This window comes from Zingiber officinale, chromosome 1B (assembly GCF_018446385.1).
Source record: "Zingiber officinale cultivar Zhangliang chromosome 1B, Zo_v1.1, whole genome shotgun sequence".
Lineage (NCBI taxonomy): Eukaryota > Viridiplantae > Streptophyta > Magnoliopsida > Zingiberales > Zingiberaceae > Zingiber > Zingiber officinale.
In genome coordinates, this window is record NC_055986.1 from 130,193,096 (window position 1) to 130,265,184 (window position 72,089).

Sequence of the window (72,089 nt, forward strand, 5' to 3'; positions counted from 1 at the left end):
ACAAACATAAAAGAATGATAAAGTAAATACAACTTCTAGTAAAAGAAATACAAACAACAACTTTGCTGAGTTGATCCAGAAGTCCTGAGCATCGCACATCCTTCCTAGAGCTTCCTTGGTAGCAAAGCTTTGCTTCGTAGCCTTCCTTTTAAGCACACGGAATACGAGGAGTAGAAGAATTGATATCTTGAATATAGAGCATTCATCTCCTTTTATAGAGTTGGATCAGATCCTTATCTGGATCAAATCTTATCTGGATGAAGCACATCTAGATAAAGTCATATCTAGACGAAGGAATATCTGGATCAAGCCTTATCTCGATCAAGCCTTATCTCTATCCATATCATCTAGCTCATCTTCATCCTGATCCAAATCATAAAGATGATCTTTTACCATATCATCTTCCATGTCAATATTTTTGACAACTCAGCAATCTAAATCGAACCCAGTCGGTCTACCTGAACCGATTTGGGTCTGGTTCGATCTGAGTTAAGTTCAGTTAGTCCATTTGTATTTGTCTATTCTCTATTTTGTTTCTAGCTCCGGGTTCCTGCAAAACAACCATACAAACACAAACAAGCAACCTAGCCTATATCTGTAAGTTTATCTGACCTACTAGGCTTACCTTTTGCTTAGAGGTCCCTCCTCCAAGTCTACCACCTAAGGGTCAATCTCTTAGGATCAAGCCGCACTCTTGTAAATCTACTCGGCCTACTAAGCTTACCTTTTGCTTAGAGGTCGCTCCTCCAAGTGTACAACCTAAGGGTCAATCACATAAGATCAAGCCACTCCTGTAAGTCTATCCGACCTATTAGGCTTCATACTTGGACTGTATCCAAGACTTTATCATTACCTAGGATTACCTACTCTTAGGATTTCCATTGCCTAGCTTCACTTACTAGGACTTCCACCACCTAGAGTTACCTCTCCGTAGGATTTTCACTACCTATCTTCACTCACTAGGACTTCCACCACCTAGGATTACCTCCCCCTAGGATTTCCACTGCCTAACTTCACTCACTAGGATTTCCACCACCTAGGGTTATCTCCCCTTAGGATTTTCATTATCTAGCTTCAGTTACCAAGACTTCTACCACCAAGGGTTACTTCCCCTAGGATTTCCCTTTGCCTAACTAAGTTAGGACTTTTCCTTACTAGTCTCTTCCAAACATCAAGTCCTGTTTGAATCAACCCTTGATCAAATTGATCAAATATAAATATATTATCAAATATCAAAACTCTAAAAATTGATCATCAGCGTAACAATATAAATTTATCATAATAGATTAGGATGAATTTATAGCATACATATAGTTTTAGAGAAAAATAATTTCTTTCACTTCTATGTCAATTATAAGTAAATCATATAATTTATCTTCCTTGGTATAATCCGGGAACGAATTATTAGAAGTGTCTGGGTTTATTAGTGGAATTAAATTTTTATATAACAACTTGATAGTTTTAATATTTAAAATAAAATAAACCTTAATAGATAGATATTTTTATGATTAATTACGTAGTAATCGAAGGTTAATTGTATAGCAAATTTGAGAAATGTTACATAAAATTATTACATAATTCATTTAAATTAAAATTATCATATTTTTTAGTTTATATTTTATCCTCGTATAAAAATAATCTATCCGTAAACTTACAAAGTTATTATGATTTAATATCTTTAAAAAATATATATATATTATAATAATTTTATTAAAAAAAATGAAGGAGCTGCCCCATTCTTTCACTGGTGTTGCTGTTATAAATGCAATAGCGATTGGACATAGCAGGAGCCGTGCACATGGCACCGTACTTTTACGAGGCCTCCTTTCACGCGAATTGAATTCTCCTCAGTTGGCGAAAGAAAAGCAGGCGGCAATAATAAAGGGCGCTTTTTTAAAAAAAGATTGAAACCATCAAAGTTACGCCACTTTTTAATGTAACTGCGTTCGAGTCCATGTAACTGCGTTCGAGTCCACTATTTGATCCGATTTGACTTTTTTAAATGATCGATTTCTTATTTAATAATATTCACGTGATATCTATAATTTCATAATTACTATAAGACATATTTAACCTATTTAAAATATTCATGTCTGTTAAGATGTGATTTGATTTATTTATTTAATATTTATATTACCCTAATAATCGGAGAATTATAGATGTAATTCAGACAATCTTATTCAATAACATTCAAACGGTAACTATTAAAATTTAAATTTATCATGTTCAATAATATTTATATTATATCAGTTATGAAATATTAGAAGCTACACTCGATTGTAATCCGATCTAAATTTTTTATTTCACTGTACAGATAGCTTAGTTCCGGAAGCACGAACACCCACTTTCTAACTAGCCTCGGCTTCCTCCTCCTTCTAGCCGATGTACTAGCTTCCAAGGCACCTTGAGTCATGGTCAGTGCATCTGCAGCCTGCAGGGTTCTGGTCCATTGAGATTCCTGTTTCCAAGGCACCTTCCGTTCTGGGATGAGATCCTTTGATCCTCTTTTTCTGATCCATTCTTGGACCAGGGTCTGATCTAATCTTTATAGACCAAAGGATCTCATTCCCTTTGGCCCATCCCTTTTCTTTGCCGCATTTAAGAACGGTAGAGCGATGATAGTGAGAGGGGCGCGGACAATGCAAAAACTTAATTTGCAATGCACAAAGAAGGTGGAAATCGCACAGTGGCGACAAATAGGAAGATACGGTGGCAAAGAAAATTAAATGCTTACTTAAGTTAATCCTTTGGCGTGCACTTCCTAATTAAAGGAAATTGAAAAACTTAAACTTTTGTCTCCACGGACCAATCCACTTCCACTTTGGTCATTAGAGTTTAAGTAGGATACCCCTTATCAAATATTATGTTTAATTTTATATGATTAATATATTAGATATTTCGACTATTTTTAGTATGATTTAACATAGTTATCCATTTTGGAATTTATTTCAATATCAAACATAAACTTCACTCTTCCAACTAATCTTGGATGGCTGAGTTTGTTTTTGACTTGCTATTTTAATGTTATGGATTTCTACCGATACTACTAAAGGAGCTTGTTTAGAAATAGAGATGTGAAGATGATACTTCTCAATAAAATAAAATAAAATAAAAAGATGATTTTCTTAAAAATTACTTGAACAAGATTTAAATAAGGATATATATTTAAATTCTATTTTATGGGATGGGATGGGATGGGCGGACACCATTTTAATGATTTTATTTTATTTTTTAAAATTGGCAATCTTAATTTAGTTTGTATTCAAAATATAACAAAACTTCTAGTAAACTATTTTTTTTATTAATTCAACTAAAAAAAATGAGGTTGTCATTTTAGTGGTTTCCTTCACGACAGTGCAACACTTTTTAAAAGTGATTAAATCACGGTAAATATTTGTATAACGACTCTACATGAAAAAGATAAGATAATAAGATATTTTATATCTATTAAAAATTAATTTTAACACATTGGAATAATTATTCGTGTAAATTCCGCTTGCACTATCTGGGGGCAACTAAAAAAGGGACATTGCAGATGGCCAAAAGAGTTAAATCTGATTTGATTAGATTAAATATTGAAAGGTGCGAGGCACGTAGATTTGTGACTTGTGCGAGCTCCAAGAAAGAAGAAAGCACGTGAATTGTCGTGAGAAAGGGTGACACGGCCGGTTAGTGATAACGAGGTGAACCAGTTAAGTTGATTCTTGCATTTCTTATATCCTTCGTAGGCGTCTTCTAGTGAAGAAAAAAAAGGTAATTCCAAATAAGCGAGGTCTTCGGCAATTTAACAAGGACGCACGGAAAGATTTAAATTTATCAAAATAAAATATATTCTACTTTGATATTTATCAAAGAACATATATTTTTAAAAATATTTTTTATTTTATCCTCATGATAATTTGACTTGTTTATCTTTTTCTTTTCTCCACTATTTTTCTCTTTCTTCTCTCTCATTTTTTTTTTTGCAGAATATATGAATAATATTAGTTAATCTTTTAATAACATTTTAATACATTTGAAGAAACAAAAATAAATAATGAATAGCATATTTGAACTCCTTGCAATTTCAGAAATCCACCGGAACTAAAATGAGTATAATCGGAGCTCTTTAGGTCGATTAGTGGATTTCGGTCAAAATCCACTAATGGACCTAGAGAGCTCCGATTACATCCATTTCAATTTCTATGGATTTCTGAAATTGCAAGGAGTTCAAATATAATGCCCATTATTTATTTTGACTTTTCATAGATGTTAACATACAAAATCAAAAAATCGTCAAAAAAAATCACGTTGGGCCTGATATGGAATCATATCAGGCCCAATGTGGGCCTAATATTATTCCATATCAGGCCCAACATGGGTCTGATATGACTCCATATCAGGCCCAACATGGGTTGTTTTTGACGATTCTTTGATTTTATATATAAACATCTATAAAAAGCCAAAATAAATAATGAACACCATATTTGAACTCCTTGCAACATCAGAAATCCATAGGAACTGAAATGAGTGCAATCGGAGCTCTCTAGGTCCATCAGTGGGTTTCGGTCAAAATCCACTAATGGACCTAGAGAGCTTCGATTGCACCCATTTCAGTTCCTATGGATTTATAATGTTGCAAGGAGGTCAAATATAGTGTTTATTATTTATTTTGACTTTTTATAAATGTTTATACATAAAATCAAAGAATCGTCAAAAACATCCCATGTTGGGCTTGATCAGGCCCACGTTGGGTCCGATATGATTCCATATCAGGCCCAAGTGGATATTTTTACTAATTCTTTGATTTTACGTATAAACATCTATAAAAAGTCAAAATAAATAATAAACACTATATTTAAACTCCTTGCAGCAACAGAAATCCATAGAAACTGAAATGTATGCAATAGGAGCTCTCTAGGTCCATCAGTAGGTTTTGACTGAAACCCACTGATGGACCTAGAGAGCTCCGATTGCACCCATTTCAGTTCCTATGGATTTCTGATGTTGCAAGGAGTTCAAATATGGTGTTCATTATTTATTTTGACTTTTTATAGATGTTTATACATAAAATCAAAGAATCGTAAAAAAAAACCCATGTTGAACCTGATATGGAATTATTTTAATACATATGTTGCATTTCTTTGATTTGTATGTATCCTTGAATCAGTAATAGTTACATGCATAATACTGAATACGTAAACTTATAGTAACTCCATTTGAGATAGTGATAATGAATGTTATACTAGACTGAAGGGAGATCAATTGGGATAGGGACACAGCTCCAACCTGATCAATTGAATAAGTTATTCACAACCTCAAAGTCCAACCAGGCTTGATTTAGTCATGCAAAATTCCATTCATCATGCAGTTTTCACTACGGAGGAGCATTCCCATTCATCACCTACTGATCCATTTGTTGCAACTCAACATTCCGAATTAATACTTTTTGTAAGGAAACACACGAGAAATGGAATTGTGCAACCGAAATAGAGAGGAATAATTTCTTGATCTAGGCATAGATTCAGGCAAAGAATGTATTGGAGAATCACTGAGAGCCCTGTTGGACCTGATATGCTTTCATATCAGGTCCAAGTTTGGCCTGATATGCTTCTATATCAGGCCCACGTTGGGCCTGATATGGAATGATATCAGGTCCAACATGAGTTTTTTTGCCGATTCTTTAATTTATGTATTAACATCTATAAAAAGTTGAAATAAATAATAAACACCATATTTGAACTCCTTGCAACATCAGAAATCCATAGGAACTGAAATGGGTGCAATCGGAGCTCTTTAGGTCACCCATTTCAGTTCCTATGGATTTCTGATGTTGCAAGGAGTTCAAATATGATGTTTATTATTTATTTCAACTTTTTATAGATGTTTATACATAAAATCAAAGAATCGACAAAAACAACCCATGTTGGGCTTGATATGGAGTCATATCAGGCCCAACGTGGGCTTTTTTACTGATTCTTTGATTTTGCATGTTAACGTCTATGAAAAGCCAAAATAAATAATGGACACCATATTTGAACTCTTTGCAATTTCAGAAATCCATAGAAACTGAAATGGATGTAATCGGAGTTCTCTAGGTCCATCAGTGAGTTTTGACTGAAACCCACTGATCGACCTAGAGAGCTCCGATTACACTCATTTTAGTTCCAGTGGATTTCTGAAATTACAAAGAGTTTAAATATGCTATTCATTGTTTATTTTTGTTTCTTCAAATGTATTAAAATGTTATTAAAAGATTAACTAATATTATTCATATGTTCTGCAAAAAAGAGATGAGAGAAGAGATAGAAAAATAGTGGAGAAAAGAAAAAGGTAAAAAAGTCAAATTGTCAGGAGGATAAAATAGGAAATGCTTTTAAAATGGTGTGTTCTTTGGTAAATATCAAAGTAGAGTGTGCTTTTTGGTAAATTCAGATATCTATATGCACCCTTTGTTAAATTGCTGGAGGTTCTTTGATTTATATTTTAATTAAAAACAATAATATTTTCCATTTTCATTTTTGTGACTAATAATCAAGAAAAAGAATTAATGATAATGCAGTTCAATCGAGACTAAGACAAACATAATAGATCTTGAAAGCAAGATAGACAAGATTAACAAAATATTTTAAGTAAAAATATTTTTGACATATGAAAACTATCCTTACTTATTATTTATAGCATATCAACCGATTCATAAACCAAACTAAATAATACTTATTTCTATTCTGTTGCCTAGAACCCATTAACATCCCTATCAACACTTGGAACATTTTTGCAAGCAGCTGAATTTGTTTAATAATATGAGCAGGCAATCATGAGCCACACCGAGGAAAAAAATATTGATTTTTTTTTTTAAATTGAAAAAAAATATTTTTTTTTTAAATTGAAAAAATATGATGGGTGTGGTCGGCGTGAGGTGTACCGGATAACAAAATTCATATACGATATATGAAAGGAACAGACTGCATAGTTAGATCATAGTTCAGGCTGTAACTGGTTCTTCCGAAATTTTTATAAACGGGGAGCTCAAGAACTATAGAAACAATATTTGAACTAAAGCAATTTTTAAAATATTGCTTCTGTACAGTGTGTTATTGCCATTTTACCACCAAGAAAAAGCAAATGGAAGAGTGGAAATCCTGATATGATACAAAGCCTCATTGTATTAAAATCGGGGAAATAAAATTGTGTTTTGTCCAACTCCAGATCATGAACAGTTAAATTTCGAGTTGTTTAAAATTTTCGCTGATGTTTCCACCTTTCTGCTTCTGGAACTCAATGTATCGAAGTGTGCTGGAGAAGAAGGCTTCAGCAGATCCAGATGGGTCTGTTTTTTCGTTGTCATTTTTCAGTTCAGTCCTGACAAGTTCAATTAGATCCTGAATTATCGAGTTTGTTATTTGAGGAATTCCTTTATCGAAGAAGTATAGGTACCTGAGAAAATATAAGAAATGGCCAAACATTAAGTTCACGTTAGCTGCAGTAAAGTTTAAAATATATATCATAAATTGTTGTTTACTTGTTCAATATTTCAACGAATAGTGCCACGTGTTCATTGTTACCCCTGGTAGCATGCACCATCTGCTGGGTAGCGTTGGCAATCCGCAAAGCGCGCTTCAAACAGAGGAGGACCCTGGAACAAGACAATCAATCAGGTCATGAACATTCGATGTGCAAATATTGTAACAATAGCATTACTCGTCATGATGAGAATCAAACTAATGTATTACTTGGGTAATGCGATATTTACTTGGTGGAACAAGAAGGGAGTCGAAGGGAGGGATAGGGACAGGAGAAGAAAAGAAATAAGCCGATGCATTAAACTGGGATGGGAAGTGGTCGGAAGGAGCTGGAAAAGGAGAGGTAGCTTTAGTCATTGGGCACATTGCCGTCACCGGTAACAACTATGGCCTTTACCCCTGTCCATCAATTGCACGAACAGGGCCAGCTGACAGACCCGCCCATCTCCTCACCTTCCTATCCCATTCTTTCAACCACAAGATGCCAGTCTTGGTGATTGTGTTAGGGCTTGAAAGGAAGACACCAACGAAGATAAAAAACACCACTCTTATCGAGTTGCTGCACTCTCAGTTGAAATGGGGAAAACTCACAGCAAAGTTGAGGATTAATTAAGGACATTATAGTGGAACGGAATTATAACAAAGCTTGTTCATCTCTTTGGTTATCTCACGTCTCTCTCCTCATCCATCCACTTTTGGAAAAACAATTTCAAGGGAAAGAAACATCATTTTCCTTCCCTCTTCTTTGTTCCTTTCAAGTAAACAAAATTTTCCTTCAACTTCTCCCAACACACATCCCCTTCTGCCCAAGTAAACATACCCGAAGACAGTACAAATATATTTCTTTATCAACATTGTAATATTCCATATGGAAATGACAATATGAATTAGGAATGCGTGTGAGGCAAGGAATATAAAAACATCAAGGTAAAGGAGCTTTAGCAATTTAGAAAGACAAATAATGCAGCTTCTCTACAGATAGTTCATGATTATAGTAATTTGGCAAGAAAAGCAGTAAACAAATGCTGAGCACCTTTCTCCATCTTGAATGCCGTCTTGGTAGGTAGCCCAAAACAGATGTGCACAAGCATAAACTGCTCTGCACTGATCAGGCTTTTTCAAAAGTTTTGCAGAATACTGTAGAACAAGGAATATTTATTAATTTGATAAGTGTCATAATGCCAAATAGCAGATATAGATATATTTTGCATGCATGTTCATATAGTACTAGTATACCCCAGTGGCTTTATGTGTAAGAGTATCTCTGTTCTCTATTCCAAATACATTCATGCGCTGCAGTGTTCCAATAATCAAGTGTATCGCGGTCACCTGTGCTTTTGAGTCCTGCTCAAAGGATTAAATGATTAAGAAATAAGAAACTGAGGAAGCTCAGATAACGAATACTTGAAACCTATTATCCGAATAGTACAACAATTAAGAGTTTATTATACTCCAAAAGGATGAGTGATTCACTTACTGCAACCTCTTCTTCATATAATATAAATGCTTGTGTAAGGAATTCATAAGAAACTGGTTCAAAACCACACTGGCTAGCAGCCTGAAACAGAAAAGTGGTCACAGATTCATCACAAGCACTTACAAATGCAAAAACATGTAGTTAACTAACAAACCTCAGCGCATTGCAAGTATAATCTTAAAGCAAGTTCTGGTGAAGGAACAGACAACAAGGCCTCAATAATCTGAAAATAGATGCATAGAGAATGGAATGGATGGTTACAAAAAATACTTCAGAATTAAACAAATACAAAGAAGCAAACAGATCAAATGTTACTAGTTACCATGCCTGAACTGCTAATCTTTGTCATGCCTTACAATCAAAATGCTTGATGATAATAATTATTAAATGCAATGCCAAAAAAGAAATCTACACTAAAGATAAATGATCCATTCTAACTAAATTGTGTTGAATTATTGCCAAGCAAGGATCTTAGGATGTTTGTCAAGCATAAAAGATGGATAGCTATTGTTTGATGCCAAAGTAGCCTTGAACATTTGACAAAGAAGCTGTTTGACATTTTTATTTTGCCATATAACATGTTCTAATAAACTTTAGAAAATTTTGTCAAGTTGAATATGCTATCTTTTAGAAAGGGGTCCTTGGTATATGTATTTAGGGAAAAAAAAGTGTCCACTGAGAAAACTTTGGATCTGTTTAAGAAGATATCTCAGTAACTAGGTTATAATTAATTACTATCACTAATACAAATGTTGTGGGAAAATATTGGGTCAGAATTTGCAGCCATCTTTAAGACTTCAACAATCTTTTAGCTAATTACTTGCTCCAATTTATACAATCAGTTAAATATATAAGCATCATTAAGAAGTATGAAAGACAAGCTAAGATTTTGGCTACATGGTAAATGCTAAAGGCAATCAATTATTACAATATTAATCAAAATAATCTAGGAATCACAAGTACAACCTGATGCAAGAGCTGGAATATTTTCTTTTGTGTATCAGAGATGTCGTCTCCATTTACATCTCCATCAGGACATTGCAAGCGTCTAAGCAACTGCAGACCAGGATCCAACAGAATCAGTTTAAGGATACAGGCGGAAAGGTTATACTAGGCTATTAGCCAATAGAGGAAGTTAATAAAGTTGTAGGCTTTAACATGAAGTTCCTCCAAGTTAAAACTTAAAACTATTAAGTAACAATTGCCTAACAAGGAATATGCCAGTCAGCTTGATTTGACATGGTCCCCAAGCAACAGGTGAAATTAAGCAGACATCAGAGAACATTTAGGCATGCCATCCGCATGACATGAGCCTCAGGCATACCTCAGCTATCCTCATTATGGTCAAATGGACCATGTGCTAAATCGCAACATAACAGAGCATGCCAAAGTGACCAACACATCATGATTATTTAACTATACCATGACCAGGCTGATAGTCCATAACTAAAGAGAACCTGCTATACAAATAAACTGTTACCAAAATGGTAAGGTGAGATGTATGGAAGGTAAACCTTGAGGGAAGAAAAAACTAGGGGAGGTACAGTGAAAGAAAAGCGTTTAGGACCTCCAAGGAGAACATGCTTCTTCACAGTCAATATTATCTGCAAGAAATTCAGTAGTAATGTTTAAGGGTTTTAAAAAACAAAAATAGAAGCAAGCAAATTATCAAGTGGCAGCTAGAGTAAGGAAAGAAAGTTGCCTAATAGACAAATAAAATTCATTAGTCGAATAAAATTCAATAGAACCATCAAGTACTGCATATTATTCCAATCTGAAAAACTATTTAGTTCAGTAACACCATATTATTTGAGACCCCTTACCTATGTGTAGGCTACGTTAGATTCAGATATTCATGCAACTTTTTACCTGTTCCCATCAAGCATCAGGCTTCAACATATAGTTTTCCAAATTCTAGTAAACTTTCTACCACAAATTTTTTATTTTTTTTATTATCAAAGTACAGGAAACACACATGGTTAAAATGATATGATTTTAAATTTTAAATATTACTAATGATATAGCTTTGCATTGAGCTCGATAGAGGAATAGTGCCTATGTAGTCAACCCAAAGTACTTGGAACAAACGTGCACACTAATAGATTTGCCAGTATCTACAATCCAAGTAACTTCTCGGGCCTAATATTTCATTAGTATCAAAATCCTAATACACAGACCTTGCTATGTACGAGAATAAATTAATTTTGAATGAATATACCAATTATTTCCAATCATCCACAAAGGAAAATTTGCAATCAAAAGTTATCAATAAATAAAATTAAAGGTTAAGGACCAGTCAATTTCTTCTGAAATAGCAGATAAACCTCAGACAACATTAATTAAAACAAAACTAAGATCTAGTAAAAGCTGGAGTTCCACATTATGAGAAAATAAAACAAGAAGGCATAGTGCATAATGGATTTTGACTTCTACGATCACAAGCAGTGATTAGATGTAGTCAATTTAAAAGGAAAGCTTTAGTAAAGATCACTTTAATCGTATAACCAAGTAGAATTAAAATTACAATGCATACTTCTGCTGTTCAGATCTCTTCTGTCAACAAAAACTACTGCTATATAAGATAGCAACTGGAAAAGGTACATACATTTTAACTTGAGAAGCATGAAAAATAGAACAATATAAAACAAGAATCTAGCTTACAAGCCATGCAAAGCTCTGAATTTGCACACCATCAATTTGTTCCAACAAAATTAGCTATTCTGAAATTGGTAATCACGTGCACTAAATAACACATTCTAATTGATAAAACACATACTATTTCCTGCATCTTCATAAGAATACAGATGAAAGATTGTTTAAAAGGTTGAGTTATCATCTGCAAATACTGTGTTGCTGACTAGTTTCCTACAGAGGGTATTGTGCCGTGCACAGACAGATAGGGACAGTCCACCATAATACATTAACATAATCAATTTTGGTGTGATTTCTGAAATCATTCTAGCAGATCCTAACCATGAGACTTTTGCAAAGATGATTTGTATCTGTCTACTCACATTTACCACTAGCCCCAACTCCCAAAATATCACCTTCCAATTAAAATGAAAAGGGCATCACAAACTCCTTTTTGTTGCTTATCTTTTTGTTGCTTATCCACTCAGTAAAAAAGGTAAGTTGCTAACACTACTGTACAACACTCCAGCTGATGCACCTAAAAGAGATATATTAGTACTTGGGTAGTAAAATAGAAGGGGGACCATGGTAAATTGGACAGGAAATATGAATGAACAGGCATGGATCATCTTTTCTTAGCCATATCAATTAGAGTGGTACAAGTTACCAGAGTTAAAGAAAGACAAAAAAGTGTTGAAGTTAAGCCCATATAGGTTAGCTTTTTAAGTGCCTAGCTAAATTCCTTTGTAGCCGTTTAATAATCCAAGAGATCACTTGGTTATTTTTCAAAAGAAGAAAAGAATCAAAGGTATTCCAACCACAAAAATGGACCGGAAAAAGACTCCACTCTTTCAGGATATCAACTATCTCCATGGAAAGGAAAGCACATCAAATATCAGAGACATGGGAATTGCATGTATGTAACTTGCTATTATATTAGCAGAGAGGATAGCAGAACTAGAATTTAAAAGATATAGATTACATCAAGTTGTCAGTTACGCCATGCTTACGGATCATGATCTGATAAAAAAAATCAATAATATGAAACTGCAATTATTTAAAAAAAAAAAGGAAAACAAATTTAGATACCTCGAACATTTCCTTGGCATCATTGCAGTACAAGTTATGAATGAGACGAGCAACAGAATTCTGTTCCTCTTCAAAGTCATCTTCATCAAGCTACCAGCAGAAAGATAAGTCAATCTTTAGTAGGTCACAAGTTTAGTCCACAGCAAAGATTATATACTTGAAATGAGGTAAATGAAAATAGACTTCCAATCATGCCCAAATTTCACACATGTTACAAAGTATTATTGAAAAACTGGAATCTTACCTCATCTTCACTGCCATCAAGATCCTTTACAAGCCCTTTTATTAATTCAAACAGAGACTCAACCTAAAAACAAAGACAGTTTGAGTTCAAGAGACCGTTTTACATTGCAAATAAAGACAGGATGAGACATACTTTATCAGCTGCTGAGATGCAGGCTGTGTTCTTCATCATGTTTTGGATGATTATCATAGCCATGACCTTTTTTGTTGCAGTATCCAAATGATCCATGACTAGCAAATAGTTAGGTAGATCTAATGCAGTAGAAATATCTTTATACTTTTCTAATGGAGCACTCAAAAGTGCAACAAGCTGCTTAGTTGCTTTGCTATCCTCAAGTTTTGCAATCCCTGAGAGTCGCAGTACACATGCTCCCTGTTGTCAATCAGCATGGTATCTATCAGCAAAATCCTTCACATGAGTACAAGATATGAAAGGAACAATCCACATGCACATTGAAGCTGAAACAGAATTGGTTCATCACTTGTTAGACAATTAGCAAGCATTTTAAGCCCTTCTAAAATTTTCACCATTTGTTTACAAAATTACATAAAGCTGAAGATACTCCAAAATTTGTGAATTTAGGACACAAAAGAAAATATCTGAAGACAAAATAATTTTTCAAGGAAATAAAGACCGTTGTAGTCTTGATATTACAAAACCATTGATCAATAATGAATATCAGAAGACCAAGAGTTGCAAAAAAGTGAACTCATATCCCAAACATAGTGACTCATGTTTTAAAATCAAAAGTTGTGCCAAGGTTTTAGTCACGAACTGGAACAATAGTTTCGGTACTGTATCATACCAATATAGTTTCAGAAATTTTTTAATATAAAATATATTAACTAAAAATAAAATAATTACTATAAATATTTAAATATAAAATATTATATATATATATATATATATATATATATATTAAATTATAATTTTATTAGGCTTTAATTAAGCCTACTTAACTGTCCCAATATAGTTAGGAGTTGATTAAAATTATTAACCTAAGCTATTTAATTAAATGCATTCGGACGCGTCACTGGGCCCACTCGACGCATCGCCGAGCCCACTCGACGCGTAGAAGCACACCAGCACCGGAGGCGTGCTTGTGCCGGTGTCGGTCCGTGGGCGGAACGAGATGTTTCGTTGTATCAAGAGAAATGGCTCGAGATTTTAAACACTTTGACTCACCACAAATATGACTTGCAAATCACAATCTTAGTTCCAATAGATAGAACATACCAGGATTTGATCTACATAATCAAGTCGATCAGGATGTATGCGAAGAGTAAATGTAAGAAGGGACACGTATAGTGTTACTGCTCCAAAGATGGGCATGTCAACCTGTGCTTCTATCACCTGCAAAGGTAAAGCAAGAATCAAAGTCTAAAAGAATGGACTATTAATTCCATGTCCCAAATGCATAAACAAATTTACTAAAGTCTATCTCAAGAATGACTATAGCATGGAAGAAGTACAATGGTTCAGAATGATTCTAGAAATCTAAAATCTTCCTTATTTTGATAAAAGAATGGTACACTACATGCAGTTACCAGTAGCAACGTGTACTATATGATTCTCTCTGTAGCATGATTTTATTTCCAGAAACACACCCCATAATATTTAGCTAATTGCATATAACATGTTAGTTTATGAGGCACAGATGTAAATAGAGCTTGTACTAGGAGGAGTTGTTTAAAAGATACTTTGATCAAATAAGACAAAAAAACAAAATAGAAGGCACCAATAAACTATTCACCAACATAACTAATGGAAATATATAGTCTGTAAATTGAAATCCTATATGTGCTAGCATAGCATGACATAGTGTCAGGACTAGCATTAATTAGAGGTTACCTTCCCAACAGCATTGCTCAATTTAGAAAAAGCTTCAGCTTTCAAGAATTCTGGTAGTACCTACAGCCTAAAAAAGTGAGAAAAGACATCCTAAACATTTTGCTGGAATAACAATAAGTTGAAAACTCACTTCTGTACTCGATGCAGCATAATTTGATAGCCTATCCATAAGCGGAGACAGCACTGTTTTGATGTCAACAGTTGGCTGTATCAGAATTAAGAAATTGTGTACAATATCAGCAGATTTCTTGAGATGAACAAAAAGAGAAAACAAAGTTTACCTTAATGCAGTTATTCGGTTTCTACAGGTTATAAAAATAGACTAGTTAGATTAGACTCTGTTTTCAACTTGCAAAATAACATAATTATTGTTTATTGATAAAAAAAAGGGGCAGCCCGTGCACGAAGCTCCCACTATGCGGAGTCCCGGGGAAGGATCCATTGTACACAGTCTTACCCTGCTTATGCGGAGTCCCGGGGAAGAATCCATTGTACACAGTCTTACCCTGCTTTTTGCAAGAGACTATTTCCAGGATTCGAACCCGTGACCTTTTGGTCACAAAGCAACAACTTTATTGTTACGCAAGACTCCCCTTCTTATTGTTTACTGAAAGATTGGAAAATTTTGATTATTACTTGTTAAGTTCACAGAAACAAAATATTCTATTGCATTAAATATGAGATATATCAGACACAATTTACACCCTGACCCAAAGAGGTTAAGATATCTAATGTGGGACAAAACCCACAAACTGCACAAGTATTTTATAAGATTCAACTTATACCCTAACCCTAAGGCATTTAATGTGGGATTAAAACCACATGACTCTTTATCCCTAATATCCTTAACAAGGTATATATAAGACTCAACTTAGACACTAACTGTGAGACATCTAATGTGGGACTAAGCCCACATGACTCGTAAAATTTCATGTACATAATATTTAATGTAGAGAATAGGTATTATCTATGTTCACCTTACAGCATAAGCCAGAGAAGCTCTCATAAGTAAAATAATGAAAACATAAAGCAGATAACAAAGACTAAGACATGATCATAATGAAACGAAGAGCATAATACTCGCATGTAGGTGAAACAAAACTTAAAAGAGTTAATAAAGCATGCAACCAATGATCCTTTCAATCTTATTTCAACATGCAAACAACAATTTTTTTGACCTCCGCACAGTGTATTGACAAAGAGAGAGCAAAAGGGAGAAAGGATGAAGTCGAGTAATAAAAAAAATGTACGACATGAGATCTTAGTGGTTAATATCTCAGCCGGCCTCACCTTGAAGTAACACATACAACAGAATCTTGAACAGAAGGCAGTAGAAACACAAGGGACCAGGAGAAAACATAAATAGCACAATTCAATTATCTGCTGAAAGGAGCCAATTGAGACTTTTCGTGACCTGGTTTAAAGAAAGGAGGTGTGGAGAAGGAAGAAACTATTGAAAAAGAATAAATATTGGTGGCTATTGGATCTAGAAGCAGCTAGCTCACAGATTAACGGAGAGGGTTGTGCAGGGCAAATGTGTTTCATGCTGATCTACTCCCCCATAGAGGAGCTTAGCCTTAGCAATGGGGTAGTTAGCATCTTGTGAAGCTGAACCTTAAGGATCTGTTGCATAGAATATCGTGTATATCTGCTGGATACAAAAGGAATAACAGATAAAAGGATGATAAGGTCAAATAAGAGGCTCAAAGTGAAGTAATGCAAATTCAACCACAAAAGAGGAGGCCAAAAGAGCGGCTAGTTTGAAGTAGCTGAACTGGGCGACACAGATATCCTTGATGACACATGTGACATTGTAATACAATCCTAGTTACATCACATCTCAAGGACGGGCAACAAAATCTTAGAATAAGACTATAGGCTTTCTCAGAATGTCCTGAGCAACCTTTTGCGTGTACATGCCAAATAAAGAAGTTCCTAAGTGATGTTCGAGGATACATTGGCAAATGCCCTTAATTATGATGGTCTCAATCTTGGTTGTCTTATAAAATTGTTCTAAAGTAATGTATAACGTACGCCAAGGTTTAAAATTTCGACCCATGCCGAGGTTTTGGTCTCAGACCGGAATGATATGGTTTCGGTATCGTATTGTGCAGTGTCGATATAGTTTCGATATTTTTTATTTATATATAATAATTATAAGATAGAAGGGGAGTCTTGGCACAACAGTAAAATTGTTGCTATGTGACTAAAAGGTCACGGGTTCGAATCCTGAAAACAGCCTCTTGCAACAAAAAGCAGGGTAAGGCTGCGTACAATGAATCCTTCCCCGGGGCCCCGCATAGCGGGAGCTTCGTGCATCGAGCTACCTTTTTTTTTTATAATAATTATAAGATAAATATGTTTATGGTGTATATAAAAATAAGTTGTATATTGATTTTGTATAAGTTCTCAATTATTAAACAATTTAATATTGTTAGAAAAAATAATTAAAAATAATTTTATTTAAATAAAATTAATATATCAATAACTAGAATTAAAATGGATTTATCTATTATAATAATAAGTATAGAAATTAATACAAGATATTACTTTATATATAATAATAATTATATAAATTATTTATTCATTTAATTAATTATTAATTAAATAATATATATTTTAGATAGTAAAAAATATCAAGTAAAAAAATATAAAATAATAAAAAAATCAGAATATAAATATTATTTATTAGATTTTTTTAATTTTTTATAGAATTTCTAAAGAATTTTTTAAAATATTAAATGAAATTTAAAATAATGAAAATAATAAAAAAATATTAGAAAATTTAAAATGAAATTTAAAACATTTTTTAAAAAAAAATCAGAATATTAATTAATAAAATTTATTAAATTTATTTAAATATATTTTTTATATATTTTATTAGGATAATTTAATTAGGGTTTAAAGCCTGTTCGAAATATCACATATCCTTAGGAATTGTTTAAATTAATTAAATAAAATAATTATTAATCGGAAAAAAAACGTGTATCCGTGATCATCTACCATGATCGCTCACCCAGCGTCGCTGGAAGGGTCGCCGAACTCGTCCAGTGACGCCAGCAGGTCGTCTGACGGCGCCAGGGTCGTCCGACGACGCCGGCAGGGTCGTCTGACGACGCCGGCAGGGTCCTCCGACGACGCCTTCGGCGCCACAAAAGGCTTCGCGCGACGCCTTCGGTGCTAAGGCGTTGCAGGACGCTTCCAGCGCCGCCGAAGGCGTCCTGCGACTCCTCCGCCGACGCCGAAGGCATCCCGCATCTCCTTCGGTGCCGCCAGAGGCGTCCGTGACTCCTCGAGACGGGGATGCCTCATGTGCTGATTTTGGCTGCCCGGCGGAACGATAAAAACCATCCGTACCAAGCGGCACGGAACATAATTTCGAACTGTACGCATCCTTAAGGCATCCAAATCTTATAAGGATTTTATTCTCACTTCGTGAGGGCTTATCTTAGATTTTATCCTCAGTTCCTCACTTCATTTTGATTTTCTTCATTGTATTATCAATTCTACCAATCTCAAATGAGCCTGGGCTGCAGGGCATAAGAAACAGAATCACGATTAACAAACTCAGGATGATGTTTCATATGGTAGACTAAATCTTGATTGATTTTATTTATTTATGTTTAAGAAAATTATTACTCTGAAAATCAAAAAGATAACCAAAAAAATAAAAACCGAATAAGAAAAGGTAGTTTTACCAGAACTTGTTACTTACCTGAAGCTGAGGAAATGCACTTAATAATGTTTCAAGAGTCTGCAAATGATATTCATCAGGAAAAACTTGAATTATACAATCCATTAAGTAATGCTGGGCTAGCTCATCTTTACAGTTCACAACCTGCAGAATTTACTTCCTTGTCAAAACATTGAAAAAGCTACAGATTATACTAAGAATCTGTTGGCATGGTAATAACTCTAACCTGTTCCAATATCCTAGGAAGAACACTATCCTTGTACATATCAAGATCAACACCCTCAAGCTGACTAAGAACATGAAGATTTTTTCCAACCTAGAAAGAATGAGCAAAGATATACAAAAAACCATAAATGACCAAGGAAAGATTTTTTTTTTTTACTAGCATTTTTTATGGTACTTGACGGATCCCGAGATAATTATATTACAAGATCACGAAGTTCGCTCCTTCCTTTAGCTCTCTTCTCCTTTTCTCCTATGGGCCCCTGCAGACCAGAAAGTGCGATTCCTAGTCTCAACTCAGGATCACCTAACAGTATCAAATAATTCACAATCACTAAAGTACCTGCATGACCACCATTACCATTGTGGTACATAAATCTGCTGAGCTATGGCTTATGACAAATATGTGCCAATGTCTATTTCATGCAAAGACATGATATGATAGCTAACAATTCAAATTTAACAAACCTGATATTGCATTCTGACCCAGAGTTTATTCATCTCAGTGAAGTTCTGAAGTACAAATTCAATAGCAACATCAATAGTGTCAGCACCCCTACAAAATGGCAATACAAGAGAGAAAATGAGCTACATCCTAGCAATATGAATCACCATTCTGAGAAGATCAGTAACCACATGTGCAACAAAGAAATATAGATATCTTAAATTATAAATGCTATAGAAGAAAAACATTGAAATTTAGAGATTGTCCAAGCAATAACTTTGTATTTTCATTCATTCTAAGGCGATTGTGTATGATTTTGAATGTACAATTATAGTAAGAAAGACACATTAATGCACATGGATTGATCTGCAAAATCATGGCTGCATACATGGATGCATCAGAGAATAGAATATGGGACTGCTCCAATAAGGGAATGATGAAGGATTGCCACACAAAATCATTATTATCACAATAACTCAACAGTTTTAAAAGTGCTAATAACATCCATGTAAACAACCGATAAAGTTAGAAATTGACAGTCAATTTCTGATAGTTCAAGCTAGTAGAAATGATGCCTCTTTCAGCTGAGATGGAAGGATATCACAATATCTGTCAAGGTGAACGTGGTGATTAGGTTGTCAACTTGTGCTAATTCAGAGCTATTTCTTTCTAAACATAAACCACACTTAACTTCCTCACTTTTCTTAAATATGTTAGAGGTACCAAACCTAGTTCAACTGTTTTGGCAAAGTCGACCATTGGAAATCTACAACAAATGCCATTGCCTCATCTACTTAGTGAGACTAGGAGCATTAACTTAATTTCACCATGCTCTAACAACTAGCTATTTGGTTACCAGAACTTGAATGGTTTGGCAGGTTATCTATTACAGAAGCCATTAAGTACATGACCAGCTGTCGTGCCTCAGTATATATCTTATTACTCCTTCCTCGAAAGAAAGGGATGAAGTGATCAAGCAAAGTCTGAGGGTTAAGGGATAACAATTGTTTCTGAACAATTAGACTATCAGCAGGTCATGAATGACCATAGCATATCGATCTACAAAATTGAACGGCAAAACCTTCTTTTGTCTCGTAGTCAATTTTCACATATATAGTGTGAGAAAGAAAAATGTGTGAGAAATGGAATGAATATGAAATAATCCAACTTGTGAAATATTATTTTGTGATAGAATCAGCTTTAAGATTTTCATAATATTGGTTAATTCCTGGTACAAAAGCTTTCAACTTTTATTAATGTTTTTCAAAGTTAAGCATGCTTGCTGAATAACAATAAGAATATTCAGGCCAGACATCTGAAAAGGCAGAAGCATAAACAAACACTTCCAAATATCAGGAATTCAAACTGAAAATTATAATAGGCATCATAAATGAAGATTCCTCGTACCCTTCATATTCTGAACTGATATCAGGTAACTTATCTTTGCTTATTTGAGACAGATAGCTCCTTAAGAACAGCCCACGAACTGGATGTTGTATAGCATGACACATTTCCACTAGGTCTTTAAGAACATCCTTGGCCGGAGCCTCCTTTGATTTGATATATACAGATCCCACTGTGCAGAGTAGATATCTGACAATAAACAATCAAATATTCAAAAAAAACAAATAAGTTATATGCAAGAAACTCCAATCATATATTGTTACAATAATTGAAACAGGAGGAAGAGTAAATGTGGATAACTAACTGAAGAGGAAAAGGAAAAGAATGTGATACTTTTCAACTTGACTACCTAATAAAAAAAACATACTCCATTTTTTTTTTAAAAAAAAAGGATTTTTGAGTGGTCTAAGCACAGAAAAAAAACACAAGAAAGGAACCCACTGTCGGGTGCTAATCACCCAGAAAAATACAAGCAAGGAAGCTCTAGTAGAAGGCCACCTAGATACATAGGACAAAACACTCTGAGGTTACTACTAAACAGAGCCTTGCTAGCATGATCATATCCATGGCTGAACACCTCAAGCTCCATATCCAAACAGTCTCCAGCCATAGATGGAGCAAAAGAAAAAAAAAACTGTGGATTAATCAAGGTGAATCCTCTGATGCAACACCAATTTAAACCGAGACTCACAAAGAATTCTATGTAATGAAGCGTTGGGATAACCATCTCACATAGAGAATAATGGATCTTGCAGATTAATTGAACAGGAGCTTTATTAATTGAAAGATAAATACATTGATTACAACACCTCTTTTATTGACTTCACCACTAACAAACTAAGAAATAAATCAAAATTAAAAATAGGAAATACACCAACCTAATTAAACTCCTACTGAGACTATTGTACCTTTTAAATTAAAAATAAATACTAAACCTTCTTTGCATCATAATTACCAATTTAACCACTTCCATAGGAACCAACTCTTCTGAAAAAAAACTAAAATTTCTAAAACTTAATTTTCCTTGTTTGCATTATCCTCATAAGTGAATCCACATTGAAGACAGTAAGATGCTCAAAACAGTAAATGGATAACCTGTTTAAAATTACCTGAAGATTTTGTGAAAACATGATTATCATAAATGAGCTAAAGATTTTTATCCTATGCCAAGGAAACTACCAATACCTTCCAAGCGCATCATAAAAAATATAATTCTTATAAAATTTACAAGCTGCAATGTCAACAAGTCAAACCCAACGATTCAGGCAGTAATGTATCAGAAACAATATGGATTACCACAATTTAGAGTGTTTGCCTAAATCCTGTTGAGTATTGGGCAACAAAGCGTAAGTGTGCAATACATTTTGCAAAACGGTGTACTGCAGAACAGCAGCAAGTTAGACAGGAAAATAAAAATCCCAATCAAGTGAGCAGGATTTCGCAAACAGACACACAAGTGCAATTTAATAAAAAGATAACTCACGAACTGATATTGCATGCATCAGATTAAGCGAACATTCAATTTTTAGAACAGATGGAATAGAGATCGGTTAATAAGTCCTTACAGTCTAGGCAAGATGTTTGAGGCATGTTGGACAAGCTCGTACAGATCAGTCACTACGTAGCTGCCTCGCCTAGTCTCCTCCGTGAAGAACATCTCCACCTTTCTCAACTCATCGAAAGCCCTCATATCTTTCACATTCCCATAACCAATAAGCCATGAGAAAAAACACTCATAGTCATCAGTTAATCCAACGAGAAGCGAAAAAATAATGGAAATAAGAACTATTGCCATCGACATACATAGATCATAGTATTTGTGCGGCGACAGACTAGAAGTCCGCAACTCAGACAGCATCTCCCCAGCATACTTGAGCGCATCCTTCAAATTTTTCGAATCCTATAGAAGGAAACACAAAGAAGATTAAGGACTCAGCACGCAACAACTAATCCCAGCGGCTAGGGTTCGTTGGGGTTTGCAATGAGACCAGAGCGCGGTGCATGTAGAAGGCGTTATGCTGGAGGCGCCCGATAGCATCGGAGAGGCATTTCTCTTCGTTCGCCGCCACCGCTCCCGCGTCTGGCGCCATCATCGCGCAGCTGGATCTCCGCCCACTTCGATTCCGAGATACTGCGACGATCGCACTGTTTTCTCCCTTCGCTTCCTCTTCGCAGGTTGCGATATTTCATTTCAACCATTAAATTATATGTACACCCCTCTAATTTACTGATATTCCATGTACGCCATATTCAACCGTAAAATGTAATACCGGACCGGGTTCGATCCGACCGCACATGCGATCCTACGAATTCAAACGAGAAAAAAACAAAAAAGGCAGGTGAAGCAGGTATTATTAGACATCTGAAATCACGTCGTCGCCCCTTCGCTCTCTTCTTCTGCTTCGGTTCGGATCTCTACTCTCAGAGCAGGATTGGCGCTGGGCGGTGCTGAGATGTCGGTCTCGAGCGACCCCGGATGTGCAGGGAAGAAGCCCCCCAAGCGTCTAGGCGGCATGGCGGAAGCCCTCTCCATCGCTTCCGATCTCGGCTTCCGCATCCCTGCAGTACAGGTCTATTCACCTCCCTTGTGTATTTGCACCGGGGTTGTTTTTTTAAAAAAAAACTTCACACTTTTGTTTGTCGCTTCTTTTACCTAGGAACTTCGATGCATTCATAGTCGGAGATATACATACTATGTTTCATTCTCTAGAATTTAAGATTTGGTTATCATTCGCTATTTAGCCAGTTAATTCCCAATTCAGTGTGTTATATATCGTATTGTGAATACCTGCAGGAAGATCAACAAAATTTGTCGAACTCCATTTGTGGGGATAAGGGGGATGACTTGATTAGGGTCTTGAGGCAGCTTACTACTGTGCAGAGAAACATAGCCAATTTACAAGTTGAACTACAAGGCCGAAAGGTGAAAATTGTTGCTTCCAATACATTTTCTTTTTCACTTAAAATGTTTTTTTTTTCTGATGGACATACTAATATCGTATCTTTCCAATAACTTCTATTGTTGCTGTTGCATTATTGCTTTTGATGTGCTTCTCTCTGTGTTGTTGTCGTTGCATCATCATCCTTGATGTACACCAACTTGCCCTCCTTTGGCAAAGTTTTAGTTATTAACATCAAAAGTTTCTCTTATTGCAATTTCTACTTGGCTATATCAAAGTGAAATCTAGTAAGTTTTGGAGATAATACTTATTGTACACATGTTATTTAAACAATTCATGCATTTACAGAAGGGTTCCCTTTGGTTGCTAAGGAGTCCATTTATAAACCTGCCTATATATAAAATTGCAAGAGAAACAAAAGGAAAGGAGAGAGAAGAGAGAAAGTAAGTTGTTGATTTCCATTGTTTAGACTCTGGATGTGTTTTATAGAAAGGAAAAGATAAATTATTTGTGGTTTGGTGTTGTTTGGTTAGAACAAGTAGAAAGGAAAGGAAGATAATGGTCCTCATATTTTCTAATTCCTTACAAAAAAATCCAGGATGAAATTTCCTTCTTAAAAAAAAAAAAGACTTCTCTCTTAGTGTAAACTTGTGCACATTATGTATGGTGTATGAGATATCTCTTCAACTATTTCCAGTTTTTCAAGCAATATGAATCAAGCTTAAATATGATCCCATTAGCCATTAGGTTGATTGTGCATGGAGATATCTTAAGGTTTAGATATGTTGAAGAAACTAGTTAACTCATTAATCTAGTTAGTACAATTTTAAGATAAACAAAAAAGAGACATTCAATTAATGGAAGTCTCATCAATGTTGGCTTTTCCTTTTCAAGAGAGTTTTTGTTTTCATGACAAATTTTCATCCTCCAACTTATGAAGTAGCTACTTTATAATGGTGACAAGATTCATTCTCATGTAGTCCAAGGATACAATGAAAGTTAGGCTTATGTTACTTAAATGTTGCATATGGCTAGCTTCTTCTATATGGAATGATATTCTTTTCTGTTGATTGGTTATTTATCAAATACTTATAGGAATCCATTTTGTGAGCTATGTATGAAAAAGCTGAAGTTAATTTTTTGTCAGCAGGTTGACAGTCAACCATAAATTATATCATCTATTTTTCAAAGCATTGTCATGCTACGATATGCTGGCTACTTTGTGGATGCATTAACCATTCCATGATTTGCCAAACCACATTTGGTCATTTTCTGCTTTACAAATTGTGCTGACAGTGTAGTACTGAATACTGTAATTACGATGTGTCAATTCCATGATATACATGGAGTTATAGTTGAACAATAGACCACAGAATTTTTCTGCTGCAGATATTTTGTTGTTGGTATTGTCGGACTGTTTTGGTAGTAGAAATGGATGTTTAAATCAATACAACAATCATTCTTTAGAAGAGAGAAAAAAGATATCTTTATCATTGGATCTAGAATGTGATGTAATCATGGTATTTCATTTGTTATTTGTTGGACTCGTTTTTGCAGTAGAAATGGATGTTTAAAACAATATAGCAATCCTTGTTTAGAAGGAAAAAAATACATCTTGACCATTGGATTATAGAATGTGATGTAATTTTGGTATTCTCATTTGTTATTTATGATATACTTATTTGTTCTTTTTTCATCAGATAGTTTTTTCTGCTTTATTTGCTTAGGATGACAAGAACGTTGCTCATCTAACTCATGTTAGTGAAATGGAAAAGAAATGTGAGTCTTTGGCCAGAATTACTGCTATTTTGAAAGATGTAATTCAGAACAAGGTATGATTTTGGGAAGAGGAGCCATGGTTCATGTTTCTGTAATCATTTTGTTATACGTATACATTTTTTAGTTACTCTTTATGTTGCAAATTTTAAGTGACATTTTAAGCTTTTCAAATGAACTAATTTGAATCTGCATCTTGTATGTGACACTGTTTTTTCTTACCCTGCTTTATTTTTTGAGGTTTTGGTTTTCATTTTATCATATACTTAGTTCTTCCTTTTCCCCATGCCACTGATATAAGGAAATAAAATAAGAAGTATTAAATGATGAACAGTTTCATAGGGTAATAGAGGATTGGATGTGTGGATCAAACACGGCGAAGAGGAGAATATTGAGTCAAAAAAAACACTGGGATGCAGAGTCAGTGATAACTTGCAAGAAACACCACAGTGATATAGACAAAATAAGCTATCAAAAAACATCTTGTTCTGCTTATACCCTATTGTGAGTCTTTTTCATTTCAAATGAAGTGTGATGTGTGATCAAGGGAGTTCACGAGGAAAGACTAGTAAGGGCATTGTTCAGATTGGTGTTCACTTAGAGAAAGATGTGAAAGAGTTCAAATTTATAGTCGCCGCCAAGAATGGTGGCTAGGAGCTAAGGCTGGTGTAGTTCTTGCCTTAGGGCTCAAACTATGTAGCATGGATACGGGTAGGGGCATCGTATCGGACACGACACGGATACGGCGATACGAAATTTTTTGAAAATATAAGACATAATACGGTAGGATACGGCGATTATTAATATATATATATATATATATATATAATTAAAAATCCTAGAATAGAAAACCATATTACATCAATCATGATATCCATTACAAACAAAAAGTAAACATAACAAAATATAAAACACTAAATCCATCTTAAACAAGTAAAAAAAATCAAACATCCATAATCACTACTGCACAATATTTTTCTTTTGGCGTAACAAATTAAAAAAGTGTTGTTCCATTGACCATTGCACTTCTGCACACTGCACAAGAAGCCCGAACCAAAATGTGCAGTGTTATAACTGCTATGAGAAAGGTCTCGTGGATGTGCAGTTCTTTTTTTTCAGAAGAAAGAAAAACGAAAAAGCAAAAACAAATTCAGAACAGTGATTTCAGAAGAAAAAACAGAAAGGTAAACTTGCCAAAAACTAGAGGGCGACGTTGAGTAGTGGTGAGGCGAGCATGGCGAGCAGAGGCAAAGAACAGTGGGGAGGCGAGCAGAATAGCAAGCGAGGCAAGCAGGCGAGGCGAGCAGAGCAGTGGCGAGAGCATAGCAATGGCGAGGTTTGCATCAGCGAGTAGTGGCGAGGTTTGCAACGGCGAGAGCAAGGAGGAAATAATCGAGAGCAACAAAAGACCGAAGACAGGAATTTAGGGTTTTGTTATGCCAAATTTATTTTAATTTATTTATTAATCAATCCTTAGAAATTTATTAATTTTCAATTTAAGCCTTATAACTTTTAATTTTTTACATTTGAGCCCAAACATATCCGGAAATGTGTCTCATCCGTGTCTTAGCCGTATCCTAACCGTATCCGATTGGTCAAACTTAAAAAAGTCAATGACACGGATTTTGCCGTATCCGACACACGTATTTGCGTGTCATGTCCGTGTCTGTGTCGTGTCCGTGTCCAACACTTGAAAAAAAAAAACTACAAGTGTCCGTGCTACACAGGGCTCAAAGGAGCACACAAGTTTTCCAAATAAGAAGCAGCCTGCCTTTTGACTCTTTCCTCCACTTTTGGGAAGTCAGATAAAAATATGGAAACCTATTCCATCCATGACTCCATGTGTTCTTCTTATCCATTCATCCCCAATTCCTTTGAAGGAATTAATTGGAGTCAAATACATTTTTGAGGTCATCTGCCTATCCATGAATTCATACATTCAATTTCTACCAAAGGATACAATGTCTTAAGCTTAGCCTACAATGTTATACGTTTTATGTTTTAAGCTTATAAATTTCTTGGGTTCGTGAGTAAAATATTTTATTTTAAAATATGGATTACATAGGATGATTAATGAAATACGCTAAGTGATAGATTTACTTTTTTTTATATTGATGGATTAGGTTAGAGTAATTTGTATATAAATTGGTTGGTCAATGTAAACTTGTGTATATTGTGACACATGATGTTATGCATTATTCTTAATACAATTAATGTTAATTTTTTTATAAAAAAAATATGAACAACATATGCGCTTAGCTTAACTGCAAAATATTTGTAGAAACATGGAAATGAGGCCTCTAGCATTGAGTGGAAACACTAGAAAAGTCAAATCTTATTTTTGAGCTATTGCAATAACAGATTAAAAAAATATAGATCATCAGAATGCAGGAATGTGTTATAACTTAGTTGATTACCATAAAGCATTCAGATATTTGTAGAGTAACTGATATGGTGCCAAGTATAGCAATAGAACGGGTTCACGAACATATTCTTAATTATATTCCAACTTATTGTTTATTATTTCAAAAATCGTGGGGTTGAAATAACCTCACTATCCTCTACCATTGTAGAATAGGATCCATGAGGAAGAAGCTTATCCCAACCATCACAAATAGGCATCTAAAGAGTAGGTGATCATCTGCTTCTGTTTCCACGGCACAAATGTCACATGTTTCATTACTTAAAATGCCAATCTTAGTGAAAAATAACTGTGTAGCCTGTTTAATGTGGGGTGATCATAACAAGATTGATATGCTGTAATAGAGAAGAAAGAACATCTACCTAAAATTACTTGACAAAACCAACTTCTAGCCCATTATCTGGATGTAGGGATAAGGCCAAGATATCTTGAAGTCAGTGTTTGTTTGAAACATCATTTGTTAAGCTAAAGTATTAGTGCACTAATCTTTTTTATGTTTTAACCTTGTAATGAAGTGAAGTTAAGATAATACAGTCTCTGCCTTCTTACTGTTGGGGTTCTGTATTACCTAGCTGTTAACTTGTAGAAAGTGGGTTTTCTTCCTAGGTATGGTTAACTTGTTTGCCTTGACATATCAAAACATCAAATACAGATATGAGAGTTCCAGTTACTCCATTCTGTGTTAACGAGTCTGTGTCAATATATTTATACAGGCATATATATACTTATGTAGAACTAGAAGATTACTTTAGCATGGGGGTGTTGTCTCTTTGCTGCCTATTTACCATTAGATGTCAAAATTTTACCAAAATATAGATTCCAGGGTTTAGACATGACTTACCTTGGCTTCTGGCTATTATATTGTGTGAATTTAAAATATTCAATGGACATGTAACTGGTATGCATTTCATATGCTGCTTTAAGGATGCAACATTCTGTTTGAAAATAATGCTTTTTTCTCAGGACCGAATCATTTCTAGACTACAGCAACCATATTCTTTAGACTGCATACCTGTGGAGGCTGAATATCAAGTAAGTAACTATATATATTGATGTATAGCAATATGCTGAAGGGGGTTATGTTGCAGTGCAATTTGTGATATTTGTTGGCATTGTTTACATAAAATTAGGATATATTGAATATTGTGTTTGTTTTTGGAAATGCTTTCAGTTTAGATAGGAAATTTGAAAGTAAAAAAAAAAAAACATTTACTATTATTGACTTTTCTATAAAAGAAATTTATTTTTGGAATTAAATTTAAAAGACACCCTTATTCATAAAATTCAGATAGGCACCTTTCCTTTAAATATTATTGTATGCCCTTTATATTTCTCTTTACTTTGATTTATTGCAAAGGTGACTTACCATTGAAATTGTCCACTTTTCCTATTTTTTTAAAAAAAAAACATTGTAATTTCTCCAAAGGAAATAGTTTTATTGAAATAGTTTATTTTTTACTAATTTGAAATAAGAATCATGATAAACTCTTCGATAACTTATGATCTGGTACAAGATATATTCACACCTTGATTCAGCAAAGATAATTACAATTTACATCTGAAATTCTGAAACTAAAAGGTTAAAACTCTTTTTAGTTTCAGGTGGGATTAATCAACAGTTTAGAAAGTGAACATCCATATAGATTTTTGTTGGAAATTCATATAGATTTTTATTGAAAATCAGCAAATGTAGATAATTTTAATAACACTATGCACCTTTCAAATAAATTAGGATACAGAGGAATAAAATGGGTGTATTCCTTTGATAATGATCAATATAGGAGAGATTTTTTGATAATTTAGAAATAAAGGGCGATCAGTTTTTTAAATTGCTCAAGAAAACAAAATATTATAAAAGATGTTAGAAAATGAACAGTTATCTGAGAAATAGAAGACAATTCTCTTTTCCACAAACAAAATTTGATATGTTTTCATAACGTTTCAGAAACAATTCTCAGAGCTATTGCTTAAGGCTGCTAGTGACTATGGAGCTCTTACAGCTGCAGTTGCTGATTTTCAATGGTGCCAGAACTTCAAAGAACCGCCTACAATATGGGGGGTATGCTAAATGATATATTTATTTTTTTGTTGACTCCAGCATTTGTGCATACTTATTGTTTTCTGGAAGTTTTTCAGTCAGTATGTTTTTAATTTTTTGCTTCAGTTAACTGGAGACAAGATTTGAGCATGATTAATATTTGTTTTGCATATTTTAATCAAACAATTTACCTAAAATGATTAGTCCTTTGTTTTTCAATATGCACACCCTGTCGATGTCTAAACCATTTACCTTTGATGCCAGATTCCAATTTTGTGTTTGGATAAATTGCAGTGAATTTATCAAAAAGCACTCCAGTGTGCAGTAAGTTTAAACAGTTTAGAGATACTGCGAGTGGGAAATGTTAGAGAGTTTGGTTTCTATTTTCATTTTCTGAAAAATATACGTTTTTTCTTTTCTTTTTTTTTAGAAAATGATTTTTAAACATTTTTTACTTTCCCATAAAATGATATCTCCTTTTCTAGAAAATAAATATGGAAATTGCCAACCAAACAATATTTTTTATTTTCTTAAAAATATGAAAATAGAAAATTTACTGCCTTAACTTCTTGAACCTTGTGCTTGAGTAAACTGGTTGAAACAGGCCGTCTATTGTAGGCTAATCACCAAATCCAGACTTTGTGTTCCTATGAGCAGATACTTAGTAAACCCACCCATGTGCAGTGTTATTGGATTTTATTCATTGTTTTGGAAATCTAGACACATATCATACTCAATGAGCTTATGTTAAGGATGTTTTCATTAATATCAATGGTGTATTTGATTCATGGAATACATGGCATAGTTATAGATAGAGAATAAAATAAGGAAAAAAAATGAGGAGAAATAAATTTTCTTGGTTTGGTTCATCTAATTGATAAAGAATAATATGCTTTTATTTGATTGGTAATATTATGAGAAATACATTTCTTAGTTTTTACATGATAAAATACTCATAAAATATTTTAACTTGCTGCACTTGCATGATTTCCCTAATTAGCCCATCTTACATGATCCAGGTAGCCTGAACCTACTACTTGACCTACCCAACCTGATCCACTCAAGCAGCCCAATTGGATCGACTGATGCTCGAACAACTTAGCCTACCAGACCATTCGCCTTGATTGATTCCTTGGACCCAACTAGTTTACACATCTCAACCTTCTCATTTGACCTATCTAGTTCAACCAATTCGTCCGGCCCGACTGATCTGATTGGCCTGTCACAAGTCTAATTAGCCTGCCCGCCAACGCTACTAGCTAGCCCAGCCTGACTGGCCCAGCCTACCCTTGCAGTTCTACGAGGCTGTTTATCCTAAACAACCCGTCAGCCCTGTTCAACCTGACATATCTGTTCAGCCAAATCAACCCATTTGGATTACACTTGTCTAGCCTAGTTAGTTCAGTTGGAATAATTGAATGTACTATTTGTATGATAGAATACTTTTGTCAAATTTAACTCTAGCTCGTATTAGATAATCTTTGGTTATGAAGCTTTCTCAGCCTTGTTAAGTCTTTTTTTTTTTTGTATCCTAACCTGCAGGAAATGCTGCGTCCTATCCCTGCTGCTCTGGCATCGTGCACCCGCTTCTTTGAAGCCATGTCTGCTATGAGGGATTCGTTTGCGACGCTCCAACGATTTCGTGTCAGTAACTCTTCCTCACCCATGACTCCTAGTGACTCTTCAGGGGGCGACTCAAAGTTTGTAACACCATCTCCGCAGTGGAGGGAGGGCACGACAAGGTCAGATGATTCCTTGGTTGACGATAGCTGGAGGCAGCAGCAAGATCTTACACTGGAAGCTAGCGATGAGATCAGTCACAGGAGGCTTTCCTGGCCCTCCCCTGTCAAGAAGGGCTTGTGAGATGTATCTCCTATTTTTCACTTTGTGATGAATATTAAAACATCGACTTAAAATCAACAATGGCTGGAAGGGCCTGCTTATCCCTACCTACTCTGCCATCACATTTTTAACTCCTTTAATGTTTTTTACACAAGGCATGATCAATATTTTTAACTCCTTTAAATTTGTTTAATTTAAATTCTTATTTGAGCCTGTCTTGGGTCTCTGGTTCTCTGGAGTTCACATGCGGGCTCGATGAATTGGCCGAAGGAATCTTGTGGTGGCCCAATTTGACACCGAAAAGGCACCATCGCCAGGCAGTTGGATTCACGTCATTGACCCCAGAGATATCAAAAGGTCATATCAGCCCCGAGTACAGCGGCCGTATATCTGCTCAATTTTCAATCGACGATTTAACCGATCATTTTTTTAATAAATAGTAAATCTAAAAATATTGGATTGATAGTGGGTCGTTATAAATATTTTTTAATTTATCTACTGGCCGATCAAAAATTTTACAAAACCAATCGATCATTTCAAAATTGATAGGCGTAAATACGTCGCATCCAATAACAAATAAAACAAACTCACGAGCTAAGTCAGAGTTCATACAAAGCCATTTTATACTTACAAATAGTGTGAAAACAAGATGGAGAAATTAGTGCAGTCCACACACGAAATGGTGCTACGAGCTTTCGGTCAAGATTTCAACGATTGGATAACCGCTCATTGGGACAAAGACAAAGGACTTTTGGTAGGGGAGCAAGATAAGACCTAAAAGTTTGTTCATCCTAGCGTACTCATCAATCCATTCTAGAGAAATATTTACCTGATTTGAATTCCAAACTTAAAGTTGATAACCACTAGACGCTCCCAAAAAAACGAAATAAGCCTTGAAAGATCAAAGATGTAGAGATTTAGTTTGACTGGTGGAGCATGACTACATGAGGTGGGTATTGATGCAGTTAGAAAATTAGTTTTAGTAACCAATAAATTAATAGAGATAAGATGATTATTTAATGAGTAGATTGTCATAAATTGATTTTTCGGGTGAATGAGAAATTAATATCTAATGAAGGTTCGTTCAATATGATCGAATGAAAATTTGACTCATATATGAGTTGGATTCATGGATAAACACTAACTCGGGTATATAGAACTATTAAGGATATAAAATTATAATCAATTTTGTTGATTAATTAATTAATTGATTAAAAGATTAAGCATTGTGATATTAATTAATTGATTAATTAATATGTATAATAGATTAAGTAAATAGTTAATCAGATTAATCAATTAAATTAATTATTCATAATAAAAAGATTTAAGGGAAAAGATAAATTCCATATCCTTTCACCTCTTGAAAAAAAAAATTCACCTCTTACGAATAACCCTTCATCCCTATAAAACAAACTTGATTTCTTCCACTCAACTCAATTAATTCAAGTTGTGAATTCTCGTCTTGAGTTCTCTTCTCTCTCACCTCTCTTAAGAGTTTTAAGATTTCGAAAATTCGACAGGGCTCAAATTTTGAAGTGCTCCTATTTCAAGACACAAGTCTTTGTATCTTAGGAGATAATTGCCAATAAATCGTAAGCACCTGGGCGAGGCAATATCATCTTAAAGAAAGAAAAACTAGCTTTCATCTCAACCTTAATACTCTTATCTTTATGTATAAGTTTACCCAAAAGAATTGTGTCGATATCCGAAGGGATAACTCGATAACGAGATTAGGTCGGTAATGACGATACTAAGAAGGGTGTGTCTTTTACCTGAAGGGGTACTTAGATAATCGAAAGAGGATGTCGAGAGTATAAATGGGACAAGGTCCACATCGCCATCCTAAGCTCTACCGATTAGAGTCATCGACTTATCGTCAAGATGACTAATCAGGCTCAACTATTGGATCTCAACACCGAAGATCCATATACCCATATTTTAAAATACTAACAATCTTAAGACGGTATTAGCGATTATGGTGACCGTGGATCCCACTCCTACTAGAGAGAAATTGGAGAAATTCTCCTTAATCGTCTTCAAGCAATAACAGTAAAAGACACTGCATTACTTGAAGAAAATGTATCTTTTAAGGTTACTATCAAAAGATGTCTTAGCGCATCTAAAAGTGAATCTCAAGCGATGGGAGAGTTATTAGCAAGAAAGAATATAATTTTCCTATGTGAGAACCATGCCTTAAAAGGATGGATAACAAAATTATACCATGGGTATAATATAACAATGATGGTCAAGACTTTGTGGGGATCATTTGACTAAAATTACAAAGTTGAGGTTAATGAGTTTAAACTATCGAAAAAGAGGGCTAATGAAAGTCTTCAGATAGAAATCAAGCTCACTTAGTAAAAAGCTAAACTTGACTATGACTCAATATGACCTAAGTGGAGGTCAAAATAGATGAGTTAGAAGGATTGCATCACATGTGTTGCAAGTAACTAAGAATTGAGTCAGGTGTCTCACGAAAAATAAATACAATCATGGTCAGCACTCCAATCAAATAACTACAATTATGACTCGACAAGATTAGAAGACCAAGGGATGTATATTTTTTCAGTCAAGTATCTCTCAAAGAGTAATACAATCCTGGTCAGCACTCCAATCAGACAACCACAACTTTGGCTCGATGAGATTGCAAAGAGTAATGCAATCTTGGTCAGCACTCCAATCAGACGACCGTAGCTTTGGCTCGATGAGATTGGAGGACCAAGGGATGTATACTTCTTGAGTCAAGTGTCTCTCAAAGAGTAAATCCAATCTTGGTGAGCACTCCAATCAAATGACCACAGTTTAGCTCGATGAGATTAGAAGACCAAGGGATGTATACTTCTTGAGTAAAGTAAATGCAATTATGGTCAACACTCCAACTATACAATCATACTAGATTAAGCACTTTTTTGATAACAAGTGTAATCATGATCATCATCCTGATTAGACAACCATAGTTTTAATTCGGTGAAATCAGAAGATCGGAGTTATGGAGACCATGCTTTTAAGCAAGATTGAGGCACTTGAAGTGTTTTATAAAATACTAGAAATATGGTTGGAAAAATCAACTATGCAAGATCATCCATGGTGATTAAGGGAGAGAATGCATCGCATATTGCTCAAGCAATGTTTCTTAAGGAAGAGTAACATTCAATAATCGACTATATCACATTCACCTCAATTCAACAATGATGGCTTAAACATTAAGAAGATGATAAAAGCTATATTGATAAACTTTGGATTTATCCTAAAAATTGTGGAGAAGTTGTCCTCTCAATAAACCATAAGTCACAATGAGATAGAAATGAAAAATCTCTATAAGGCATCGAACCTTCTATTGAAACCTATAAATATGGGTGTTAACCAATAATGTGGGGGGTATTTGGATATAAATATCCAAATTAGGGACTCAAAAAAATAATTGCATAAAATGTATCGATATGTGCCAATATATATGATACATTATGGTATCTAAGAAATTATGAGAATGACACTAGTGTAAAATGGTAAGTGTCATTAAAGCAATAGATCTTTAGTGGTAAAATCTCCATTGAATATGGAAATTGTGCGGATTCGCTAAGCCTACCAAGAGATAAATTATACTGTATGTTTAGGAGAATGAGTCTAAAACTCAACATTTAAATCGAGTAGTGGTAACCCAACCATGTTGACTAGAGATCCCAAAATTATAGTTCAAAAGGGGCAACTAAGCTACAAGATTTGAGGCACCTAGGAGTAATTACTCTAACTCATTCATGGAGACAAAAAGTGAAACCTATAATATGAATAAAGGATGAACAAAAATTCTTAATGGTTCCTATTATACCACAAAGGGTATAATAGGGTATTGTAGGATACTCTTAATAGGAGATCACCTATATAAGTGGGTAAATGGATCACTTTAATGAAACACTTATGAATCCCAAGCTTTGTCTATGGCTAAAACGGACACGATAGGGAACTGATAAAAGCCAAGGGGTTATTGTGTGGATATGATTGTCTTGATTTACACCAACGGCTAAACAATTCAAGACATAGTTCATTGAGCAGCCAAATAAATCTGATTGCATTCTAGTACAGAAGGTTCAAAGCCACAAGCTCTCCTTGAGACTTGAAACTTATTCATAATTTTCATTCATATGGGGGATTGTTGAAAAATTAATGTTGGTGACCAATAAATTAATATGAATAAGACGGTTATTTCATGAGTAAACCCTTGTAAACCAATTTCTTGAGTAAATGAGAAATTAATGTCTAATGAAGAGTTGGTTCGATATGATCGGACGGAAGCTTAACTCGCATATGAGTTCAATTCATGGATGAAAGCTAACTCAAGAATGTGGAATCATTGAGAGGTATGAAATTATAATTAATTTCGTTGATTAATTAATTGATTGATTAAAAGATTAATTATTATGATATTAATTAATTAATATTTATAATAGATTAATTAAATAGTTAATCAAATTAATTAATTAAATTAATTATTCGTAATGAAAAGGTTTAAGTGAAAAGATTTAAGGGAAAAGACACATCACATATCCTTTCACCTCTTAGAAGAAACCTTTCACGTCTTGGGAGTGACCCTTCATCTTTATAAAATAAATTTCATTCCTTCCACTCAACTCACTTAATTCTCAAGTTATGAATTCTTCTCTTGAGTTCTTTTCTCTCATCTCTTAAGAGTTTAAAGGTTTCGAAAGTTCGATAGGGCTCGAAATTTGGAGTGCTCCTATTTCAAGACGTAAGTTGTTGTATCTTAGAAGACGATTACCAAAAACTGTAAACACCTGGGCGGAACAATATCATCTTAAGAGAATAGGTCTATCCTTCACCTCGACCTTAATAATTTTATCTTTATGGATAAATTTACCCAAAAGGGTTGTGTCGATATCCGAAGGGATAACTCGACAATCGACGAGATTAGGTTAGCAATGACAATACTAAAAAGGGTATGTTTCTTATTCAAAGGAGTACTTCGATAACCAAAAGAGGGATGCCGAGAGTATAAATAGGACAAAATCCATATTATCATACCGAGCTCGACCGGTTAGAGAGTCATTAAATTATCATCAAGATAACTAATCATCAATTATTGAGTTTCAACATCGAAAATCTATATACTCATATTTAAAAATATCAACAAGTGCACTCGTAGGTGAGAGGCAAGACGTAGCCAGAACAGAACATAAGTTTGGGTATCTAAAAGATATCTTCTAATGGAAGAATAGAAAATAGAATGCTGGGCATATGGTATCTCTTTTGCCATGTAGTTAGAGATTCGATCTTTAGCAAAAGCTTTATTGAGCTGCGGCTAGGGGAGGGAAGTGGATGGAGTAAGTATTTAGTAATTACATGTTCACAATTTTAACTGTCACAAAATTTTGAAGGTAGAACTAAAAACTCTCATTGCATCCTTCCATCCACGTCATTTCCATTTGTATTTTCAAAAAAAATAATAATCTATAAAAAATTTCTACTAGCCACAAGAATAAATCGGAAAGCATACACTGCAATTAACCCAAAAGTCCAACATCCTTTGATTGTGCTCCCTATTTGGAAGAAAAATTCTTACAAATATACCATGGCTGAGAATCGAACCGCGGATACCTTAATAACAATCCAGATATTTTACAGTAATACCATAATCCCAAAGACTATATGGTTGATAAGAAATCGGGATGATAAGAGTTCGAACCATTTATGATTGAACTGAATATGAAATCAGGATGATTAGAGCCAAGGCATCCATAATTGTGGCTATTCTTGGAGAGCTCTTCATTATCACATTTATATATCACGTCAAAAATAAAAAATTTTATACATCTCTTCACTATATAAAAAAGAAATACCTCGTAGCAATTCCTCAATGGATTCTACACTTATTCATTATATATATATTTTTTATCTCTCCTTCATATTTACCTTATATATAATTAAATTTTTATAAAATTTAAATTCATAAATTACTAACTTAAATAACATTAATAATTAATATATATATATATATATATATATATATATATATATATATATATATATATATATATATAATATAATAAATATTTTAAAAAATGAAATTAAAAAAGGAATGGCTTCGTTTGTTTTTTTTACAAATATTAAAAAAATAAAATTATTTTAATAATTAAAAAAAAGTTGAAGACGTAGCTCCATAAACATAGAGTCACTTCCTCGATAACATCGAAGGAGCTCCCTCCCACTATGGGAGGGAACTCCTTTAGAGCATCCACGTCACAATGGGAGATCCATGATGCTCTAAGAGTGTAAACAAATCAAATAATCAAGTCGAATAATATGAAAATATTAATATTTGAGTTCGACCTCGAAGAATATATATGATATTCGAATTAGATTCAAAGCTCAAAAATATAAATAATTTTGGCTTGAACTTAGTTCGATATAAAATTCGAGTTTCAGTTTTGTTTGAATTATTTGGATCATAATTTGTGCATATCAAAATTAAAAATTGTGTAAAAGTAATTAGAGCTCGATTCAAGTTCGGCTCGCTAGCAGCTCGCGAATAATTGAACAAAATATTATGGATTCGAATTCGGCTCAAAAAAATTATTAAACATGTTGAGTTTGACTCAAATTTGATAATTTTAAATATAAATTAAATATTTTTCAAACCAACTCGAACAAGTCATAAATATATTCGATTCGTTTATACCCCTAATGAGAGCTCAAGTAGATGAGCAAATATACACTCACTTTAAGGTTGCAAATGTAATTTAATCGTGCCCCTAGAGTTTGGGGTGATGGTAAAAGGTATTTGGAAATAATTATTATTAGTAAATACTTATTTATTTTCTAGTTATTAGGGAATAATTATTATTAGAAAATACTTATTTATTTCCTAATATTAGAGGATAATTATTATTAGGAAATACTTATTTGTTTTATAGTATTTTATATGTTTTTCTATTTTATATGTTTTCCTATTTTTAACTTTGTAATGGTATTTATATACCACATATTATCATTAATAAAGTTTATGAATTCTATCGTCAACATGATATCAGAGTGTTAAGCTTAATAGTAATCTTTTTTTTCTTTTCTCCACAATATCCACCAGTCGCCTTCTACAATGGTTGCCGCCGACAACATCATTCATTGGCTATCTCTCACAAATACTCCTGATTCATCTTCCGCCCTTGTGGTTCTCAACGTCAATGCTCAAACACTGTTGAAACTCACCACCTCCAATTACTCTGTCTGGCACTTGCAGTTCACGTCTCTTCTATTTGGATATGACTTACTGGGTTTTGTTGATGGCTTACGTCCTTGCCCCCCTGCGCAGATAACGCCTACAGATGACACACTCCCTTAGGCGAATTCTGATCATATTTTCTGGCTCCGTCAGGATCAACTTCTCCTCAATGCTATTATAGGTTCGATGTCTCCTACTCTTGTGCAGTTTATTTCCTCATCAACTTCATCTAGAGATGCATGACAAACATTGGAGAGAACCTACGCTTCTCCCTCACATGGCAGGATTATATAGCAGATCTATTATTGATTATATGCAGGACATAAAAAGAAATATTGACGCTCTTGCGCTTATAAATGTCAAAGTTTATTTTGATGAGCTCTCCATTCATGTCCTGAATGCTCTTAGCCAAGATTATTGCAATATCTCACATGCTTTATAAGTTCGTGACGTCCCTATTACCTTTGATGAGCTATTTGAGCGGCTCCTCAACTATGAAGCCCAATTAAAAGTCTCGACACCATCTCCATCTTTGATGCTAATGACTGCTCTTGTGGCTCCAGCAGGGAATTCTCATAATCGGTATTTGATCCGGCGGTACGGATGCGGGACCCCCTTTGAGGGGAGTCAATGACATGTAGAGGTCAAAAGTCAAATGGCCGATCGGAGAGGAGTAGGGTCGACCGGCCGGAAGGCTCCGAGCGGAATCAAAGATAGCCCGACGGGAAGTTGGGTTTCCGACGCTCATGGTGAACAGGGTCGCGGGGCCGAGCGAGCAGCCCGCTCGGCCGAGGCGTAAAGCAGCAATGGTGGAGGAACCGTCTCAGCCGACCGGAGAACGTGGAGTGGAATCTCACCGGTCGGAATGATGCCTGCCGAGCGGATGGACGCTCGGCGCGGGGAAAGAAGAGACAAAAGGACAAGGGAACATTGGGAGACATCTTCTGACAACCGGCATGTTCAATGATTAAACCATACGGAAAATCTTACGACAGAAGGTTCTGCTGTCCCATCAGAGAAGTTCTCGGACTGTAGCAGTATGGTGTTAGGCATGCTCCTCTGGTAAGCCATGCTAAGGTATGGGCAAAAGACACGTATACGCCTCGTTAGATGTGCCTGAGCCTCCCCACAGCTCTATATAAGAGCCCTCAGACTTCGGCGGAGGTACGCGATCACGCGATTTCACATCTTTGAAGCCACTATCATTTTCCTCTTGTCTGACTTGAGCGTCGGAGGGTCGTCGCATGGAACCCCTTCCCGACCCGACTTCTTTGCAGGTTCGTCGGAGATCCATACGGCTGGTCGGAGATCCACGTCATCGGTTGGAAGAGCGCCACGTGCCCAGCGTCCATCGATTCAGCGTTCGGAAGGATCAAATTGGCGCCGTCTGTGGGAATGCACCTACATCCGAGCGGAAGAGATGGACGAAGCTGGACGACAGCACGCCGTGATGCTCTCCCAGGAGGAGCTCGATGCTCTGATCGAGGCAAGAGCAGCTAAGCTTGTGGAACAACAGAAACAGAAGGCGCAAGCCGAGCGGATGGAGCAACAAGCGACGTCCGCGTCGGGAGGTCGAGCGGAAGCACCACCGGCCATGGTTCCATTTCATCGGGCCCTATTTCGTACGCCTCCTGAAGCCGCAATAGTTAATCGTGACCGAGGATCTTCGTCCGACGAGGCGTCCATGCGAGACAACAGAAAAGCCAAGGCTCCCCGAACGGATGCCTCCCTCGAGCGGATCAACCGACAATTTTCAGAGGCCATCCTGCGGGACCCTCTGCCAAAGCATTATGTTCCACCGGCGATCGGGGAATACAATGGAACCACCGACCTGGACGACCATCAGGGTAAGTTCGACAACACAGCTACCCTACATCAATACACAGATGGAGTAAAGTGCCGGGTGTTCCTTACCACCCTCTCGGGATCGGCGCAACGATGGTTTCGGAGGCTGCCGGACGGATCCATTACAAATTTCAAGGAGTTCTGCACGACCTTCCTCCACCATTTTACAAGCAGTCGGCGTTACCAGAAGACTAGTGTCAGTCTATTCGCCATCAAACAAGAGCCCAGGGAGTCGCTCCGAGCTTACATCCAACGATTCAACCGGGTGGCCATGGATATTCCAATGGCCACCTCAGAAACAATGATGAATGCGTTCACGCAAGGCCTCGTGGATGGTGACTTCTTCCGCTCACTTATTCGAAAGCCGCCTCGAGACTATGATCATATGTTAAACTGGGCCAATGAGTACATTAATGTGGAGGAAGCCCAAGCAGCCCGAAGGAAAGAAGCTCCAACCGAGCAGCTAGCCCCTGCCGAGCGGAAGGCTGTCAGTCGACAGGAGCCGCCCAGAGGACCGTGGATCGAAGCAGTCCGCTCTCATCATGCGAGGTCCCATGGCGTCAAGCTGAATCCTCAGAAATGTCTGTTCGGAGCAAAAGGCGGGCGTTTCTTGGGCTATATAGTGACCGAGCAGGGCATAGAGGCAAATCCCAGCAAGGTAAAAGCGTTGCAAGATATGCCGCCCCCAAGAAATCTAAGGGAAGTACAGCGCTTGACCGGTCGGATAACTGCGTTGTCAAGATTCATCTCCAAGACTGCCGACCGGAGCCTCCCTTTTTTCAAGATCTTGCGCAAAGATACTAAGTTTCATTGGGATGAGGAATGAGATCGGGTGTTTGAGGAGCTGAAGGCATACCTGAATTCCTTGCCCGTGCTAGCCAAGCCAGCTGTAGGTGAGCCGCTCTGTATTTACTTATCTTCAACCGAGCGGGCAGTAGGCTCGGCATTAGTGAGGACGAGCAGTGAAGAACAACCTATGTACTTCTTGAGCCATATTCTAAAAGACGCTGAATCTCGCTATACTGAACTCGAGAAGCTGGCTTTTGCTTTGGTCCTCGCCGCTCGGAGACTTCGTCCTTATTTCCTAGCACATACAATCATCGTCCAGACAAATAGCCCATTGGGAAGAGTGCTGCTGAACCCAGAAGCGTCCGAACGGCTCATCAAATGGACAACAGAGTTAAGCGAATTTGACATTCAGTATCAACCCCGGTCGGCAATAAAGGCGCAGTCCTTAGCAGATTTTGTTACCGAAGTGCAAAATCCCGAGCCCGAAGCTATGTGGAAAATATTTGTGGATGGATCGTCTACTCGGTTCGGGAGTGGGATTGGTGTGCTATTACTTTCTCCCCAAGAAGAACGGATGCACTTATCCGTCTAGCTAGACTACAAAGCCACAAATAATGAAGCGGAGTATGAGGCCCTCATAGCTGGCTTGCAGGCAGCTCGGCATGTAGGCGCCGGTCGGGTGACACTCCATTCAGACTCCCAGCTGGCCGCTCAGCAGCTCTCGGGCCTTTTGAGATTAACAACGCTCAGCTCAAGCTCTACGTTGAGGCCTTCAAAAAGCTCAAGGCCCACTTCAGAGAAGTCGTTATCCAGAAGATAACCCGAGCGGAGAACCAGGCGGCAGATGAGTTAGCCAAACTCGCAAGTGCCATATCACCGGTCGTCATCCAGCAGCCAATTGAGCAAGTATCCTTGGTGGCGCACATCGACCGGATGGAAGGCCTCGCATTCCCGAGCAATTGGAGGACAGCCATCATGGAGTTTCTCCGCTCGGGTGCTACACCTTCCGATCGGGAGGAGGCCCAGCTATTGAGGAGGAGAGCCGGTCGGTTCACACTCGTGGGAGACCAACTCTACAAGAAGGCTTTCTCCCGCCCACTTTTGAAGTGTGTGAGCTCGGAAGACGCGGAGTACATCCTCCAGGAAGTGCACCAAGGATCGTGCGGAGGACATCCGGGTGGATGATCGCTGGCCAGGAAGATCCTGCTGGCTGGATATTTCTGGCCAACCCTGCAATCAGACGCCGCTCGAACCGTCACGACGTGCCTCTCCTACCAGAAGTACCACAACGTCTCACACCGGCCGGTAGAGGAGATGAAAGCGTCTACGGTATCCTGCCCATTCGATCAGTGGGGAATGGATATCGTGGGTCCGTTCCCTATGGCGACCGGTCAGCGGAAGTTTCTTCTAGTGGCGGTCGACTACTTTTCCAAATGGGTGGAGGCCGAACCACTAACCAAGATCACCGAGCAGATGGTCAAAAGGTTTATCTGGCAGCATATAATCTGTCGATTCGGCATTCCTCGCCGGCTCGTATCTGATAATGGACGACAGTTCGCCGGGAAGCAGCTCGAAGAATGGTGCAAAAGTTATGGCATCGAACAACATTTTACTTCCGTGGCGTATCCCCAGAGCAATGGTCAAGCCGAAGTAGCCAACCGGGAGATTCTTCGCATTCTTCGGGCTTGGCTCGACCCGACCATATGGGAGGAAGTTGGGTGGACGAGCTGCCAGACGTCTTATGGGCTATCCGCATAACCCCAAAGGAGGGAACGGGAGTCATGCCGTTCCATTTAGTATACGGCGGCGAAGCAGTTATCCCAGTTGAAGTCGGCGTGGAGACCGTCCGGATCCAGAACTATGATGATGACAACGCCGAGCGGAGGAACATGGAGTTGGACTTGATCAACGAAGAGCGAGCTAAAGCATCCGTCCGGCTGATGGCGTACCGGCAGAGAATGAAGCAGAACTACAACCGGCGCGTGATCCCTAGAGCTTTCCAGGTCGGCGACCTAGTGTGGAAGAAAGTAAAGCCGGTCAGGGACGTTGGCAAGCTGGAGGCTCCTTGGGCGGGCCCCTTCAAAGTCATCGAAAAGCTCTGCTCGGGTGCCTATTATCTGGAGGATGAAGACGCACGGCAACTGGATCGACCATGGAGCGCGAACCACCTCCAGCCTTACCGGGCGGGGTGAAAGGTGCGCCAATGTAATATATGTTGTATCTTTTTCGTTCGGCTGTATACTTGAAATGCAGGAGTAAAAAATCAGAAAATTAGCGCAAGTATAATGCATCGTCAGCCGAACCGGAAGGCCGTCGAGCTCCGACGTTAAAAATCGAGAGTCACACCGGCAACTATAAACCCTCCGGCCGGAAGACCGTCGAGCTCTGACGTTAAAAATCGAGAGTCGAACCGACGACTATAAACCCTCCGGCCGGAAGACCATCGAGCTCCGACGTTAAAAATTGAGAGTCGCGCCGGCGACTATAAACCCTCCTGCGGGAAGACCGTCGAGCTCCGACGTTAAAAATCGAGAGTCGAACTTGCGACTATAAACTCTCCGGCCGGAAGACCGTTGAGCTCCGACGTTAAAAATCGAGAGTCGTGCCGGCGACTATAAACCCTCAGGCCGGAAGACCTTCGAGCTCCGACGTTAAAAATCGAGAGTCGCGCCGGCGACTATAACCCTCCGGCCGGAAGACCGTCGAGCTCCGACGTTAAAAATCGAGAGTCGAACCGATGACTATAAACCCTCCGGCCGGAAGACCGTCGAGCTTCGACGTTAAAATCGAGAGTCGCGCAGGCGACTATAAACACTCCGGCCGGAAGACCGTCGAGCTCCGAAAAATCGAGAGTCATGCCAGCGACTATAAAACCTCCGGCCGGAAGAACGTCGAGCTCTGACGTTAAAAATCGAGAGTCCCGCCGGCGACTATAAACCCTCCGGCCGGAAGACCGTCGAGCTCCGACGTTAAAAATTGAGAGTCGAACCGGCGACTATAAACCCTCCGGCCGGTAGACCGTCGAGCTCCGACGTTAAAAATCGAGAGTTACGCCTGCGACTATAAACCCTCCGGCCGGAAGACCGTCGAGCTCCGACGTTAAAAATCGAGAGTCGAACCGGCGACTATAAACCCTCCGGCCGGAAGATCGTCGAGCTCAGACGTTAAAAATCGAGAGTCGAACCGACGACTATAAACCCTCCGGCCGGAAGACCATCGAGCTCCGACGTTAAAAATCGAGAGTCGCACCGGCGACTATAAAACTTCCGGCTGGAAGAACGTCGAGCTCCGACGTTAAAAATCGAGAGTCACGCCGGTGACTATAAACCCTCCGGGCGGAAGACCGTTGAGCTCCGACGTTAAAAATCGAGAGTCGCGCCGGCGACTATAAACCCTCCGGCCGGAAGACCGTCGAGCTCCGACGTTAAAAATCGAGAGTCGCGCCGGCGACTATAAACCCTCCGGCCGGAAGACCGTCGAGCTCCGACGTTAAAAATCGAGAGTCGCGCCGGCGACTATAAACCCTCCGGCCGGAAGACCGTCGAGATCCGACATTAGAAATCGAGAGTTGCGCCGACGACTATAAACCCTCCGGTCGGAAGAAGACAATAAAGAAGTCGACTTGTGAGTCGTTTGACCGATCGACCAAGTAACCAAAAGTACTTCATGAACATCTAGCGAAAAGTTCATTTGTGAAACAGGGTATATTCAGCCGAGCAGACTAGCTATGCAAAATACTTCGTAAAAAATCCCTTTCGAACCCAAGAGAAGTGGGATGAGAGGCGAATAACAGAGAGAAGTACGGGAACATGAACAACGGTAGTTGGTGAGCCGAGCGGATGATACGCGTATGGATTAGCAAAAGAAAAAGCAGGCGAAAGGATAGCATATCATTAGAGAAATTAAGGCCGAGCGACCGAATTACATGAAGACTTCTACTCAAGAAAATCATAAATGTCCTTTGGGATGGTGCGGAGGAGCGTCGCTTGATCTTGGGCCGGGATGATGACGGGGTCGGGAAGATGACCCTTGGACTTCAAGTAGGTTGTGGTGTCATTCATAGCAAGCTCGAAGGCAGTGTACATCCGTTCGCAAACTTTTTCGGAGAATTCGACCGAACGGATGTAATTTTGCCTCAAGGTGGCGACCCGGCTTGGCTCAGCCTCCTGGTATTCTTTGAGGCCCACTCGGGAGGCGTCGGCGGCGGCTTGGTGTTCTTGCAGAGCAACCTCAAGTTTCGTCACCACGTCCGATCGGGCCGCCTTCTCGCCGGCCAGCTGGTCTATCAGCTCCTTAACTCTTTCCTACAGGTCCCGAGCCTCGACATTCTTCTTCTCCAGGTCGGCAATGGCCGTCTTCTTCCGCTCGGTCGCCAGGCTTATTTTTTGGTCAAGTGATTTGACCTGTCGATCAAGTTCGGACAGAGTATGCGCCTGGTCGGTCATTTTCTTTTGCTCTGCCGCCAGCAAAGCTTGGGTCTTCTTAAGTTCTTTCTGCAGCTCGGCGTAAGGACCCTGAGAAGGCGCGCCGCCCGAACTCCTTAATCTTTTTAGCTCCTCGTCCACCATGGCGAGACGATTGGAGACAGCGATCTCCTCCACCCATCTCTAACATAAGCAAGGTTGTTAATAGCCGATCGGAAAGAATGTAAAAAGGCCTTAAGAAAATACGCTTACCCCAGTGGCCTGCTGCATGTGGCTGTTGGCCAGATTACTGAGCGGAATCATCGCGACGCACACCCGAGCGTCGGCCCACATCTCAGCCAAGGGCCCCTTCATGGTGATCATGTGCTCGGGCGCGGTTGGCCGATCGGACTCGGGCAGCAGCTCTTCGGTGGGAAGATGCAGGGAGACCCTGATGGTGCGGTGCCGACCGGGAGTCGTCTGAGCGGAAGCTGGAGAAGGATCGGAGGCCGACGTAGACATCTGGGACAAAATTGTCGAACATTGAACGTGGCGGGGAGTGGGCGGAAGGACGCTGATGGGAATGGCCTCGAGGGGGTCCGCGGACGCATCCATCTGGGATGGGGTCCGATCGGACGAAATCGCCTCAACCGCTGGGGCTTTGCCGCGAGAATCGGCGGTGGCCCAATCGGACGGCTGCACCGCGGAAGTGGCCGATCGCAGGGGTGTCTCCGCTCGGCACCTCTTTTGTCGAAGAGGACGCTCTTCCTCCTGAGCGGAGCCCTCCTCCCAAGCGGAAGGCCCTCGGTTGGAAGTTATGCCAACCGCCGGCTCCGGGAGAGAAGCCTGAGCGGCCGACTCCCCCGCATTCGTGTCGCTCTCCTTCGTGCGAGCCGACCGGCTCAATGCCAAGCGCCTCCATCTCCTTGGCAGCTGCGGCCTCGAGCGCCACCGCTTTCCTCTTCAAAATGTCGGCCATCACGGACTCCATGAAGATGTCCGCTGCAAAGGAAAAAAGAGAAAATCATTTAGCAATCAAAGCGAATGCACAAGTAAGATTCTTACCGAAGCCGCTAGGGAGGGGGGTCCTGATCGGACTCAGGCCAAATATGTACATCACCCCTTCAGACAAGAACTTATTGATGTCAAACTTCAGACCGGCTAGCATGTTGGCAACGTGAAGGTAGTCCGGTCGGGTCTTGAACCTTTTGAGCTCTGGGGAGATTGGCGATCCGACCTGCCACTGGGTTCGGAAAGCGGCCCACTCGGGGAGACGAAGATAGAAGTAGAACTCTTTCCAATGTTTATTGGAAGAGGGCAGTTTATTGAAGAAAACTAAACTGGGCCGAGCCTGGAACATGTATGTGCCCAGCTCGGACTATTTAGTGTAATAAAAATAATAGAAAACCTCCGATCGGAGGGGGATATTGTGGATTTTGAACAAGACGACAACGCCGCATAGAAGGCGGAAAGTGTTAGGGACTAGGCTTCCGAGCAGAATGCCGAAAAAATTATAAACTTCAACGATGAAAGGATGGATTGGAAAGCGCAGACCGGCTACGAACTGGCCACGGAAAACACAGAAAGCTCCGCGCGGCGGCTTGTGTGGTCGAGCGGAGGGGGAGGGTAGGATAATTTCAAAATCAGAGGGTATATCAAAATTATCCATCAGAATATCGGCGTCGCGCCGATCGAAGCGCGACTCCATGGTGGTATACCACGGGCCGAGGGCTGGGTCTTGAGGCTGAGAAGAACTGGCCATTGTCCGAGCAGCAAAGCAAGCGAAAAGCGAAAAAAAAAGAAAGGCCAACGACAGAGGGGAGAAGAGGATGAACAAGACAACGACCAGAGGACGAGAACTCAACAAGAAACACAAGGCTAACAAAGAGAGAAAGTAGGAGAACCTTACAACGAAACGGAGGATCGAGGGAAGAACGCCGGAGATCGTCGGAAAACAGAAGAGTAGGATCGCCGGAGCGCTTAGATAGAAAAACTGGGGAGCACGCGAAGGCAAAGATGCGGCTGGGGGAGAAGGCGAAGGCTTTATAGGGTTGGGCCCGAGCGGCCTCCACCGTCGGATGCAGGTCACGGGAACCGAAGCACGCATCGGGCCATCCATTTTGAACCGCCTCGATCCTGTCGGACACCACGCCGTCGCCGTACGATGACGGCAGCATCGCCACGTGGCGTTCAGCTACTGGAGCGCATTTAATGAGCGCGTGCTCGGCCTTAATGATGGAGATTGGCGCAAACTTCGAAGAGATCCGAGGAATGTTGGCATTGACTGACCTTATAGCTACCCCCGTGGGGGCCGAGCGGAGGATAGTTGCATATAGACGCCGCTCGGCATGACTGACGGTCCAGTCAGTCGGACTAATCGCCTCCTTCGACTAGACTTGAAGGGGAGGCAAGTGATCCGGCGGTAAGGACGTGGGACCCCCTTTGAGGGGAGTCAATGACACGTAGAGGTCAAAAGTCAAATGACCGATTGGAGAGGAGTAGGGTCGACCAGCCGGAAGGCTCTGAGCGGAATCAAAGACAACCCGACGGGAAGTTGGGTTTCTGACGCTCATGGTGAACAGGGTCACGGGGCCGAGCGAGCAGCCCGCTCGACCGAGGCCTAAAGCAGCAATGGTGGAGGAACCGTCTCAGCCGACCGGAGAACGTGGAGTGGAATCTCACCGGTCGGACTGATGCCTGCCGAGCGGATGGACGCTCGGCGCGGGGAAAGAAGAGACAAAAGGACAAGGGGACATTGGGAGACATCTTCTGACAACCGGCATGTTCAACGATCAAACCATATGCAAAATCTTACGACAGAAGGTTCTGCTGTCCCATCAGAGAGGTTTTCGGACTGTAGTAGTATGGTGTTAGACATGCTCCTCTGGTAAGCCATGCTAAGGTATGGGAAAAGTACATGTATACGCCTCGTCAGGTGTGCCTGAGCCTCCCCATAGCTCTATATAAGAGCCCTCAGACTTCGGCGGAGGTACGCGATCACGCGATTTCACATCTTCGAAGCCACTATCATTTTTCTCTTGTCTAACTTGAGCGTCGGAGGGTCGTCGCAGGGAACCCCTTCCCGACCCGATTTCTTTGCAGGTTCACCGGAGATCCATACGGCTGGTCGGAGATCCACGTCATCAGTTGGAAGAGCGCCACGTGCCCAGCGTCCATCGATTCAGCGTTCGGACAGGATCAGTATTCAAACTATAGTAGTGGTCACTAGTAGGTTCCGTCGATGTCCCATCAACCACGCCTATCTACTACTGGGATGTCTGTGCGTCCTCCTGCACATCCAACTGTGTCTAGTCCTAATCGTTATCTTGGGCGCTGTCAAATCTGTGGTGTTCAAGGTCACTCTACTCGCTAGTGTGGTCATATGACTGCCTCGATGCTTGCTCTTCTTCCGCTGACTCCTCCGCGTGCTCCACGTCCAACGTATAGTGCACCATTTGTGCACATTGCTATTCATTTTACACCTCCGTCTGATTCTCAGGAATGGGTGGTCAACTTTGGCGCCTCTCATCATGTCACCACTGATCACACTACTCTCTCTTTGCATAAGTTTTACTCTGAAAATGATAGCATCGTCATTGGTGATGGTTATAGACTACCCATTACACACACTGGTTTTTTCTCTTTCTCCACTCCATCTTTTCTTTTAGTTTTCTCTAATATTTTATTTGTGTCATCTATGTCAAAAATTTGATTTATGTCGCTGCACTTTGTACTACTAATCCTATTATATTTCTTTTCTTTGATTCCTATTTTTAGGTTGGATCATCGTACGAGAGCGAACTGGTCAGCGGGGTCCATAGAGATGGTGTCTATTACTGGCCAAAATTTACATCTCCACTATCATCCCCTTCCGCCTTTTCTATGTCTGTCTCGTCATCTATTTCCTTATAGCATAGTCATTTAGGTCATCCGTCATTAGATGTTTTGCAACATTTTTTGTTATCCTTGGGTCTTTCGTTTCCTGTGGATACTTTCTCTAATTTCTCATGTACTTCATGTAATATTAATATGAGTCATAAATTGCCCTTTCATAAATCTAGTATTTTTTCTCGTGCTCCTTTGGATATTATCTTTTCTGATGTTTAGACATCTCCTCTATTATCATTTGATGGACTCAAGTATTATGTTATCTTTGTTGATCATTTTACAAAGTATATATGGCTTTATCCCTTACATAAAAAATCAGATTTATACTCTACCTTTATTGCATTTAAAACTCTTGTTGAAAATCGATTCTCAATGACTATCAAAACACTCTTCACTAACAATGGAGGTGAATTCTTAGCTCTTCGCTCCTTTCTTACTACTCATGGTATCAGTCACCTTACCACTCCTCCACACACTCCTTAACACAATGGATACTCTGAACGTCGTCATCATCATATTTTTGAAACTGGTCTCACTTTATTACACAGAGCATCTATTCCACTCACTTTCTGGCCTTATGCCTTTGCTGCGGCAGTCTATTTGATTAACTGTATGCCTAAGGTCGGTCTTTCCCACATGTCCTCTTTTGAAAAATTATTCACCACCATTCCTGATCTTTTTAAGCTTCGAGTTTTCAGGTGTTTATGTTTTCTGTGGTTGCACCCCTACTCTCACCACAATCTTGATCCCAAGTCAACCTCTTGTGTCTTTCTTGGCTATTCTCTCACCTAGAGTGCCTTCCTGTGCTATGATGTCACTCTCAAAAGAGCTTTTGTATCTCATCACGTTAAGTTTGTGGAGCATGTTTTTCCATTTACCATCACCTCCTCCTTGTATTCCACAATAATAGACATTGATTCTAAGCTCTCTACTGCACCAATCCTCTCATGGGACCCTCCGACACCGATTTCGCAACCTACCACTAGCCATAGTCGCCTGTAACTGACTTCTTCACCGCTTTCATCACCGCCTCTTGTTGTCGGGCCGTCTATGCTGCCTGGTGGTAACCGACCCTCTATCCCACCGCCTCTTTATCCCCCTCTCGCTTCTCATAACTAACATCCCATGCAAACTCGCTCCAAAAATGTCATCTACAAACCCAATCCAAAGTATCTTCTTCATACTAGCCTTTCACAACCCTGTAAACCCTCCTTTGTCATGCAGGCGCTTAAAGATCTGAATTGGGTATAGGCCATGCACGAAGAGTATGATGCTCTTCTCCGTAATCAGACTTGGACTCTTATCCCGCCTTCGCCAGACCAAAATATTGTGGGTAACAGGTGGGTGTTTCATATTAAGCGTAATTCTAATGGCTCAATTGATTGGTATAAGGTTCGCCTTGTTGCCAAGGGTTTTCATTAATGTCCTGGTGTTGACTTTCATGATACATTCAGCCCTGTTATTAATCTAGTAACAATGCGCATTGTTCTTAGTCTGGCTGTGAATCGGGGGTGGTGTCTTCGCCAACTTGATGTCAACAATGTGTTTCTTAATGGTCGCCTTGAAGAGGAGGTTTATATGGTGCAACCTTCGGGTATACGTAGTGCTGAGTTCCCGGATCATGTGTGTCATTTGCATAAGGCGCTTTATGGCCTGAAGCAGGCTCCGCGTGCTTGGTATTTGGAGCTTTGTGCTTTCTTGGTCTCTCTTGGCTTTGTCGCATCTCAGTCTGACACCTCTTTATTTGTTTATTTTCGGGATGCTACTCTTATCTATTTCCTTGTGTATGTTGATGATCTAATCATTACAGGGCGTGATGCTTCTTCTATTGATGTCATAGTATGTAAACTTCATGCAAACATTGCGATTAAGGATCTTGGGGCTCTTTCCCTCTTCTGCGATGTCGAGGTTCACCCAACTTCAAATGGTCTTCTCTTGTCTCAGCAAAAGTATGTCATTGATCTTCTCTCCAAACACCACATGCTTGACTCTAAGCTGGTCTCTACTCCTATTGTTGCTGGCTCTCGTCTTACTTTACATGACGTGTCTTCATTTTTTGATGCGACTAAGTTCTGACAAATGGTTGGGAGCTTACAACATCTCCGTATGACTCATCCTGATATTTCCTTTACGGTCAATAAGCTCTCACAGTTTATACATGCTCCTTCGGAGATGCATTAGGGCGCTGTGAAGCGTCTACTTTGATATCTCAATGGTGTTGGTGTGATTAGCACTAACGGTCTAACTCAGGTTTTGATGAATAACAAATCAGGTTAAGTTAGGTTTGTAGTGATCTAACACTCTGACCGAGTATGCAGGCGAAGTCCAGACTGGTCGACGGGTTGACCGGATGTCTGGCACGAAGTCCAAGCGGGTCGACGGGCTGACCGGACGCTTGGCGAGAAGTCCAGCTAGGTTGACGGGCTGATTGGATAGCTAGCGAGAAGTCCAAGCGGGTCGACGGGCTGACCGGACGCTTGACGAGAAGTCCAAACGGGTCGAAGGGCTGACCGGACGTCTGACAGGTGAGTAACGGTAACCGAGTATGCAGGCGAAGTCCAGACTGGTCGACGGGCTGACCGGATGTCTGGCACGAAGTCCAAGCGGGTCGACGGGCTGACCGGACGCTTGGCGAGAAGTCCAGCTAGGTTGACGGGCTGATTGGATAGCTAGCGAGAAGTCCAAGCGGGTCGACGGGCTGACCGGACGCTTGACGAGAAGTCCAGACGGGTCGAAGGGCTGACCGGACGTCTGACAGGTGAGTAACGGTAAGTCACTGAAAGGGAGTGACTGTGAGGACGCGTTCCCGGGAAGGAAACATTAGACGTCGATCCAGCTTAGATTCATTTCGGATATCTAAGTCGAGATCGTGACTAGATTCCGGTCTCGCAAAGATGGAATCTAAGTCATACCTTTTATATTAAACTTATAAACTGTGCTAACACTTTATTTTGCAAGATATACATTATCTATTTGCCTTGGACTAACCTTGTTTTGCAGGAAAGAGGTTCCTTGGAAAAAGGTGGTCCGGGCGCCCGGAAGGGATCCGGACGCCCGGGAGGCAACTTTTATCCTATCGCGTCGTCGCCACGTGGAGCTCGCTGGTTGGACCTGCCACGTCTCACCAGGGCGCCCAGAAGGGATCCCGGGCGCCTCGAGCCTCATATCAAAGGAGGGTCAGAGGTGGATCTCAAAACAACAACTGACAAGAAGATCTTCTACTACTTGCTCTGCTGCTCTGCGCTCCTGTGACGCTAACGAAGCTCCGACAACGCACGTTTTCTTTTCAAGTTATTCCTTTGTCAGTATTGCTTTTATTTTCATTAGCAATTTCTGTACTTAGTTTGTAATAAATTTCTAATTGCTAGTGATTGTCCACTGAAAGCACTCAACGAGTGCGGGCCTTGGAGTAGGAGTCGACACAGGCTCCGAACCAAGTAAAATCGGTCTGTGTTAGCATTGCTTAATTTTTCTGCTGCATCTAACTCTCTTCGACGAATTTTTCGTAATCGATGTTCACCCCCCCTCTATCGAATCATCACGATCCAACAAGTGGTATCAAAGCAGGTACTACTCTGATTTGGTGCAACCACCAATCAGGCAAGGGGGTGATTTGCTTTAAATTTTTTTTTCGGCTTTCAGCTTTTCGCATATCTCCAAACTGGTATTATTACCTTTTTGGAATTTTTTCTGTCGTAATTACATCTAAATTGGTGCAACACCAATTTAGTTATCTTTTTAATTCTTCCCGCACTACTAAATCCAAGACCAAGTCTTGGAACAGTTCCATTTGTTTTTTTTTGTGCAGATTAAAATGTCACAGATCGAGGGCTTCAGCACAGTGCGACCTCCCCTTTTCAACGGGGATGATTTCCCGTACTGGAAGAAGCGAATGGAAGTATATCTTAAGACAGACTTTGACCAGTGGCTGAGCGTCACAAGAGCCTACAAAATACCAGTAGACAGTTCCGGGAATCTACTGGACCCTGAAGAATGGACACCAGACTTAAAGAAGAAGGCATCAACAGAGAACAAGGCAATTAACACCTTATAGTGTGGATTAACAAGAGAAGAACTAAACCGGGTCGGACCACATAAAAACGCTAAAGAGCTGTGGGACAAACTGATCGAGCTGCACGAAGGAACGAGAGATGCTAAGGTAACGAAACGAGACCTGCTTCTAAATAGAATATTTAACATAAAAATGCAGGAAGGAGAAACAGCCAGCCAACTCCACGCAAGAATCGAAGATATTCTCAATGGACTCCATGCAATAGGACACCAAATGGAGAACCGGGACTTAATAAGGTATGCCTTAAATACTTTTCCAGGCAACAGCTTGTGGGCATCTATCATAGATGCCTACATGATCTCTAAAAATTTGTCAAAATTAAAACTAGATGAGCTTTTTTGTGAATTAGAACTACATGAGCAAACTAACGCCGGGGTCGAGAAAGGTGTAGCTTTATTTGCAGGTTCCTCAAAAGAAAAGAAGAACAAGTCTGAACCGGAAGAAGATTCTGACCAGAACTCTGAAGATGAAGAACGCCTGGTGAACCTGGTAAGGAAGATGTTCACCAGGAGGAAAAGAAGCTTCACCAAGAAGGACCTTCAAAAGATCAATTCTCCAACCGAATCGAGGAGTGTGACGTGCTTCGGATGCAACAAGAAGGGCCACTACAAGAACGAGTGCCCGAGATTGAAGATCGACAAACCGAAGCCGACCAAAAGGAAGGCTCTCAAAGCGACGTGGGATGACTCCTCCTTGGAAGAATTGGAAGCAGAAGATCAAAAGCACCATAGCCACCTCGCGCTGATGGCCCACGAAGCAGAGTCGGAAGACGAATCAGAAGACGGGTCCGAACCCGAATTAAGCCACGAGTCTGTACTCGTTTCCGAAGGTTCCGAAGAGGTATTCCTAACCTTAAACCAATTTTTTTTAAAAATTATTTCGTGCTTAAATAATAAATTAGTTAAATTAGAAAATGAAAACAAATTGCTCCTCGAGGAAAATCAAATCCTCAAGGAACAAGTTGTAAATAATAAACCAACTCAAGATCTAACACTTGAGGAGGAGAATTCATCATTAAAATTAGAAATTAATAATTTAAAAAATATGTTAGAAAAATTTACTACCAGATCAAAAAATCTAGACTTAATTCTAAATAATCAAAAAGCATGTTATAATAAAACCGGACTTGGATATAAGTCGAACTCAAATAAAACTTTTAAATCATTAATAACCCAATACAAACCAATAAATAAAGCCTGGGTTCCGAAAGCGTGTTTAACCACGCAAATAGGACCTAACCAATATTATATCCCTAAAGATAAAATATATTACATAAAGTCAAATAAACCAAATAAAAAACTAGAATACAAACCTGAACCAAAAAATTTAAAATCTAAAAATATTAAAACTCAACAAAACTTAAACTATCACCAGGTAAAATATAATTATAAAAGAAATAGACATAAACTGAGAACTAAAAATTAAATTAATGGTCATTAATTCAGGTGGAGGCTCCAGAATAGCTGGCACCTCCAAAACTAACCTACCCGGCAGGGTAACCCTAACCAACCTACCCGACAGGGTAATTAGGATTAGTTACAAAGGGTTCAAGTTTAACTTGAAAAATGGTACTGGTGAAATTTTGGATGATAGTACGTCAGGGAAGCTTAGTCTATGCATGTCTAGGAAAATATAGTTTCAACCTGGTGCATTTGACTAAGTGGAACTGACCGAAGCTACCCTTTATGGATCCTAACCAGTTAGACCAAGGTTTTGTACTAAGTCCAGTGGATAGGACTATTTGAAAAATCTCGAAGGCATGGTTACTTTAATGATGTCCAAGTGACTCACCATAGCCCAAAAGTTTATCCAGAGAACGCCTATTTGTTGAACCCAAAGCTAAACCTGAATCTAACACAAGTTAAAATCAAACCCTAAAATTGAACCTAATTCATCTCACAAAATTATAGGATCCCCTGATTGAAAACATAGATCGGGTGAGATGACTAAGAACATTAACTATTAAATTAAAATTAAAATAAAATAAAAATTAAATTAACATTAAAATTAAATTAAATTAATTAAAATTAAATTAAAACTTAAAATTTTTTTACTTAAAAAATTTACTTTAAAACTTAATTTTTTTTAACTTAAAAATTTACTTTAAAACTTAAATTTTTTTTAACTTAAATTTTTTTTAAAAAATTAAAACTTAAATTTTTTTAAACATAAAAAATTTATTATAAAAATTTAAATTTAAATTTTTTTAAACATACAAAATTTATTTTAAAAATTAAAACTTAATTTTTTTTAACTTAAAAAATTTATTTTAAAATTAAAACTTAAATTTTTTTAAACATAAAAAATTTATTTTAAAAATTAAAACTTAATTTTTTTTAACTTAAAAAAATCTATTTTAAAAATTAAAACTTAAATTTTTTTAAACATAAAAAATTTATTTTAAAAATTAAAACTTAAATTTTTCTTAACTTAAAAATTTAATTAAAAATTAAAACTTAATTTTTTTTAACTTAAAAATTTATTTTAAAAATTAAAACATAAATTTTTTTAAACGTAAAAAATTTATTTTAAAAATTAAAAGTTAAATTTTTCTTAACTTAAAAATTTATTTTAAAAATTAAAACTTAAAATTTTTTTAACTTAAAAATTTATTTTAAAAAGTAAAACTTAAATTTTTTTAACTTTAAAATTTATTTTAAAAATTAAAACTTATTTTTTTAAAAAAAAATTATTTTAAAAATTAAAACTTAAATTTTTTTAAAAATTTATTTTAAAAAACTAAAACTTAATTCTTTTTAACTTAAAAATTTATTTTAAAATTTAAAACTTAAAAATTTATTTTAAAAATTAACTTAAATTTTTTTTTTAACTTAAAATTTTTTTTTAACTTAAAAACTATATGTCCAATAGTTAGACTAACCCCAACTCCTTCCTATTATAGGAAACTATGTGGATTTTGGATAGTGGTTGCTCCAAACATATGACTCGAAATCATTAAAAATTCACTCAACTCACCTACAAAAGCCTAGGAACAGTTGCCTTTGGGAACAACAGCAAACTCAAGGTAATTGGTATTGGTAATATCGAACTAAAAATTGACTTTGTTATTACAAATATTTTACTTGTTGAAAATTTCAAGTATAATCTTTTAAGTATCAGTCAACTGTGTGATACTAGGTATAAGGTTAGGTTTTATCTACAGAATGCTTAATCAAACACCTAGACAACCCTAACATAAGCCTAAAAGGGTTTAGGAAAGACAACATCTATGCGATTAACTTAACCACTTCTTCAATTAAGTGTTATTTAACACAAAAAGAAGAAGCCTGGTTATGGCATAGAAGAATGTCACACACGAATTTCAGAAATATAAGCAGACTAAATGGACTAGTTAGAGGACTACCAAAATCACCTTGATTCAACCATATGTAATGCTTGTCAACAAGGTAAGCAAACAAAATCTACTCACAAACCAACTCAATCTTAGAACTGTTACACTTAGACTTATTTGACTCCCATGGAGTCAAATCAATAAAGGGAAGTCTATACTGTCTAGTAATAATAGATGACTATTCTAAGTTCACTTGGGTAAAATTTTTAAAAAATAAGGATGAAACTTTTGAAATTTTTACAAACTTTTGTAAACAAGTTGAAAATGAAAAGGACCTTAAAATTAAAAGAATTAGAAGTGATAATGGGGAAGAATTTAAAAATCATAACTTTAACAAATTCTGTCTTGAAAATGACTACCATCATGAATTTTCGTGCCCTAAAACCCCCCCAACAAAATGGGATTGTAGAAAGAAAAAATAGAACCTTACTTGAAGCCTCTAGAACGATGTTAAATGAATACAACTTACCTAAATATTTTTAGGCAGAAGCTGTTAGTACAGCTTGCTATGTACAAAACAGAACAATACTAAATAAAACCCATAACAAAACATTTTTCGAAGTCTATTATAATAAACAACCCAATATAAAATACTTTAAAGTATTTGGGTGCCCAACTTTCATCTTAAACACAAGAGAACACTTAGAAAAATTCACCTCTAAAGTTGAAAATGGAATTTTCTTAGGCTACTCCCTAAATAGTAGAGGCTACAGGGTTTATAATAAGGTTACATTAAGAATTGAAGAAACTACTAATGTGAAATTTGAAGAATCCAAACAAAACCTAGAACAAACACAACTTCAACCAATTGAATTTGTTCAAGAAAATAATAACTCTGAAGGAACCAACTAAATTCTAAGTCATGAAGAAGAAGAACAACCTCAGGAGAGTCAACCCCCTAGAACTATAAGAGTCAACCCAAATCACCCAACTGATCAAATAATTGGTGACCCAGATCTTAGGGTTCAAACTAGATCATCCTTTAGAAATCTAAGTCAAATATCTTTAATCTCAAAAATTGAACCCAAAACCATAGCCGAATCACTACTTGACCCAGACTGGGTCATTGCTATGCAAGAAGAATTAGCTCAATTTGAGCGTAATGAAGTTTGGGACTTGGTACTGTTAGGATCCTTCGTACGGCTAGAGAGGGGGGTGTGAATAGCCGACCCCAAATCTCTCGCGTTTCTTCCTACAATTCGTTAGCGCAGCGGAAAATACAAAGAAACGAAAGAGAAGAAAACCAAACCTTAACACGAGGATGTAACGAGGTTCGGAGATTAGGGCTCCTACTCCTCGGCGTGTCCGTAAGGTGGACGAGTCCAGTCAATCCGTCGGTGGATGAGTCCCCGGAGAACCGGCTAATACAATATACTCCTTGTGGGTGGAGAAACCTCGCCACAGACGTTTGCAACAGCAAACAAAGAGTACAAGAACAAAGAGTAAGCAAGAAATACAATAAGAATACACAAGCACTCTACCAATCTTGCTTTCTCGTCGACTGGAGTCCGGATGAAGCAGCAGCAGCTGGTTCCAGTCGGGGAAGCTCACGCGAAGCTTTGGACGAGCTCAACAAAACTCAAGCACAGCAGCACTTAGCAACAGGAAGGAGGAAGAAGAGCGGTCGCACAGAAGATGCCCTCGATCCTTTTATACCTGCGAAGAAGACAACGAGAAAACTAGCCGTTGCAATGCAACGGCTAGAACCCTGATCGGTCTGCAGACCGATCAGGTGTCGCGATCGGAGCTCTGATCGGTCTGTGGACCGATCAGGCCCTTCGCTGATCGGTCCCCAGACCGATCAGCCAGTGCACAGAACCTTCTGTGCGTACTCTGATCGGTCTGTGGACCGATCAGGCTCTGTCCTGATCGGTCCCCAGACCGATCCCAGCTCTCTCACAGACAGAGAATCGCACTCGTCTCTTGATCGGTCGTGGAGACCGATCAGGCATACACCTGATCGGTCCAGGGACCGATCAGGAGCTTCTTTTCTCCGCTTCTGATCGTTGCCCGTCTCTGATCTGATTCTGATCGGTCACCAGACCGATCAGGGCAAACGCAGTATCACTGGATCGGTCACCAGACCGATCCAAACTTCTCAGCCCTAAACCTAAGGCTTCCACACCAACATCCGGTCAACCTTGACCTGTTGGTATATCATACCTAGCATCCGGTCACTCCCTTGACCTGCTAGCACTCCCCGCTAAGTGTCCGGTCAATCCCTTTGACCCACCCAGACGTCCGATCATCCCTGATCCATCTGGATTTTCCTCTTCGTGCCAAGTATCCGATCACTCTCTTGACCTACTTGGACTTTCCAACACCAGAAGTCCGATCATCCCTGATCCATCTGGATTTTCCCTTGCCTGGTTTCACTCACCAGGACTTTCCAACTGCCTAACATCCCAGTTAGGACTTTCCCACTGCCTGGCTTCACTCACCAGGACTTTCCAACTGCCTAACATCCCAGTTAGGACTTTCCCACTGCCTGGCTTCACTCACCAGGACTTTCCAAACTGCCTAACATCCCAGTTAGGACTTTCCCTCGTGCCAAGCTCCTTGCTTGGACTTTTCCAGTGCCAAGTCTCCATACTTGGACTTTTCCCGTGCCAAGTCTCCATACTTGGACTTTTCTAGTGCCAAGCTCCCTGCTTGGACTTTTCCGTTGCCAAGTCTCCATACTTGGACTTTTTCCCGAATCAGGTCAACCAGGTCAACCTTGACCTACGGTTGCACCAATAATCTCCCAAACATCTATTCTTGTCCCATATCAAGAATAGAACTCTCTCACAAGAGTCAAACATCAACATGCAACTCAACTAGGTCAATCTTGACCTAAGGTTGCATCAACAATCTTCCCAAGTCAAACATCAAAATACAACTCGAGTCAAGTCAACTCGAGTCGGGTCAACCAGGTCAACCTTGACCTAAGGTTGCACCAACAATCTCCCCCTTTTTGATGTTTGACAAAACCATAATCAAGTTAGGTTAACCCGATAACCTAACTTAGGTTTTCCAACCATCTTCCAATGTCCAATGTTCTTTCCTTGAACATTCTCTGGACATTCTCCCCTTAGGTTAACCCGATAACCTAACTTGGGTTCTCCAATAATTCTCCCCCTTTTTGACACACATCAAAAAGTATTCCAATGTTCTTCCTCGAATATTCCTTGACATTCTTCCCTTAGCTTAGGTTAACCCGATAACCTAGCTTGGGTCCTCCAATAATTCTCCAATGAACACTCTCCCCTTTTTGACACACATCAAAAAGAAAAGGAGGATATCAGGGTCAAGAGTTTCTTCCTAATGAAAGTCCCATACCTTTCATTGAAACTCTTAATTTCCCCTTGATACTAAACTCAACAACCAACTTAGTGATAATTCCATATCACTCAAGTCTTTAGGAGTAAAACTCCCCTAAAAGTCAACTCCCTTGACAATTAGGTAAAACTCCCCTAAAGGTCAACTCCCTTGACCATTGCACCAACAATGTCTTGAGAGTTTCAAACCTTTAGAAATCCACAAAACCCAACTTCGCTTGAAATTTCAGACCAACACTGAAAATCGAATCGCGCACGCGATCGGTCCCGGACCGATCAGAACCCCATGGATCGGTCCCGGACCGATCCATGCTTCGATCGCCACCGATCGGTCACCGCACCGATCAGCCTTCGCCGATCGCACCAAGCTCCCGGATCTCACTGGATCGGTGCACCGATCCACAATCTGGATCGGTCCGCATCGATCAGATCTTCTGGATCGGTCCCGGACCGATCCAGCCAATCAAATTTCCCTTCCCGGAAATTCAGAACCTCCTAATAAATTCCAGAAAATTCCAAAAATCGTGAAATTTTGAGGATACATTTCTCATAACATACACTATCATGGAAAAATAGTTTTCTATGAAAATAGTTTCTATTTTCAAATCTTGATACAAAATTCGAAAACTTTGAAATAGTTCAAAGTTAAGTCAATTTTGTATCACAATGTCCAATGATGAATGCTATCACTAGGAAAGCTTCATCAAGGTTTTTCAAATCAATTTTAAAATGCTTTTAAAACCATTTGAATTTAGGACCATAATCTTAGGGCTAGATGTACATGACTTGTACACAAGCGTTCCCTATGATCCCCATTTCTTGAATTAGGCTCATCTAGGTACAAGGACTATGCACCTTGATCCTAACTCATGATCCTAATATCTCACACACATCTAAGGTGTATCAAACCACATTCAAGTCAATTTGATGTGAGATATGGGTTTAGGTATCTTAGACTAAGGTCTCATGCATTTTCTAAACACAAATTTGATCTCAATATCAAAATGTGTTTTTCATCCTTAAATCAATTCAATTGATTATTAATGCAAGAGATGATGACATGACATAAAATGGTATCATAAATGAAAACATGTGCCAATGTCATGATGTCATGGCATAAAGTTTGAAACTGAACTAACACATGACATATAGATAACCTAAGCATTATCATATCATGACATTTCAAATGATAATAAAATAAATATGATGTCATGGCATGGCATATGGCAACCAATCATGGCAAGTTAGCACAAATAAAATACCTAAATTCCCTATCTAAGTATCCTTAGCCTTAGCTAACTTAAAACCTAACCCTAGATTGCCCATATATCCCTAAGAGAAAAACCAAAATCCCAATTATGGTATTTCTCTAGGTTTTCTTAAATTGTGCCAAATAAGATTAAAATATTCTCACTTTGGCACACTTTACTCTTCCAAGGAGTGAATGATAAAGATTATTCCATTTCATTTTCAAAGGTTCCAAAAAAAAACTTTGAAAATGTTTCTTGAGTGTCAATTTCCTCAAAGTTGAGTTAACTACCCTTCTTATTGGAGTTGACACTCTCTAACCCATCTATGGGGTAGAGAAAATGCTCCTAGGAACCCAATACCTGTTAGAGCTCATTGGGTTCACTAAATATTCACTAGGGATAACTTCCCTAGCAACCCTCCTAATGACCCTCTTAGGCTTTGAAGCCTTGGTCATTTGGGTCTCATCAAGGTCAACTATAGGGGTGACTCCCCTTGTAACCTTGGTAATGGTCTTCCTAGCCCTAGGTTTTGTTCCATAATCGAATGGAACATTGTGATAAGTGGGCTTGACCATTTGGGACTTAGGTTTGTGACCCAAACCCTTTTTGTCCTTGGACATTGGTTTTTGACCCTTAAACCCTAGAGATGACTTCTCCATGTTTTTAAGAGCCTTTTCTAAATTATCAAGTCTTGACCTCAAGACTTGATTTTCCCTCTCTAATACCTCAAGTTTTAATTTGTCATTTCTCTTGAGATATTCCTAGGCATGTGTCTAGTCTTCTTGGGATTTCTACCTAGGTTTTCCTTAATTTTAGAAGCGTTAAACCTAGGGTTGGTATTTCTAGTGTTATCCTTACCTAGGCTAACATGTTTAGCACCTAAGCACATGTGTTGATTTCTAGTGTTAACATGCTCATCATTATTTGCAATAGCAATAAAACTACTAGCATGTTTCTTATTTGAATTGCAATAGTGTGCCTTAAAAGGTACCTTAGGGTTTGCCTTAGCTCCCCCTATCGATGTGCATCCCTTGTCCTTGTGAGGTTGCCTCCTCCTTGGACATTGACTCCGATAATGTCCCCTTCGCTTGCATTGAAAGCACACCACGTGCTTCTTGCCTTTGCGTGTTGGGACTCCGGCTCCCTTGACTTTTGGTGCCGGTGGAGTCTTCCTAACCCTCCTTGGACACTTACTCTTGTAGTGCCCATGTTTCCTACACTCAAAACACATTATGTGTAATTTGCTTGAAATCACAGTGTTTGAGTTACCTAGGGTTGTGGATGGAGATGAGCTTTCTTCTTCAACCCTTCCGGAGGTGGAAACTTCCTCTTCTTGCTTCGAACTTGAGCAAGAGGAACTCTCCTCCTCTTCTTCCTTGGATGTTGAGTAGCCCTCAACTCCCAATTCGCTCCCTCCATGATGTGAGCTACTTGGCTCACTAGGCTCCTCTTCATGGCTTGAAGTGGAGCTCTCCTCATGGTACTTGGCCAAGTTATCCCATAATTCCTTGGCATTGTTGTATTTACCTATCTTACACAAAATATTAGTAGGTAATGAAAATTCAATTGTTTTAGTTACCTCATTGTTGATCGTGGATTGGTGGACTTGTTCCTTCGTCCACTTGTTCTTCTCTAGAGGCTCTCCTTCTTTATCCATTGGAGGAGAAAAACCTTCTTGTACACAAAACCAGTTCAACATATTAGTCCTAAGAAAATACATCATCCTTACCTTCCAATATGTGAAGTTGTCGTTGTAGAAGGGTGGAATCGTGATGTCTTCTCCGAATTGATCCATCTCTAGCTTTGCTCCCACGGGTGTTGATCCGACGAAGAGCGTCCTCGCTCTGATACCACTTGTTAGGATCCTTCGTACGGCTAGAGAGGGGGTGTGAATAGCCGACCCCAAATCTCTCGCGTTTCTTCCTACAATTCGTTAGCGCAGCGGAAAATACAAAGAAACGAAAGAGAAGAAAACCAAACCTTAACACGAGGATGTAACGAGGTTCGGAGATTAGGGCTCCTACTCCTCGGCGTGTCCGTAAGGTGGACGAGTCCAGTCAATCCGTCGGTGGATGAGTCTCCGGAGAACCGGCTAATACAATATACTCCTTGTGGGTGGAGAAACCTCGCCACAAACGTTTGCAACAGCAAACAAAGAGTACAAGAACAAAGAGTAAGCAAGAAATACAATAAGAATACACAAGCACTCTACCAATCTTGCTTTCTCGTCGACTGGAGTCCGGATGAAGCAGCAGCTTCAAAAACTCTAACAGCAGCAGCTGTTCCAGTCGGGGAAGCTCACGCGAAGCTTTGGACGAGCTCAACAAAACTCAAGCACAGCAGCACTTAGCAACAGGAAGGAGGAAGAAGAGCGGTCGCACAGAAGATGCCCTCGATCCTTTTATACCTGCGAAGAAGACAACGAGAAAACTAGCCGTTGCAATGCAACGGCTAGAACCCTGATCGGTCTGCAGACCGATCAGGTGTCGCGATCGGAGCTCTGATCGGTCTGTGGACCGATCAGGCCCGATCGGTCCCGCCGATCGGCTAGTGCATGTAACCTTCATGCGTACTACGTCGATGCGTGGACCGATCGGGCTCCTGATCGGTCCCTGCATCGATCCCGCTCTCTCACGCATGAGAATCACACTCGCCTCTTGATCGGTCGTGAGACCGATCAGCGTATGATAGTCAGATCTTTCAGACGATCAGTCGTCAGCATTTTCGCACGCCCGATCGGTCACCGGACCGATCGAGGGAACCAAGATCTGGATCGGTCACCAGACCGATCCAAACTTCTCAGCCCTAAACCTAAGGCTTCCACACCAACATCCGGTCAACCTTGACCTGTTGGTATATCATACCTAGCATCCGGTCACTCCCTTGACCTGCTAGCACTCCCCGCTAAGTGTCCGGTCAATCCCTTTGACCCACCCAGACGTCCGATCATCCCTGATCCATCTGGATTTTCCTCTTCGTGCCAAGTATCCGATCACTCTCTTGACCTACTTGGACTTTCCAACACCAGAAGTCCGATCATCCCTGATCCATCTGGATTTTCCCACTGCCTGGCTTCACTCACCAGGAATTTCCATACTGCCTAACATCCCAGTTAGGACTTTCCCACTGCCTGGCTTCACTCACCAGGACTTTCCAACTGCCTAACATCCCAGTTAGGACTTTCCCACCGCCTGGCTTCACTCACCGGGACTTTCCTAACATCCCAGTTAGGACTTTCCCTCGTGCCAAGCTCCCTGCTTGGACTTTTCCAGTGCCAAGTCTCCATACTTGGACTTTTCCCGTGCCAAGTCTCCATACTTGGACTTTTCTAGTGCCAAGCTCCCTGCTTGGACTTTTCCGTTGCCAAGTCTCCATACTTGGACTTTTTCCCGAATCAGGTCAACCAGGTCAACCTTGACCTACGGTTGCACCAATAATCTCCCAAACATCTATTCTTGTCCCATATCAAGAATAGAACTCTCTCACAAGAGTCAAACATCAACATGCAACTCAACTAGGTCAATCTTGACCTAAGGTTGCATCAACAATCTTCCCAAGTCAAACATCAAAATACAACTCGAGTCAAGTCAACTCGAGTCGGGTCAACCAGGTCAACCTTGACCTAAGGTTGCACCAACAGGTACCACCACCTAAGAATAAGAAAATAATAGAAACAAAATGGGTATTTAGAAACAAATTAAGTGAAATTGGAGAAATTACTAGAAATAAGGTCAGGCTAGTCGCTAAGGGGTTTAGTCAAGTAGAAGGACTTGACTATGATGAAACATATGCCCCAGTGGCTATACTAGAGTCCATTAGGATGTTACTAAGTTATGCAGCACACAAAGGGTTTAGACTATACCAAATGGATATTAAGTCAGCATTCCTAAATGGACTAATAAAAGAAGAAGTCTACGTAGGACAACCACCTGGGTTTGAGAGTCTAGAACATCCTGATTATGTCTATAAATTGAAGAAAGCCTTATATGGACTTAAGCAAGCACCTAGGGGCTTGGTATGAAAGACTAACTTCTTACCTAATCTCTAAAGGGTTTAACCAAGGTCAAATTGACCCAACCTTATTTGTCAAATTAATAAAAGAAGATATTTTTATAGCACAAATTTACGTAGATGATATAATCTTTGGTTCAACAAATTCAGAATTTTTAGATGAATTTATAAGTTTAATGGAACACGAGTTTGAAATGAGTTTGGTAGACAAATTAACCTATTTTTTAGGATTACAAATCAAACAGACAAATAAAGGTAATTACATTTATCAAAAAAAATATACTAAGGAATTACTCAAAAAATTTGGAATGAAAAACACCAAAGAGATAAAAATACCTATGGCAGTAAACACAATCCTAGATGATGACCCCAATGGAAAACCAGTTGACTTAAAATACTATAGGAGTGTCATAGGTAGCCTACTATACTTAACTGCAAGTCGACCAGATATCTTATTTGCAGTTAGTATGTGTGCTAGATACTAAACTTGTGCTAAAGAATCTCATTTGACTCAAGTCAAAAGAATCTTTAGATACCTTAAAGGAACAACAAATGTAGGTATTTGGTATCCTAGGACTAATAATTTTGAATTAATAGGGTACTCTGATTCAGATTATGCTGGATGCAAATTAGACCGCAAAAGCACAAGTGGCAGATGTCATTTACTGGATTTATCACTTGTCAGCTGGTTTAGTAGAAAGCAACACTGTGTTGCCCTATCCACAACTGAGTCAGAATATATAACAATAGGAGAGTGCGTTGCACAATTATTATGGATGATGCACACCCTAAAAGATTTTAACTTGAACCTTACAAATGTCAAAGTCTTAATTGATAAGATTAGGTCAATTAACCTAACAAAAAATCCAGTGCATCATTCCAGAACTAAACACATTGAAATTAGGCATCACTTTATCAGGGATCATGTTACTAAAGGTGACATTGAACTCAAATACATTGAGTCCAAGTACAATTTAGCTGACATATTCACAAAACCACTCCCTGAAAGTGAATTTAGTAATCTGCGTAGAAAATTAGGAATGTGCTTAATAGACTAGGATTTTCAAAATTCAAAACTGTTTTAAAATTGAATGTTTCAAATTCTAGGGTAAAATTGTTTTATTTTTTTTTTTTCAAAACTTTCCTACTTTTAGAATTTCAAAACAATTTTAGCCCTAGACTAGAAAAATCCCCTTAGAAATCATGTTCCCCTAGGACTAGTATTTGAATATCTCACCAACACCCTAGGTTTACCTTGCTTGTGATTGACATACATAGAAAGGGGTGAGATGTATAGGCCAGTTGCCTGGACTTAAGAAGTTTATGTCAGTGCATCGATATAAGTCTGGGCCTTAAATACAAAACATATATTAATCAAGTTAAGTTATTCAGTTTAGTCAATCGCTAACTAATTACAATGAACTTAACTTGACTAACCAACTGAAAGCTGCTATCTTCTGATAGTCAATAAGTACCTAATTAGTTAGACAACTATTTTAGATGTCAAGTTTAGGGGGAGGATTAAATCAACACTTAACACCAAAGTTATTTTCTCCACCTTAAACATAATATCTTTTCTAAAATCTCTTTTGAGATTGAATTTTAGTTTTCAAATTTGAAGTTTTTACAAACTTAGTCAGTATTGAAAAGTAGATTTTTCAAAATTAGTTTTGAAATCCTTAATTTTGAAAACTTATGTTTCAAAATCTTTATAAACCTATTGTTGAAAACTAGCTTCTATAAAACTAAATTCTTCAATTGGATTTTATAAACTAAGGTTTTGAAAATTGAATCTTTTACAAACTTAGTCTTGAAAAGTAAATTTTTCAAACTCAGTTTTGAAACTTTGATTTTGAAAACTCATGGTTGAAAAGTGTTTCAAAGTTAAAACTTATTTTGAAAATTTAAACCTTGAAATTTTGGTTTTAAAAACTCATGTTTGAAAAGTGTTTTAAAGTTGAAACTTACTTTGAAAATTTGATCTTAAAATTTGTAACTTATAACCTTATGTTTGGAAATTAGAATATCTAAACTTAGCTTTCCTAAACTTAAGCTTGAAAATTAGCTTTTAATTTTTTTTTTAAGTTTGCAAAGTCAATTAATTTTGCAAAAATTATCTTTCAAAATTACTCAAAATGTACTAAATACTAAGTTATGTTGCTAAATTAGCTATTTTCAAAACATAGTTATTTTACAAAAAGTCAAGAAACAAAATCTAAATTACTATTTAAACTCCCCCAAGTTAACTTGACATCATTTCTTACATTTTAACTTTATCTGTATTCTGTATTTTTGAGTGTTTAACTTATGTCCCTGTTTGATGAATGCCAAAGGAGGAGGGATAGTTAAGTTAGAGAAACAAAATGTCAAATTAAAAACTAACTTAAACCCTAAAAATCATGCTAGTTTTTACTCGCATATTGTTCACTAACTTAACCAGGTTGTCATTCCATCAAAAAGGGGGAGATTGTTGGTGCGGTTAGCACTAACGGTTTAACTCAGATTTTGATGAATGACAAATTAGGTTAAATTAGGTTTGTCATGATCTAACACTCTGACCGAGTGTGCAGGCGAAGTCCAGACAGGTCGACGGGCTGACCGGATGTCTGGCACGAAGTCCAAGCGGGTCGACGGACTGACCGGACGCTTGGCGAGAAGTCCAGCTAGGTCGACGGGCTGACCGGATAGCTGGCGAGAAGTCCAAGCAGGTCGACGGGCTGACTGGACGCTTGGCGAGAAGTCCAGATGGGTCGAAGGGCTGACCGGACGTCTGACAGGTGAGTAAAGGTAAGTCACTGAAAGGGAGTGACTGTGAGGACGCGTTCCTGGGAAGGGAACATTAGGCGTCGATCCAGCTTAGATCCATTTCAGATATCTAAGTCGAGATCGTGACTAGATTCCGGTCTCGGAAAGACGGAATCTAAGTCATACCTTTTATATTAAACTTATAAACTGTGCTAACACTTTGTTTTGCAGGATATACATTATCTATTTGCCTCAGACTAACCTTGTTTTGCAGGAAAGAGGTTCCCTAGAAAAAGGTGGTCCGGGCGCTCGGAGGGGATCCGGGCACCCGGAGGTCCGGGCGCCCGGAAGGGATCCGGGCGCCCGGGAGGCAACTTTTATCCTATCGCGTCGTTGCCACGTGGAGCTCGTTGGTTGGACCTGCCATGTCTCACCAAGGCGCCCGGAAGGGATCCGGGGCGCCCCGAGCCTCATATAAAAGGAGGGTCAGGGGTGGAGCTCAAAATAACAACTGACAAGAAGATCTTCTACTGCTTGCTCTACTGCTCTGCGCTCCTGCGACGCTAACGAAGCTCCGACAACGCACGTTTTCTTTTCAAGTTATTCCTTTGTCGGTATTTCTTTTATTTTCATTAGCAATTTCTGTACTTAGTTTGTAATAAATTTTGAATTTCTAGTGATTGCCCACCGAAAGCACTCAACGAGTGAGGGCCTTGGAGTAGGAGTCGACACAGGCTCCGAACCAAGTAAAATCGGTCTATGTTAGCATTGCTTAATTTTTTCGCTGCGTCTAACTCTGTTCAACAAATTTTTCGTAATCGATATTCACCCCCCCTCTATCAAATCATCACGATCCAACAAATGGTACTAGGGATCTTGACATTCATCTTCTTGCTGATACACCTCTTACTCTTTATGGTTTCTCCGATGTAGACTAGGTAGGAGATCCAGATGATCAATGTTCTACGGGTGCATTTATTATTTTTCTGGGTGCTAATCCAGTTTCTTGGAAATCTATCAAACAACGTACGGTTGCACACTCTTCGACTGAGGCTGAATATCGCTCCATTGCCTCTGCGACATTTGAGATCCAATGGATTAAGTCTCTTTTGACAGATCTGCTTCTTCTAGTTACCATGCCTGCTGTGTTCTTCACTGATAATTTGAGTGTCACCTATCTTTCAGCTAATCCTATTTTTCACTCTTGGATGAAGCATCTGGCTATTGACTATCACTTTGTTCTTGATCTACTGCAGGCCTCCGAACTATGAGTTACTCATATTTTTGTTGAGGATCAGTTGGCTGATGCACTTACAAAGTCACTTTCTCGACCTCGGTTGTTTGCTATTTGCAGCAAAATTAATGTCATTTCTGGGATACCATCTTGAGGGGGCGTATTAAGAAATAATTATTATTAGTAAATACTTATTTGTTTCCTAGTTATTAGAAAATAATTATTATTAGTAAATACTTATTTGTTTTATAATTATTAGAGAATAATTATTATTAAGAAATATTTATTTGTTTTATAGTATTTTATATGTTTTTCTATTTTATGTGTTTTCCTATTTTTCACTTTGTAATGGTATTTATATACCACATATTATCATTAATAAAGTATATGAATTTTATCGTCAAGCCAAATAATATGAAAATATTAATATTTGAGTTCAACCTCAAAAAATATATATGATATTCCAATTAGATTCAAAGCTCAAAAATATAAATAATTTTGGCTTGAACTTAGTTTGATATAAAATTTGAGTTTGAGTTTTGTTTGAATTATTTGGATCATAATTTGTGTATATCAAAATTAAAAATTGTGTAAAAGTAATTAGATTTCGATTCAAGTTCGGCTCGTTGGCAGCTTGCGAATAATTGAACAAAATATTATGGATTCAAATTTAGCTCAAAAAAATTACTGAACATGTTGAGTTTGACTCAAATTTGATTATAAATTAAATATTTTTCAAACTAACTCGAACAAGTCGTAAATATATTCGATTCGTTTACACCCCTAATGAGAGCTCAAGTAGATGAGCAAAGATACACTCACTTTAAGGTTGAAAATGTAATTTAATCGTGCCCCTAGAGTTTGGTGTGATGGTAAAAGGTAGGGTGCATTTCCAACAAGTAAGATTCAATTCTCATACAGAGTACACCTACGGCGATTGAACTACTAGTGATACTGGGTCGCCACATCAAGAGCCATTGCATTTCTTGAATTTACTTGGTGGGCAGAATGTGGAGTCAGATCATCCATCCTGGGATTAGTCAACTCTCAATAACAGGATACCACGTTTAAAAAGGGCAAAAATTAAAATCGCACCCACATTAACAGAAACATCAAATTAGCGCCTCTTTTCTAATAAAGTCAAATTAGCACCCTTCTATGTCTCTCTCATGATTTTATCCTGAAAATACTCCTAGATTCAGTGGTTTATAGAAGCTATTGACTAGCTTCTACAGCATGTAAAAGCTACTGGCTAGCAGGTAGCTGCTACACATTTGATCCTGTCTGAGAGCTTGCGAGATGAAGCACTGGGCAACGATGAGCGATGGCGAATAATGACTCTGATGCCGGAGAGCAGGGGAGGATCCGAGAAAACCATGGCGGACCTCACAAGAGCCTAAATGCAGAATAATAGATCCGAGAAAACCAAAGCGGATCTATGAACCACACCTCACAAAAGTGAACTCCGGCGAGGTGCTTCCATGGAAAGGCAAACTTCGATGAAGCACACCATGGATCAGCAAAGGCTCGGCAGTCCAATGGATGATCTCCTCTCCCTGCGCACAATGAGACCAACCAACAAAGCGTTAGCGACCTAAGATCGGGGTGGGAATCCCTGGCTAGGCTCTCCGACGCTCAAGTTAGTCTCCTAGAGAAGAAGAAGAAGCATCACCGGAAAGATGAAAATTCCAGTTTGGTTCTGATGCAATGCATATGTTTGCGTACTTGGCCAGTGGAGAGGATTTCCCTTTTTATTCCACCTCATCTAACCTCCACAGTCATGAGGTGGACCCCGATTTGTTAAAGTTTGTTAAGGGATGACATAAACCAAAACTGCAATAATAGTTTAAGGAATCTTTTTCTTACCCCAGATGTATCTTCTTTATCATTTAGCATACCTGTGAAGTCTTCTAGAAGCTATTTGCCGCCAAATTAATTAAGCTGTCATATGATCACATATTCTTATAGTTCACCTGTTACATACATTTGGTTAATCACAAAAGCTCATTCTGTATATATGAGAAATATCTTCTGTTGTACTAGTCTCGGCCGGTATTCTATACTCGATCGGTTATTTATACCCGACCAGGACTTTACTATTATAAATATGCCAGAAACCGTGTCAGGTTGAAGACCTTTATGCTTGATCTACTTTCCATGCTAGGCCGGTCTATTGAGTACGACTGATCCTACCTTATCGATTGGGCTTAATTAGTTGGGCGTATATAAGCACTCTTGCCTAGTCGACCTTCCCTCGGTCGGTCGTATGTTAAAGATCGTGTAAGACTAAATGCCTTTGTGCTCGACCGGTCTATTAAGTATGACCGACCCTACCTTATCGACTGAGATTAATCAGTCAGGCGTATATAAGCATTCTTGCTCAGTCGACCTTCCCTCAGTCGATCATATGCT

At 38.7% G+C, this 72,089-nt stretch overlaps 2 protein-coding genes across 3 annotated transcripts; one reads left to right on the plus strand and one right to left on the minus strand.

The window, feature by feature from the left end:
* Positions 1–7,105: 7,105 nt before the first annotated feature.
* Positions 7,106–22,749, minus strand: LOC121979207 (vacuolar protein sorting-associated protein 35B-like). The gene is made up of 22 exons (XM_042531155.1): positions 22,548–22,749; positions 22,363–22,459; positions 22,125–22,251; positions 20,563–20,748; positions 19,179–19,266; positions 18,917–18,973; positions 18,715–18,804; positions 18,510–18,632; positions 14,925–14,999; positions 14,795–14,854; positions 14,180–14,296; positions 13,076–13,315; positions 12,944–13,006; positions 12,700–12,789; positions 10,494–10,583; positions 9,946–10,035; positions 9,134–9,202; positions 8,980–9,060; positions 8,739–8,846; positions 8,536–8,639; positions 7,502–7,615; positions 7,106–7,416 (listed from the first exon to the last, which is right to left on the minus strand). Exons 1-22 carry the CDS (start codon positions 22,650–22,652, stop codon positions 7,200–7,202), a joined length of 2,391 nt encoding a protein of 796 aa, XP_042387089.1. The 5' UTR covers positions 22,653–22,749; the 3' UTR covers positions 7,106–7,199.
* Positions 22,750–22,911: 162 nt separating this feature from the next.
* On the plus strand, positions 22,912–31,742 carry LOC121979215 (AUGMIN subunit 2-like). 2 transcript variants are annotated; one of them, XM_042531175.1, is made up of 7 exons: positions 22,912–23,129; positions 23,354–23,482; positions 25,187–25,291; positions 28,621–28,689; positions 29,603–29,716; positions 31,238–31,339; positions 31,418–31,742. In XM_042531175.1, exons 1-7 carry the CDS (start codon positions 23,013–23,015, stop codon positions 31,556–31,558), a joined length of 777 nt encoding a protein of 258 aa, XP_042387109.1. In that variant the 5' UTR covers positions 22,912–23,012; the 3' UTR covers positions 31,559–31,742. The 2 variants fall into 2 exon arrangements, with proteins under 2 accessions (XP_042387109.1, XP_042387102.1); XM_042531168.1 differs by having other exon boundaries at positions 22,918–23,129; positions 31,238–31,742.
* The last annotated feature ends 40,347 nt before the right edge of the window (positions 31,743–72,089 follow it).

What these genes read in the sequence shown, in the direction of transcription:
- LOC121979207 (XM_042531155.1), bottom strand. Translation starts at nt 22,652, where the DNA reads ATGATGGCGCCAGACGCGGGAGCGGTGGCGGCGAACGAAGAGAAATGC. An exon ending in TCAAACATCTTGCCTAGACT is followed by an intron (nt 20,749 to 22,124) that starts GTAAGGACTTAT and finishes GTTTATTGTCAG; the next exon opens with ATATCTACTCTGCACAGTGG. An exon ending in TTCGTTGAAATATTGAACAA is followed by an intron (nt 7,417 to 7,501) that starts GTAAACAACAAT and finishes ATATTTTCTCAG; the next exon opens with GTACCTATACTTCTTCGATA.
- LOC121979215 (XM_042531168.1), top strand. Translation starts at nt 23,013, where the DNA reads ATGTCGGTCTCGAGCGACCCCGGATGTGCAGGGAAGAAGCCCCCCAAG. An exon ending in CTGTGGAGGCTGAATATCAA is followed by an intron (nt 28,690 to 29,602) that starts GTAAGTAACTAT and finishes ATAACGTTTCAG; the next exon opens with AAACAATTCTCAGAGCTATT. An exon ending in AACCGCCTACAATATGGGGG is followed by an intron (nt 29,717 to 31,237) that starts GTATGCTAAATG and finishes CCTAACCTGCAG; the next exon opens with GAAATGCTGCGTCCTATCCC.